The sequence below is a fragment of the Manacus candei genome, unplaced genomic scaffold (genome assembly GCF_025592945.1).
Source record: "Manacus candei isolate 608988 ecotype Guabito, Panama unplaced genomic scaffold, ASM2559294v1 h1tg000014l, whole genome shotgun sequence".
In the NCBI taxonomy this organism is placed as follows: domain Eukaryota; kingdom Metazoa; phylum Chordata; class Aves; order Passeriformes; family Pipridae; genus Manacus; species Manacus candei.
Genome location: NW_026138062.1, coordinates 66,482,645 through 66,554,733, shown reverse-complemented (window position 1 = coordinate 66,554,733; position 72,089 = coordinate 66,482,645). Strand labels below are relative to the sequence as shown.

Sequence of the window (72,089 nt, the reverse complement as noted above, 5' to 3'; positions counted from 1 at the left end):
TTCTTCTTTTGAAGAAAAGGTATAAAACTAGCAGGAACACAAGCTTGTGGAATCCTACAGAAGAAAGTATTATGCAAATATAAGCCACGTTTTACTTAGAATTAAGCTTCTGGAGTTATTCGCTCCGTGCTTAAACTGTGTGAAGAATTATGCCAATTAAATGGAATAGACTGTAAGACAGCACTTTCCTATTACAGTCTTTTTTCTGGGGGCTGCTTGTGGCAGGAGCATTTCAGGTAGCTGCAAACTTATAAAAAATTTGTATTTGTTTATTCTTTCAGTCTCAGCAATCTTTAGTTGAGGGCAACAGGAGGTCAGGGATACATGGGTGCGTCATGTTCACATGCTTCCAGGAAAGCATCGAGTTTAGCCCTTCTTCTGGGAAAGGCAGACAACAACCCTTTATTTTCACCAGGCCAGATATAATTATTGCAGTTCTGTTTGTACAGTTTTATTGGAGATTCTTTTAAAAATCTCAATAGGAAGGAGAAGAAAAGATGGCCTTTCACCAAAAGCTAGGAGAACCTGAAAAAAACCTCTTACTCATCACTGCATAAAAAGGAATACACTGTTCAAGAGATGTCTGCAAGCTGGCCTCCCACCTCTTGGAGCCTAATTTGCTTGGAGGGAAGCAGAAAAATAGTGGTCCTTGAAAACTCAAGATTGCAGTGCAAAAATCTGGTTTAACATTAACATGGACTTTCAGCTGCCATTGTCACAGTCAGATGTTTTAGAAACATTGATTTTCTTGTACTGATGATAAAATGTTACAAGAGTATTTGTCCAGTGAGTGCTTAGTGACTTTTTTTTCAGATTTAAGTACATTGTCTCATCTGTTTCAGAACATTTTTCTTTCAGAGAAACCATATGACATTAGACTGCTGTATGACTGCCTGCCAAGTCTCCTTTGTCTCTTCAATATTTAATTGCAAGTCCAAAGAATGACACGAATATAGGAAACTGTGGTCTGAAAAGCTGTGCTTACTGCAACCCATTTTACTCAACAAGGAGAACAACAGAGTCAGAGTGAGGTTTTTGGCTGAGCTGAACAATGAAAACATTTTTGCATGAATATTCATTCATATTTTCTAAGACTTCAGATGGTTACACCAGTTCTGCCCACCTTTCACGGATTTCAGATTTCTTGTCGAGAACACTCTTCTTGGAAATGAGCTCCCACAGGAGTTAGGCCAAGCTGCATAGCCAAGTGACCCACGTGCCATGCCTGTGGGTGTAACACCACTTCCCCAGCATCACCTCACTCTGACCCCTCCTTTTCACCAAGCTGCTGAGATCTGCTCCTGGAGCATCCTCACACTTGTGGCCACTTTGGCCATGCTCTTGACATGAGCATGGGGTGTATCCACTGTGCTGATCCAACAGATCTGCATGAGTTCAGGTCCTCCCTACAGTAATCCCTACAATAATCCCAGTGTGATATATAACTCAATGAACTGTTTTGAAAAGCAGGATCAACCCATTTTGATATATGGAGAAAGGGCTTGAGAACAAATCAACCGCATGAATCAGTCTCTTACACTTAGAAGCTCATCACCAGGTGAGGCACCAATCTGGTCCAGACCTTAACTGATCACCTTCCTTGAGGGAAGATGAATTTTTAGCATCTGTCAGAGTCCTCATAGTCTTCCAGCTTCTGTTCTTTGGACCATGAAGAAATGAGTTCCTGCATGTTCTTGAGGCTGAACAAGAATGTAAAGGCCTTTTTGCCCCCTTTCTGCCTGTGTCCTCAGACTCTTTGGGGATTTAAGCCAACACAGCCATGTGACAAACCATTTTACAGTGTTAATACACAATTACAGAGCAATCCCCAGCTCACAAGGGCATATGTGCCACAAAATACAGTTTTATTATTATTTGCTCTGCCCACCAGTTCTGCAGAATGCTGTGGTTCTGAAAGAAAACTAGAGAAAAAGAATAAAATAATGCTGCAGAACTAAAGAAAGGAGGAAAAAACTAGCACAAACAGGACTCTTAAGGTCAAGCAAAACAAGGATATCTCTGGTTACCCTCCAAGTGATTCTCCTGAAAGGCCCACAGAGCTGTACCATCTTTTGTTTAAACCACCTATCTTTGCCCTTTTTATAGTCCTGAACAGTAATTTATTCCTGGATTGGCTGAAATATTAAGTCCCTGGTGTTGCCACTGTGATGCTTACGCAGAACATACTGCAAATGCAGAGGAACAAGTGCTTGTGTGTGCAGTTACAAGTGTCAGAAGTGCTGAGAAGGGGAGAAGGGTTTTATGAGGAGGCACACGAGTGTATCGATCTTGAGTGAAGCAGGGGACAACTCACTGTGACAGGGACTCACCTGGCCCAGGGAGCTGACCCATGAATCAGCCTTGCTGGTGGTGTGTTTCCTTAGGCTATGAGCTCAACTCAGCTTTTCACTGGGGAATCTCAGTTATTTCTTCCAACACCGATATTCACATTTTTCATTCTACTGTGCATGGGCAGGGTAGGCAAGCCTTTACAGATCCAGGCCCTCTTGGCCTCCTAACACACCTTTGGGTGAGAAATGCCCATCCTAGAAAAAGTGTCTTGAAGTGAGACATGGCTTCGAGGGAGCATTAAGGGGTCTTGCAAAGTGTTGTTCAGTTGTTGCTAGGGAACACTATTTCCTCTGCAAAAACCTCTCCACCATCCATAAGCCAAGTTTGGGGAACTCACAGTTATTTTTTTTGTCAAAAGCAATTTTTTATATACACGCACATGCATGCACACACACACACACACACACACACACTCACCTCCTTAGACCCTTTTCCCTGGTGTTACAGGTAATGTAAGTACAGATGATGTGAGTGGAAGTCTCCTCAGAGCTCTTTCACTAGCAGACAGGGGCACACCACTCCATTAATCTATTCAGGCTATTTAAGGGCCTCCCCACAACCATACCTGAGCCACCTGATGACTTTAAGTGGTTCTGTTTTACAGTGCTCCTGTGTTCTGGAGAAATGCCTTCTCTGCCTCACAGACAGGGAACTGAAGCATGGCAAAGATTAGTTGTTGAAAATCATAGCTGCAGCAGAGTTACGAGCAAAAGCAAAGCACGTCCCAGGTGAGTGTCCTATTCGTTCAACTGTCCATTAACAGTCACATATTTGGAGAGAATATTGAGTGTAAAATAATGAGGGAAGGAGACATTAATAGAAAGAAAGGGACCACAGGAAAGAAAGATTTATCATCAACTGATTTTACTGTGTAATCAGGCAATTGCTTTCCATTTTGCCTGCTTGAGAGTGTCCCCTGTCGCATAACTAAACTGGCATTTGGGGCACGTTTTCATATTTCATTTACTGCTGCTGTGGATGTGGGATGTTTGGGAATGAGAAGCACTGCTGGAATAGGGAGAATTATCTGATTTGATCCAGGAGCCTGGGGGAAAGCAGAAAAGAGAAAAGCAGGACAGTGAGAAGAAAACCTCTGGTTACTGGTTTGAGAGTGTGTCCTGTAAATAGGTTGATAAACACTGATCGCTGGGCAGCTGCTTCTGAACCCTGTGAGCATAGGGAGCTCCGGGCACTGCTTAATTCAAACTGAGGCACTCAGATTTGTTCTGAGGAAATGGCTCACAGCTTCAGGCACTCGGGTTTCAGAAACTCAGGCCAAACTCAAATGGAACATGAAAAAACAAAATAGAAAAATAAGAAAAGGAAAATTAGCCATTCTGCAAAGTGAGCTAGAACCACTGTCCCTTGGGTATTTCATTAATAGGATTATCAACAGACACCTTTGGGAAGCTGTTTGAAACTCAAACAAAGGCTGTGTTTAAATACAGGCTGTGTTTAAATATAAACTATACTTTTCTAGACTATTCCTGCCTCCATTTTAACTAAGTTTTCTGTTGCAATAAAAGCAAAAATCTAAACATTTAACAACCAGCTCCCAAGACAATGCTATTTTATATAAAAAAAAGCAGATTTAGAGAGTTAATAATATAGATTGTTTTCTTGAGCACAAAGAATCAGTTCATAATATATTGCTCGCAATAAAGAGTGAGCCTCGGATTTCGTGCAGCAATATTAATTACTGAGGGGAGAGAACGAAAGCAATCACATCAGATTAAGATTCTTCTGAATCACAGCAGAGAAGATAGAGCACATCTCCTGAATAAACAGATTATGTTACAGGGAGTAAAATTAGCAGGCAATCTTTGGCAATGCCTGCCTCTAACAGTTCTCCATATGATTTCTTGTGGGCAGGCCCTGGGGAGAACAACTGATGGCAGAGTGATTATTTCAGCTTCCCCGTGTTATTATTCTGCAGCCTTTCTTGGAGCGAGGGGATATTAACTATTCCACCTCTTCTCTGCGCTGCGGGGAAATCAGGCTTCACATCAGCGTGTAACATACGTGTAACAAATAACTGCTTGTTGCAGAAGCTTTTTTGATCTGAAACTATGAGAAATGGCACGCAGAAGAGAAAGGACTTCGTGTATTACTGCTGGAGGAACGATGCATTTTAAATAATTGATGTAAAATAAGGTTGACATCAAGAAAGCAATGGAATAGCCATGGATTCTCATACCTGAAAGAACAAGGGATGCACTTTGCATGTTGCAGTGAGGGTATTTCCACTGATTTTGGTGGATTCTGCCATTCTACTGTGCAGGCCAGGACAGAGCCCTCAACAGCACAGCCCCACCTCAGGCAGCACAAGCCAGTGTTACCAGGGCTGGGCATCCTGCTCTTCATCTACAGCTGCCTGGTAGGAGCTGGTGCTTTAGTTAACAAAGGTGCATTTCATCCCTAATGGAAACATGCCCTGGGCTCTGGAGGAATTTGGTGCAGTCTGCCTCTGAAGAAAGTTCTCTTTTCTGTGAGATGCCAAGAAAACTCCTCATGTCCGTAGTGCTGACACCTGCCATTCTGCATGTGCATTCCCAAGCCCCTCCTGAAGCCACCTGCAACCCAGCAGTGACTCCATGCCTTTGAATGCCTCAGCTTTGACTTAATACTCTTCTCTAGACTGCTGAGGAGAGGGAGAAACAGATCAGAAATCCTCAGAGGGGACTGTGTTGCTGAGACACGACCTATGTAGGACTGCTGGGCTTGGGCCAATAGCCCAGCACTGGGGTGGTGGGAGGTGGGAGAGGTGCAGGACACTCTGCAACCTGTAACTCCAGGGGGAAATATTGGACCCAGAGCTATCATGTATGAGAGTTGGGGATATGAGCACCACACCACCATGAATACCAAACCCCCTTGTACTTGTGTGCCTAGTCAAGGAAAGCTTCATTAGCAGTTTACTTCTAAGAATTTCTCCTATCCTAGAAACCCTGTGGGGAATCCACAGTAAAAAAAAAAAAAAGTGAAATCCTAAAAATGCAGGGATGCAGGGAGGTGACACCACCTCATGTCTATGTTGCATTCACAGAAATGTCTCTCCTTTTCATCAGCTGAAAAACTCTTTGTTTTGCCAGGCTGTGCAGAGGTCCTGAAATGCACCATAGTTATTTGGTGACAAGAACAGGGTCAAGTATGAGAGAAGCCCTTCATCCTCTAAACTTTATTAAAGTCAGGGAGCTAACTGTCCCTCCTAGAAAGATGACTAAAATAAATGTACTGCATTTTTATTCAGAGCTCGGAGGCAGATTGCACTGTACACTGTCTGCTCTCTGCCCTTCTGTGCCACTGTGGTGGGCAAGGCTTGCCCGTGCCCACTTATGACACAGTGTTTCTCTTAAGAACTCCTATTCAGTGTGCTTCTCCAAAGCTTCATACAAGAGAGAAACAGCAGCTGCTTAGAGATAACACCACAGCATCTTGCCCTGTGGGAAATACCACCTAATAATTTGTAAAACACTAAGACAAAATTTTCTTTAAAAAAAAAATAAATAATCTATACTATATATATTTATATAGTAGTTATGTTTCAACCTAAGAAAAAGATTGTTTTATACTGTGCTTGCAGTGGTGCTCTACCTTGTATTTGGAGGCAAGATCCCATCTGGCCTGTATGAAGCCAAAGCCTAAATGGTTGAGCTGGCTCTGGAAGAAGAGATCATAGAATAATAGAATGGGTTGGAACAGACCTTAAAGCTCATCTCATTCCAACCCCACTACCATGGGGGGACATCTTTCCCTAGACCAGGTTGCTCCAAGCCCTGCCCAACACGGCCTTGAACACTTCCTGGGCTAGGGCAGCCACAACTTCTCTAAGCAACCTGTGCCAGAGCCTCACCACCCTCACAGGGAAGAATTTCTTCCTAATATCCAATCTATATCTACCCTCTTTTAGTTTGAAGCCATTACCACATGACCTGTCACTCCAGGCCCTTGTAAATAGTCTCTCTCCATCTTTCTTGTGGGGCCCCCTTCAGGTACTGCAAGGCCACAATTAGGTCACACCAAAGCCTTCTCTTCTCCAGGTTGAACAATCCCAATTCTCTCAGCCTTTCCACATAGCAGAAGTGCTCCATCCCTCTGATCATCTTGGTGGCCTCCTCTGGACTCACTCCAACAGGTCCATGTCCTTCATGTGCTGAGAACCCCAGAGCTGGAGGCAGCACTGCAGGTGGGGTCTCACCAGAGCAGAGCAGAGGGGCAGAATCCCCTCCCTCCCCTGCTGCCCACACTGCTTTGGATGCAGCCCAGGACACGGGGGGTTTCTGGGCTCCCATGGCTGGGTCATGTCCAGCCTCTCACCCACCAGCACCCCCAAGTCCTTCTCAGCAGGGCTGCTCTGGATCTGTTCATCCCCCAGCCTGGATTGGTACCAGGAGTTGCCCTGACCCAGGTGCAGCACCAGCACTTGGTCTTGTTAAATCTCATGTGATTCCCATGGTTCCAATTCTCGAGCCTGTCCAGGTCCCTCTGGAGGCATCCTGTCCTTCGAGTGTGTCACTGCACCACTCAGCTTGGTGTCATCAGCAAATCTGCTGAGGGTGCACTTGATCCCTTTCTCTATGTCATTGATGAAGATATTAACACTGGCCCCAGTACAGACTCCTGAAGGACATCAATTGTCACTGATGTCCATTGGGACTCCGAGCTGTTGACCAACACCCTCTGGATGTGACTGTCCAACCACTGTTATCCATCTAAAAGTCCACCCATCAAATCCATCTCTCTCTAATTTAAAGAGAAGGATATTGTGGGCAACCACGTCAAAGGCCTTATGGAAGTCCAGATAAATGACATCTGGTTTTTGTCTTAGTTTGGGGTTTTTTTCAGATTTGTGTCCACAAAGTCCCCAAAAGGGGGACAGGGCTCTGCCTTGGAGAGTAACATAAAAGGGATGTGCAGTTTCTTTGACTTTCTGAGAAGCACTTACAACTAAATAACAGACAGTGCATGTGAAGCAGTACAACTTTCTTTCAGTGTAACTATGGTATAAGGTTCTTAACCCCCTTACAGTAACTCCCACCCAGGAAGAATAGTGTAAAGTAGCCAAATGAGGCATCCACATGCCAACAGGAACCCTAATTATATGTTGGGGAGTGATGAAAAGGGGAAAACAATCTCAGTTACTAAAGCAGCTATTAGCATAAAATAGGGATGTTTCAGCTCAAAACGAAGCATGAAGTCAGAAAGAAGATATTTCATGGCATGGAGAACTGAATGCTGCATGATGGGTAGCCCTCAAACCACAGACCACTGGCCCCTGATCCCCAGGAGAGGAAGGCTCATTTCCAGAGCAAACATGTTGGCTGTGGTTTCTTATGGAGTTTGCCAAAATCTGTGCTTGGGCACCCATGAACTGACTGCCCACTGATAGCAAATGAGCATAGTTCAGGTCTCACTGTATAATATTTCCACCTGCAAGGGTTTTTTATGGTATTTTCTTGTGCTTGCTTTGATGTGGCACAATGAAGGACCGTATCTGTGGATGATCCAGTCACCTTGTGCTGGGATTTCACCTGTGAGAGCATTCACGTTCCTCTTTCGAAAAAGAAAAAAAAAGGCTCAAAGCTGGGCACCCTGTGGAGAGAAGGAATTACACTCAGAAGAGCTGGTGCCAAGGGACTTTTACTCACATACTCATATTTTGGCTCAATAGGCAGCTTTCAGAGGAATGGGAGAGGGAACTGATGTGTGAAAATCAACTAGAGACAGAAAAAGATAATTTGCCAAACTACCTGCTGACTTCAGTCTCATTAACCTCCCATTTCCGTCACCGTTTCGTGAAGAAGCTGGCATATCCCAGCTGGATACGAGGTGCCAGCCGCCAGGCATGGAGGCAGTCCAAGGAGAGGGGCTGGCAGGGGCAGCCCACGGCCGTGCTGGCAGTGCCGACTGGCTCCACCATGTCCCCCTGCCCCAGAGTCCCCACGGCACAGGGAGCCCATGGAATGCATGTGCCGGTGACACCGTCACAGAGCGCGAGGCACTGCGGTGCTGTGCTGTGCTGCAACAGGGCAGCCACCAGGATCCATCCTGTTCGCTGCACAAAACCTAAAAAATTACAGCTTTGGGTCAGGTTTAGATGGCAAGGGAGCTCTTCCTTTCTTCGGCTCAGCTGATTTTAAATGCCTGTGTCTCCCCTCTGTGAAAGACAGGAATTTGCCAGTGTTTTTTAATCTGTGAGATGGCTAATTATTCCACTGAAAAACTGTGTGTGTAGGAGTGACTCCTGTTGTTTGCAGAGTGTGGTTGAGGAAAGGAAAGTTGCCGTCGGTATTAAAACAAAGAACTCTGACTTTTATTTCCACTTGATTTTGCACTTGGACTGGTTATTAGCTTAGCCTGTGGTAAAACTTTTTTTTTTCCCTTCCTTTTTTTCCATCAACCTTTATTTAAGCCTGGAGCTTTCCTGGACAGATATATTAACACAGAAACAATAAATCTGAATTTTCTGGAAAGCTCTGCAAAGATGCAGTAAATCTCTTTCAAAGATAAAATTAATTTACCACCAGGAGCAGGCAATCAGCAGCCTCTGAGCTGAAGACCCTTCTGCTCCTTACAGACCCACCAGTTCTGGGATGTGTGCAGGCAGACAATGTGATAGACGGCTGCTTTCCTGTCTCTGACTCTTGCCCTTAAATGAGTCTGCTGCAAATTCCCAGGAAATTTTGGAAGGTCCTCCAAATCTTCTGTGGTAAAACCCTCTGAATGGATAAGAAAGATAGAGGAAAAAATGATAAAAACTTGGAGATGAGTTCATCTCAGCTCAAGTGGGCCACAAACCCAGAATAGGTGGAAAGCTTTCCTGTATTTAGTGATTTCATTACTTTTGCCTCAAGGTCCTGAAAGCTTATTCAGCTTTCAACAACCATGGAAAATAAAGGGGCAAACCCCCCCCTTCTTTTCCCAAAATCACAGGCCAAGTGTTCATTTCAAGGGTCAACAAACCAAATGAAACTGTCCTTTCCAACTGGTATTCACCCTCCATTTACCAAAAGACAACCTTCTTGTGGGCTGTCTGTTGGGTAACCTACAGCATCAGGTACAAAGTTTAGAAGATGGATACTTTCCAACCCACTGAGATGGTTTTAAATTCCTTCTGGTCTTGACATGCAGGGTAACAATCCTTCCTCCCACTAAGGGGCTTAGGGTAAGTTTGGTGGCCTGCAGCCATCACGAGAGCTGATGTCAGTGGCATGGTCTCAGCAAAAGGTTTAGATAACTTCTGAATCATACTCCACCCCCAGTAAAAAATAAATTTCAAGATAAAAGCCAACAGTGAGCCTTAGCCAAGCTCAGAAATACCACAGGTCATATGAAGTATGTTAGTTTCCGGTGAAGTCAGATACACTTTGGAAGCTCCATCTTTCACGTGAGTGGATGCTCAGACCAAAAGGGTTTCTTTAAAAGGCTCTGTCCTCACGCTGCCTTTGATGGGATATCAGATCTCACTCGACTCAATGCAGACTCAAAGTTACAGGTGACAACACAAGTAGTGGCAGCAGCAAAGACACAGGCACCAGGGGCCAGGGGCAGTGGTCCTGACGTGTGGTGCAGTCTCCCCAAAGCCTCTGAGGAACTCCCCACTGTGGGTCTGACTGCCCTGTCCTCTGACTGCCCTCCTGGGTGTACAAGTGTGAAAATCACACTTCCTCGTTGCCAGGCAGACCCCTGATCTGAATTCTTGCCAGCACACTTCAGTGAATGATGATGGCATGACACTTTTACCTGTCAACCTTGTATTCAATATTACTGTGAGCAAAACAGAATATTTTGTCATGCCTGATCACATTTCTAAGTTCAAGTCTTCACTCAGACCCTGACTAGATGCCGAGTAATTTTCTTCTTGAATTACACAGACTACCAAATCACACATAAAGGAAATCACTGGGGAAAAAAAAAAAAGCAGCTATTTTTGATTGCATTGTCTCTAATAAATAGAGACTGTGAAAAGGTATTATGTTCAGTATCAATTATTCATATTTCCAACAAGTAACTGACACATCCTCAAGTTATGACTTCCATCTGTACTGGCTATAAAATATGGTTTTCACTATGATTGGAATGGCTGTTACTGGCTGTCAATTAAAATATATATCCTGTACCAGGCAATAGAAGCTGACAACACCAGGAAGAAATAACACTTGACAGCCACTTGGGAAATATATAGGCAAGAGAAGACTGAAAATTGTTGAAGATCTGTATCTATGGCTTCTTACTTTCAAACACTGACCTCCAAGATATGAAGAACAGAAAGATTTATTTGCACTTGAAAATTTCCCTTACCTCCTGTTGTTCTGTTTCCTTTTCATAACCAGGATAAATGAAATACTTCTAAATTACAGATAGCATTACCATATTTTAAAGAAGCAGCACCAAAGTCACGCTCGCTGCCCAGCATGAGAAATCCCCCTCAGCAGAAATCCTTGGCTGTCATTTTCCAGCCCTGGTACCCAGGGTAGACTGGAGCTAATTACCTGAAGTGAGGAAGTCTTCAGGTGAAGCCCAGGGGAGATTTATAATTTTGTTTAGCCCTTAGAGCCACTGGAACTGGCCTTTTACAGCAATAGATCACTCATACAGGAAGGAGGATTTTTGTGGGTTTTTTTTCCAGAAGCTGGGAAGACAAAGAAAATATCACCAGCTCCTGGGTAGGCACACAGATATGGACAGCTTAGGCAGTGCAACTATATTGTCTCAAAAATTAACAGAATAGAGGCTGCAAAGCTGGCCATGTAATTTCCTAACAGCTCCCAATGCTGGATGCAGATGCTCAGAGCTGTGTCCATTCCCTTCAGGTTCCATCTGTGTTGTCACCAGGTTCTACAGGAAAGCAAGGATTGGCAGAGCTAGTGCCAGAGGTCAGCCTGCACTCCCCTTTCTTACTCATAGGGCATGGAATAAAAAAATGGCAGAGACTTACTGCCTTTTTCAATTGCAAAGGTTGAAAATACCAGCTCATCAAATTGATATAGAATGAATAAGTGTATTTCTGGATGTAGATTCCCACTTTGCTTAATTCAACTTCATCGCTCTCACAAGTCTTATGTGAAGGTCATGGTGAACAGGGAAACCAGACACTTTGCTCTCCCTAGACCAGAATTATTATTCAGTTGCAGACAGAACTGATCCCTGTTGTCTTATTTCATTAATGAAAACTCTTGTCAGGTATCTTGACTATCAAGATCAAAGGCAAGTCCTATTACCCCTGGATGGAGAAGGGCTTTAAAACTTCAGTGAATCTGGAGCTCCAACTAGTGGGATGCTTTGTTTTCCCTCACTTCACATACAGCCAAGATCTAAGCTCTTAATCAGTCCCTTTTATTATCCTTATTTATGTCAGAAGGATCACTATCCAAGTTTACCACTGAGAAGACCAGGCTTCAAAAGGAACTTCTTTGCCTTCAGCAGCTACAGAAAGAAGATAGGTTGGGCTCCTGATCTTTTTTCAAATGAGTATGGCAGGTGTGGAAGGGATGGGAACATCAGGCTGCTACTCTTCTGGCTTTAAAGATAAGCATCAATAAATCTACATGTTTATGCTGTGACTTTTCCTAGACTTCTTGTACTGGTACAGTGGGGAGGGAGGATTCATGGCTGTGCAGAAGGAGACCACCCCAGCAGAGAAGGCTTGTTCAGCTGCCCTGGTTTGATCATATCACATAATGAGACCTAGGCAAAATTTGGTTTTACTTTAGCAGTCTCCCAGATACATCAGGGACCACTTCTACCTTGCTATTGTCTCTTGTAGATGATGAAGATGAATATACAAAATACCATAGCTGTGGCAGATGTCTTAAACAAAGGGTCACAGTTAGTTGGCAAGAAGTTATTATGGTTTATCTCCAAATTCATAATGTGCACACACACACCTATCGGTTGACTTCCCAGTCCCCCACCCTCCACCTCAGAGGAAGAGCACCACCAAACAAAGAACAGCAATGCAGCACATACATATTTATTTTCATTCCTAAATCCCAAGAATTTACCTGATAAGGTGTCAGCTAAGGCTCAGTTGTGGAGACTGCACTATCACAGCACTTTTTGGATGAATGCCTGCAAGAACTCAGTCTTGTTTTTTAAACACAGAAATAATGATGATGATAATTGACAAGGACAGCCTGAGGTGATTCCATAAATTCTTGTTATGTGAGGTAGCAGGTACAGAAGCAACCTTGTCTCTTAGCTGTCAATAAGTGGCAGGTACCATGGCATCCCTTTATGTCTAGGAAAGTTCCCAAACTCCACAAGGCCATTACCAAACCAAAGCAACTCACTGCTATGATGCTCAGCCTCAAACATGGCCCAGGCACAAGTATGCACATTTACTGCACATGTATGTTTTGCATATCCTGCTGTACAATCTATATAATCCATAGTCATCGATTTATTGTTCAAATTTCAGGGTATAATGAAGGAGTTTGAGTCCCACTACATGGGTTTGCTGGATTCCCAGCACAGATTACCATTTTGTTTAAGCAGAGCCCAGTAATCAGCAACTCACCGCCTGCATAAGACCAAAGGGACATTAAATATCTAAAAATTAGGCCAAGAAGTGTATTATACCTCAACAAGAAGCATAAAACCAATTTCCCACTTGAGTGATTGTTTATAAAGGTCCAGATGCAAAGGAGGGAGTTATAGCTACTGAAATCACAAGGCATCCCCAGGAAATGTTTGGGCTTTGCAGTTGCACAGATGCCTGTAACATACCCTCCCCTTCTGTTAAAGATGCTCTACAGCAAAGGAAAACAGCAACATTCAAAAAATTGGAGACAGCAATGCTGTCAACTTGATAAGTGGCAAAGTACAGGGAAAAGGACATCCCTCAGACCTGAGCTAGACCAGATAGCAGACATGGGCTTGACTTCTTTTTCTTCTTTCTAAACTTACTGACCACATTTGGATTTCTGGAGAGAAAGTAGAGTTTCGTCACAAGCAAAGTCTGGGCTAAGGGTGAACTCAGGGTAGCTGCTGAACAGCTGGCCTTCCTCCCCTGCAGAGAAGGTGATGCTTACCACCAGGGTATGGATGATTTGCAGAGCCAAGCCTCCCTGTGGTGGTGATGCAGGGGAGAAAGGGTCTGCTTGGAAGGTGTTTTCCCTGTGAGCAGTGCTCTTTGGAAAAGCTCTTTGGCAAGCAGCAACAAAATAAGGACACAGTCCTGAGGGATTTGAAGGGAGCATGTAAAATAAGGGCGATGAGATGAGCCACTGGTAAATATGTTGTAATATAACAAAGATGGGAGAAAACACCTTGGGGAAAGGTGGTACCAGTCCCCAGATTAGTTCCTGTAATGGAAGGCTTCCCACCAATACAACGTGGGATCTACCGAGAGAAATGTGGGGATTGCTTACTGGCCATGAAAAAATGGCTTTGCCCATGTTCCTGATAATGAACGCATCAGTGATGTGTTGGGAAGGTCATGAGCTAAGATGGCCAGCTTGGCACTCATGCCAGAAAGAAGGACTGCCCTGAAGTCTCCCACCAGGCCTTCTTCCTGCAGGTGAGCAGAGGGGTCAAGTGAAGTCACAGGCCGAGGGAAAACCAGCACTTCACAGTTCCCACTCCAGCCTCCCTCCTGCAGGCTTCAGCTGTCTAAAATCAGCTGCCTTTGCTGGTAGCAGGCCAGCTTGCCTCCATGGAGGAACCAGCTCCATATGCTCAGCTGACAAAAAAACCCCTAAAAAACACTTTCTTCAGAAACACCTAAGTCTTTGGCTTTCCTTTTGTTTCTGTTGGCTTTAGTCCACTCTTAGTCACTGTGGTAGCAATGGCATCCAAAGCCTGCCCTTTCCTACTCTCCACTATGGATGCAAATATTAATGGTGCACAGCATAACAAAAATAATTAACAGTTTCATTTTCAGAGCTGTGTAAATATTGACCATCTAATCTTTGCAGCAAACTGGAAAACTGGTTACTGTCTCCAGAACCCTAAATTACACGATCCTGGAGCTGGAGCTCCCTAGATCCTTCCCTTGGCTGTTCTCCTGACTCTATGGCAGCTCTTCAACATACTCCCTGCTCACTGTTCTCCTCATAAAGTGACACTGAGCTGTCTTCTGAAGAACAAAAAAAGTCTTGACCATTTTGCTTTTCTCCATCTCTCTTTCCCTTTTTGAAGTGAGGGACCATCAATTCTCCTTTCTTCAGTCCTCTGCTTGTTTGTCCATTTTGGCTGTACACTAAAATCACAACAGAGTGGGAGGGGGGTTACAATGGCTGCACCACAAGTCAGGCTTGGACTGGGGCTCCTCAGACGTTGCTGCAATGAAAAATTGGGTGTACCCACTGGAAAGTAATCACAGGAGCCACCTGATACAAGGTTTTGGTCATTATTTTCTTGAGGTGTTTTCTCCAAATATTGATGTTTCAGGGAAACACAAGAAATATATTTAACTGCCCTTAATTCTTTTGTGCAATTTCTGCCCCAGGGTGTTAGACACTATTACTGTGTGCTGTTAAATATCTATTGGGTTTATTCCACAGTGACTAAAATAATTATTTTTCTAAATAATTATTTACTAAAGCATTTGGAGAGCTTCCAGGATGAAAGTGAATACAGAAATGCTAAATATTTACTATTCTAATAGACAGCCATCAGTGCTTTATGAACTATCCCATTACATCCAAAAAAATATCATTGTGATTTCACAAATGAAATCCTGAGAACATTTGCTTTAAATTGAAAGACTCTATTTCTGCTATATCAAGAACACTGTTAATATCGATCCCGGTGCTCTACAGAGCAAACTAATCTTTTCATTGTGGCACTATTGAAAATCTGGTCTAGTACACTGGTAAAACTGCATCTTTCAAAGTTACCAACATTAAGAAAGCAAATGGCTACATTTTTCATTAATTAAAAATGGCTTATAATAACATTAATGATCTTTTCATCAGAGTATGTAATTTAGGTAATGGCAGCCTACCCCATTAACTTCCCCTGGCTTTACCTTGGCCTTCTAACTCCTCCAACTGGTTATTACCTAATTTGTAAAGTCTCCCAAATGGGTCATTAGCTCTTAAAGAGATGTCTCCTGCTGTTTGGTATATACCCTAGAAACAGTAGGCTGTCAGAGAGTGAGCTGGTTTCAAAGTAGCTCTTTCTGGGGGAAAAAAAAAAGTTAAAGAAATGCCAGACTAAATCAAGTTTGTGAAATGAATCACGGCTTGAAATATCCCCAATACATGACTAAGACATCACACAGATTTTTTTTTTTCCCACAAAAGAGGACTGGCAGCAGAGCATATGCCGGCATATGTGCCCTTGTAAGCACCTGCAATTCCTGCTGCTTCCAATCCCTAACAGCAATTGTGTAACCAGGCAGCCATCTAATGTGCTAAACTAGGAAACCAAGGAGAAAGGCTCACGGGACCAGGCTCTGTACTCCTCACACGGAGACCTTCACTCTCTCGGCTTCCCCAGTGCAGACCAGAAATTGTGAACCAAAGGTAGAGCAGCCTGACACTGTAAGACCAGCAGCATTTGGTTCAAGTCCATGAACATCCAGGGCAACGCTACACTGACCAACCAATTAGTGATAATGTCTGCTGCCAAGAGAGAAAAGCAAAAGATCCTTTGGCCTTTCTCGGCCATAGATTACATGTTCAGGTTTGCGGGGTTTTTTCTTTACAATATGATGTAGGGCAATGAGATGAAGAAAGTCCGTGTGACTAAGTAAAAACTCTTTGTACTAATGCACTGATCCACAAGCTATTCCTGTCAGACAGAATAAGGGACCACTGGCTGGCAATATCTGCGCTGCAGGAACTTTGAATGCAGAGGTGTTGAAGAAATTACATGTTTCCACACAAAGAATCACAGCACCATAGAGTGGTTTGGGTTGGAAGGGACCTTAAAGCTCACCTCATTCCATTCCCCTGCCATGGGCAGGGACACCTCCCACTAGACCAGGTTGCTCCAAGCCCCATTCAAAGTGGCCTTGAACACTTCCAGGGATGGGGCAGCTACAGCTTCCCCGGGCAACCTGTTCCAGTGTTTCACCACCCTCACAGTGAGGAATTTCTTCCTAATATCTAATCTAATTCTACCCTCAGAAAACATTCCCGCTTGTCCCCTATGCGCTTTTGTAAAAAGCCCCACTCCAGGCTTCTAGCAGCCCCCTTTAGGTACTGGAACACTTCAATTTTTTCAACTAAACTTAACTAATATAACCACTATTGGCAAGTGCTTCCATTTGTTTAGCAGCAACTTCTTTGTTCTATTCCTTTGCTCTTGTAAATCTCTCAGACTCCCTCCTCCTCTCCGTTTCTCTCAGTTTTACTTATTTTCACTGCAATCACCACCTCTTTCTGAAATTAAGCTACTCTGTACTAGTTCTACCTGGTTTGCTGAAATGGCAACACCTATGTTTTATGGCCTTAGCAAGGACAAGACATGTGGTGTCCTCTGAAATTAAAATCAATGTCTGGTATGTCCCAGTATTATGTGGATCTGCAGAACATTAATTAACAACAAAAATCAACATTCCCACTGCTGTTTTCAAAGCAAACAAATAGCTCTCACTCAGTACAAAATTCTCAACTTCCCATTTCCATAATTTTCCCCGGAATAAGTCATGTAAACGTTGTAGGTACTTTGGTCACTATGACCTTTATGCAACATCATCAGAGGCAACACATAATCCCAAGGCTGAGAAATAGGGGACTCTGTGATCAAAGACTTTCAGTAATTTTCCAGAAATTCCTTTTTATGTAAGAAATCTGTTTCATAACTTGTTCTGACAAATGTCACGGCTGGAGAAATTCTTTCTCTCAGGGAAGATTTATGATCCGTAGGATAGTTTTCTTTCTCTGTATTCTTCAGAAGAATGGATTCAACAAATACAAACTGCTCATTGATTTGTGTGTCTCCATGTTCCGCACAAAGAAATAAAATACAGGAATGAGAAAATGACAATACTCATTATCTACAGGTAATTTTTTGGCACCAAAATATCATCCAGTGTGATCAACTAGAAAGTGCTGAGGTACTAGCATAAAATGATGCAGTAGGAACTGGGTTTTCTGCAGGGAAACCTATGTTTATTCTGTTCTTCATGCTGGTCTCGATGTTGGCAGGCACATCAATATCAGCAGACAGTTTTGAGCAAGGACTGCCAAAACACCGCACGCAAAAGGTTGCCCCCTTCATGGGAGGATTTCAACTGGGATCTCTTGAGAGGTCAGGGCAACAGCTGAAATGTCACAGAAGACAGCACAGAGCAGAAGTAATTGTAAGGATAAGCCAGTTCAGGACTTGTCACCTCTGAACAGCAAAACAGAAATGAGAATTTAAGTCTCGTTAACCAGCAGCAACCATAAACCTGGGATGCAGCTCAGTTTTCCTCCGACTGGGTCACAAATGCCTTGGTAGCTAATGGGCTGATGATCCAAGGCTCAGCTTGGCCAAGGGGCACAACACAGATCTTCTGAACTTGTACTGATGAGGACTGAGGCCAACTGTGCTTTTAAGGGGGGTTTCGAGGGGATAAGTTTAGTCAGCCTGCAAAGGACAAATACAACTGCAAAACCTGAGCAAGAACAGTCAGTAAGGTCTTGTTTTGAGAATGCCTTTGAATAACTTTTATGCTCAAAGTTAAATGTTGCTTGAGTTCTTCCCTGAATGAGGACTGAATGCCAGAAGTATCAGACTTGGGGGGTAATGAGAGGTTGTCAGTTGACTCCACTGGTTTATGGTACCATGTCTTGCAAGTTGCTTTTTTTTATTCATTACTATGTGGATACACCTGAAAATAAGATGAGGGCTACAATGGAAAACATTTAAATGCATTCTGATCTCCGGGAATCAGCAGTAACTTTCAGTCTCTCCCTCTGAGATGGACCTGATGTCACGGTTGTCCTGAACTCCAGGTGCCATATTTTTGGCTATAGCATTCTTAAACTGCCCAGACACTCGATTCAAACTAAGGGCATTCAGCACTTTTACACCGCTGAAGAGAACCACCGTGTTTGTAGTTTGCATATAAATCTGAGAAAAATAACAGTCTCACCACTGAAGGATGACGCTTTAGGCAATAGAATATTCTTTTCTGAAGTCAAACTGCTGCTGCTAAATTATAGTTAGCCTCCTAAGGACATGGAACATTTTAAATCATAAAGGTCTGGACTGTACATAGCAAAGAATAAGTAATTTTGAACAATATGCATGACAAATGCAAAAAGTATTACTTAGTGACCTAGATTTTTAAAATGCCCAAGACAACATTCAAAAGTAACATGATCCCCACAGTCTCTATGCTCATCTCTTTGGTCAGGCTGAATATCCTTATTACTGGTAAACAGTATGACTTGGAAAAAAAAAAAGCCTTTATGCAATCCAACTGAAGACAAACCTGAGATGTTTTAATATTTGGTTTGCATTTCTTCTACCACTTGTGAGTTTTGCCAATTCAGTATTTTTATAATAAAATCCAAGTATGATTTGCTGATAAAAAAGGCATTGTAGCATATTTCCAATGTATAGAGTATTTAAGTCCAGGCAAAAGTAAATCAGCTATAAATTAGAGTATTTCACATACAAAAATGCTCTTTATGTTAACACTTTAGTTTACAAACTAGTCTCAAACTGTTGGCAATTTAAACAACCTGCAGTTGGTCAAAAATAATACCCATCATTTTTTAGTTACTGCATAACTCCAACAGCACTTCTCTTTGTAACATGCTTATCAGACCAATAAGCACAGTGATCATTGGCTATTATTGGCTGGAAGTGGAAAACGAAAACAGCTTCAGTATTCCTTGTTCTTCCTTATTCCCCTTGTTTCAAGGAAGGCATAGTGGTTACTTCAAGACAACAGCTGGAGTTTTCCCCCCGAAATAAGCCCCAGCAGCTGGCTCTTGTGCTTTTGAAACAGCTTGCTGAACCATTTGCACCACCTGCATGTTCCCACACAGGAAAAGCCCCACTCCCACATGCTGCAGCTGAAGATAAGACTGATGCTGAGCACCACTCAGCAGACACCAACTTACAGGAACTGTTTCTTTGGTCATGCATTGTTTAATCACAAAACATGACGGTCCATAAGGGACAGGATTTTTCTTCATCCTGAGCTATGGCAACTTTTCCAGGTTATTCCAATGCTGGGCCATACGTGTTGATGCACATCCCACCCTACTTGTCCCTGAGCTGGTAACACTGTCCCAACAGTGCTGGCTGTTGCAATAGGCACTCAATATCCATGTGAAGACATGTAATTATTTCCCTGAATATCCAGGGTATGGAGGGGGTGGGGGATACTGTATTGAGGTCTGTGGGGTTGGAGTATAAGGTGGAGGTAGGTCAGCTGGGTACTCCATTTCGAATTCATAACTGTATGGTGGTGGAGCCACTGCAATGGGAGAAAAAAAAAAGACATAGTTAAAAATCTGTTTTTCAGATGCAAGCCTCAAGTATTTCCTTGTTGACATCCAGATTTCCACACAACTGATACAAAATCTCCTGGCAATGCACTCAGTTGTTTTTCAGGCTGCCCTTATACAGTCACTTCACATCAATGAGAGTCTTCGCTTTTTGCCCTTTCCTTCCCTTCCTAGCCGTGTGCCACCAACACGCCGTGCTGGTAACAGTGTTTGAATGTCTGTACAGCAGATGTCACCATGGGAGGAAGGCTGGGTGTTTATCAGATCCACTCCCTTCCACCTCCTTCAGCAGCAACATGGAATGTATGTTGTCCCAAAACGACAGGGCAGCCAGGGCTCTTGATTTCCACAGATCTCTCAAACACCCTCTGGATCCCCAGGAGATGTGTGACATTCCACAACACGGCAAGCACAGCAGCATCTCACCTCCCAGGGTAAACACTGGACATCCCACCATGGCTCGGGCTGAGGAAGAACAAAGCTTTCCCCTTGTTCATACATACCCATGGGGACATCTGAGGAGAGCCCAGCATTTGTAAACTGGGTCAGGCATTTAGGAGACAACAAAAATATTCACAAGCAACTGAAAACATTTTCTCAACTACTTCTATTCACCTTAGAGAAGACAGATCCATTCAGTGACAAAAGACAGTAAATGCTGCAGAATGACAGCATGGTAGGAACTGCAGGATCCCATGTCAACATTCCATTAGTCTCTAAAATTTTAAGGTCCAGAGTCTGCTCATGTGACCGTGTCACTGTTAAGGTCCTGAGTCTGCTCATGTCTCCATTTATGTCACCACGGATGCTTTCCTATTCCCTCCCTAGATGTCTCAGGCAGACTGGCAGTGAAATAGCACTTGCATAGAGAGAAAACAGAAACCCAGGATGTTTGTGATGGGGGGAAGAGACTCAAATCCCAGTGTGCCATGGAAAGCACGCCCTGCTCTCCGAAAACTGGGCTGTTGTTGTGGCTGAGGCCGTTCCTGTCCAAAACAGAGGGAGGGTTGGTCACAAGCCCTTCAGCCAAAGCCAGATCAGTCATTACTCCAAAAGTGTTCATGACAGCGGGGAACACAAAAATCATTTCAGAGCTTCCCCATCCTCTAAAATCTGCTGCTGCTGCTGAGAGGAAGAACTGCTCGAACTAATGTTTGCACTAGGAACTGGGAGCGTGTGGAGTCAAACTGCCTGGAGGTGGAGAGATAAGGGTGAGTCATTGCAGGAGCAGACTTGGGGAGGAAAAGCCTAGAACCCTGGAGTTTTCAGTTTGCTCTTGTTTTTACAGCTTGCAGCGACTATGAGTTTCTGAAGTAGCTCTTCAGCAGTACATGGTTGAGAATACTGCTGTTTTCTGTCATTTCACATCTCTCTATGCAAAACAATGTTGCAATTACAAAGATGATTATAGAGGCTTTCAGTTCAACTGGAAAGTAAGAGCATGAGGGAGAAAACAGACACTAAGACTGGTAAGTGTGATAAAGGAATACATAATAAATATTGCATAGCTTGCCTATAAGTATACATAATCCACCTGGGGTTTGCTGCAACCTTTGCAACAGGAGGGAATATAAAGGCAGGGAATCTCTAAGAGTGGGATGAAGGGACTTCATGCATGAAACACCTTTGCATTTTATTACTGTGAACTCTCAGAGTTATCCCAAGGCAATCGCTCCTGGATTTATAATTAACAATGTCACTGAATTGCATAAACATCATTATGCTGCTTCCAGGGTCTGCTTTGCTCTTCAACAATGCAGCCACTTTCATGTGCTAGGTGGGGAGTCCAGACAAATGAGCCTTGCAGACTCCAGCTGGCTCAGTGCCACCTCTTTTGGTGCTCCTGTTCCCCAGTCCCAGACTGGTGTGAGTTGACAAGTGTGGCGCAGTGGGTGGCTCTGCAACAGAGCTGGCTCAGATACAGCCTGATGTACCAGCTCGCACTCATTATGGACACAACTGCACTGCACCACACCCATGAGGGGTCCCTGCTGTCCTCTGGGGTGCCCCAGAGCCTGTGACAGCTTAACAGCTCAGTGCCAGACCTGGCTTAGGCTCTGCACCTCCCCTGCTGCTGCCTGCACCTAAAAAACCATTACATCAAAACAGTGTGAACCCACAGAGAAGACTGAACTGAGAACTCCAATACCCAGCCAACTTTGACCAAGGCACAACAGGCACCTCTGCACCACGTCCCTGCCCGTGGCAGGGGGTTAGAACCAGAAGATCTCGAAAGTCTGTTCCAACCCAAGCCATTCTAAGATCTATGACCACTCTCCAAATTCCTATCAGTTCAGTTCAGGCATGGCGCCAGGTGGATACAGAGAGCTACTTGGATCCAGCCCTGCATCCCAGCCAGCAGTCCCTCCTGGGACACACAGCACAGAGCACCCTGCAGAGATGCCCGCGTGCCTTTGTAGAAGTCATGGGGGATCCTGCAGCACACAGCAAGGCTCAAGAACTCTGGCCAAGTACCAGCCAGGTCAGGTTGCATTAGACCCCACATCACCACTTTAAGCCTTTGTACTCTGACCCACAGTCCTTATTGTCCAGGTTTTCCCCTCTCTGTGGTATGCCGGGCCCCCATTATATTGGACAATGGAAAGGAGCTGGCTACATATGAACAAGAACAAATACAAGAACCAGATCACAAAAGAAGAACAACTGATCTGTTGCCAGAGAGCCTCTGGCTCAGAGAGGTCTGTCCTGCACAATGCAGCACTGCCCTGAGGGAGGGCTCAACACGCTCCTGCAGGCACCGCAAGGCACACAGCTGTGTGAGTGTGGCACCTGGCCAGACCTCATCAGCCCACTGAGCAGCTGAATAAATGAGCCCGGGCAGAGTGATGCACTGACAGACACTGTGCACACGGAGCTGTCCTGTGTTCCTCAGCAGGGAGCTGTGCCGTCCCCCTCCAGACAGAGAGGAGCCTCCTGCTGTAGTCACACCCCTCGCTCACTGTGGAGCTGTAAGCACCCGAAGACGACACTCCTGCCTTGACCACAGGCACTCTTGCAGGGCTGTCACACTGCCCCCTTACCTGGGTACGTGCTGATGGTGTTGATGTGCGTGGTCCGGATGACCCCTACTCGAGTCCCACGGTTGCTCTTCATGCACATGCAGATACAGATGGCAATCCCAGCTATCACTCCCATTATAAACACTATGCCAAAAACAATTCCAGCTATTGCTGTGCCTCTGCAAGAGGAATGGAAACATGCAGTCAGTCTCAGCCAAATAACGTTTACAAAACAAAATCTTTTTCTCAGGAACAGCTCATATTTAAGAAAATAAATGCATACTGACAACTGAAAATGCTGCAAATTTTGATCCATTGGGGCATGTGAATAGCAAAAGTGAATGATCTCAGAGACCAAAATGAGAAACACTTCCAAAGTTGCCTTTGCAATTGTGCCAGATCACTCTGCTGATTTACCATATATTAAATCCTTCCATTCCAGGGCCATTTGAATTTAACTACTTTTAAATACTATCAAGAATAATTCCTTCTCTTTCCCCTCATCACACAAGACTTTTTTCCCCTCTAAGGCATTGGTATGATATTCTTTTGAAAAGAAAGCACAAGTTATCCCCAGTAATATATTCCAGAAGCATCCATGTGCATGCTGTGCTTCCACAGGAATACTGTCATTGCTTCATCTTAGGTCAAAAAGTCCTTCTGTTGTGCTTCTAAGCCCACAGATTAAGGAGAGCCTCCTCTTCTCCAGGATGAGTGGCACGAAGCAAAGCGAATGCCCACTCTTTCACACATCTGCCACTGCAGCCAGCACAAGTATTTGAGGCTTATATGATTTCTTTTAAAATGGTCCAGAGGAAATTTAGCTCAGCCCCTGAAGTAATGAATCAGGCTTCCCTTGAAATTATAATACAGAGAAAGGAAAGAAAGCCTTAGTGCACTGACACATTGGAGAAAAACCTCACCAAGAGGCACTGAAGAGCTCCCAGGAATACTCAGGGCAAAATCAGCCTTTCTGATGAACCCTACTTCACTCAGGTTTGTTGTCAGCCACAGGCAGTGAAGCATATGTTACATGAAAGATGGTATTTACAGCATACCCTTCTATGAAAAAAGCCCAGTGACTTGCCAGAAATATTCCTACTCTGTGCATCTCTTCATCTCCCAGCAAAGTCTTCCAATAGCAACCTTGCTGACAACCTTTTCATTGGATATTTAATCAATCCAAACTGATAGTTTGTGAATGTGAATAAGCCCCAGTAGGAATTACTTCAATCTATAGAATAAAACAGGCTCTGCAATACTAAAAACATTAAAAGGAGTCTAAACCATAGCTTAGCTCCCCCATACAGGCATGGAAACACATAGCAGGCCCAATTTTCAAAATGCTGATAGACCGTTGGCTTCCAAACACTCAGCAAGAGTCAGGATGGACTCAGTAGCTGAAAAACAAGACCTTTTGTGTAGGAGCCTAAATATGAATTTAAGAGCTTGTTTTTAGGCCCCAAATATTCAGGAACTTGGCCAAGATTTGCAGTACAATCACTGAATTGTACAGCATAAGTAAACACAGACCACTTGCTGTCTTACTGAAATACACTTCCAGGGAGCTAAATTGTTCTCTGCTATTACGTAGCAATGAATGAAGAGTGTGCAGGGAGAGCACACTGTTAATATTTTGCAGAATATATAAAGACCTATTTTACAAAAGCTTAATCATGACAGCAAACACCTGGCCATAAAACCAGCAGCTCAAAACACTGATGTGCTAAAGTGCTTTGGTATTAACCACCATGAGTAACTGAGGAACACATCTACAATAGCTTGCATCTAACAAAAAGGAAGTATGATGCTCTTGGAAGATGTGATCAAGAGACTTCCAGTTTTCCCATCCTGCTCTCTCTGAGAACATTATCGCTACCTTGAGAGAAACTGCCATATGAGACAACAGTTTGATTCAGGAGACACTTTAACACAATACTCTCTCCATTCCAGAAAGTTTTCTAATAATACCACAATTAAAAAATCACAGCATCTCTATTATAAACAGCAGTGATTAGCGACTGCTCTTGCTCCATCCCCTTACTGGATGAATTATGTGAGCTCTGCATCCCAGAGTTGCAGGGATCTCGCCTACACTGAAATAATCCCTCTCCCAGGTGGATTCCCAGCAGCAGAACCAGCCACTGCTGACCACTGGCCTCCTGTCCTGAACTCCACTTCTGCTTTGTTCATTGTACACTGCTGCCCATGCATCCTGGGTATGCTCCTGCATCCCTGGGACACTCTGCCCAGCTGATCTTCTCAAATCCCAGAAAACACAACAGTTTCTTGCACTTCCAACCAGCTGCACCCTGAGGAAAACTCAACCTCCATCATAAAAACTCACAGAAGTGGGTAACACGCAGCACATGTTACCTTCCCAGTGCTAGATTAAGATTCCTGGATTAACAAAGCCCATTTTAAACACAGTTTTAAAACCGTTTGTCTCAGCTGCCTCCAAAAGCAAAGGTATCCTGTTTGCTCCAGAAGTGGTCAACCAGATGCCACATGGCATCCACCCTGAGAGATGTGCTGTACTCTTCATGGGCAAGACAGCTGTAGAAAGTCCCTCTGCATCTGCCTGCATCTGAAGGCCTCTCAGCCTAAACAGAACTATACTGAAAAGTAAGAGCCACTTCTGCCAGCCTAGCAAACCCAGGTCAGTAAGTAAAACAAGGAATTCTAAGGCATTCTTTTGCTGGTCCCTACCATAGCTCCTGCTGGTATAGCCATGAACCAGAAACAAAAATGGTCATCAAAGAAAATATTCACCAGCTGAGCTTTGCTGACAAAACTGGCAAGTGCAAGTCTTGCTCACAGTTCTGAAATCAGGACAAAAAGCGGTTTAAATAGGCAGACCCACTTCTGCCTGTGGATCCAGGTTTTCACACTGCAGTGGTAAATTTAGACCACCTATGGATGGTTACGCAAAGAGAGCCTGAGAGACGGAGCAAAAGATATAGGTCACTTTTAAAATCCAGTTACAGCCTGACTGAGTACCAGGATAGAGGTGCTCACGGGTCCCGGTGGGCTTCACATCAGACCCAGTGCCACGCACATGAAACTGTTCCAGGAATCAAGTGTTTGACTCGAAAAGGACCTGTTTGAGAGGACTTAGGGAGATCTACTCTCACACATGTATATAACAGAACGCATATATAACACTATGCCAGTCTCTGACAATGAGTCAAAATGTAAACCCACCATGATTCAGAGACCTGCAGCCTCTCACAATGGCCTCCAGTGAAACCAGGAGCAGTCTGACTCCACATATCAGGCTGCACCTTCTCAGCACCAAATCCTGCCAGGACAATGGTCAGCCTCCATTTCTGCTCCTTGGGTTCTGCCCTAACTTCACATGTGGTATGGCATGGCACTTAAAAAAAGGGAGAAAATATTCTCTCCCGGCCTTCTCCGAAGAGTTGCCTCCTCAGCAACTTTCTGACACAGACAGGTTGGTTTCATTTTTAACTCACTGTATTTCTTCTCTGCAAATCTGTCCAGCCTCATCCTAAACTCATGCAAATTTTAGCATCCACAGCCTCACATGGCAAAGAGTTCCCCAACTGTAACAGAATCATAGCATGGTTAGGGCTGGAAGGGACCTTAAAGATCATCTCATTCCAAACCCCCTGCTGTGGGCAGGGACACCTTACAGCAGACCAGGTTGCTCCAAGCCTTGTCCAACCTGGCCTTGAACACCTTCAGGTATGGGGCATCCACGGCTTCTGTGGGCATCCTGTGCCAGTGCTTCACCACCCCCTGAGTAAAGAACTTGTTCCTAATATCTAATACAAACATGCCCCCTGTCAGTCTAAAACCACTGTGTGCCTGACAAACTGTCCCCTCTGGACTATTCTGAACTGAATGCCCAGTAGTTTCACGTGAGGTTCCCAGCCTCCAGCTCGTCACCCACCAGCAAGCCCTTCCTTCTGCTCAGTCCATGGTTTTACAGACCCTTAGCATCTCCCCTGGCAGCCAACTCTTCCATGTCCTGCAGGAGCCCAGTATCTCTTGGCTGTTCTGCCTACAGAGGGACCTCTTCACACCCTGATTACCCCAGTCACCCCTCCTTGTGCTTTTTCTCAACCTCTTCTGTTGTTTTCTGAGAGCTGCAGAGCTGCACAGTAACATTTGTTGTATTCTTCACTATTTCCTTCCTAAATAATCCACAATATTAGATTTATTTTTCTCTTGGCTATCAAACAGTGGGAAACTAAGGCTTTATGGCACTATTTACCACAGTACCAAGTCTCATTTCTGGGAGATAATGTCCGTCCAGAGTCCACCAAGTCATGTGGGAGTTTGGGTTGTTTTCCCCTGGATGCATTATGTAGTATTTACAGGCCCTGGATTTTCTGATGCAGTGCCTAGACTTGTGTCCTCTACTGGAGAACACAGGCTCTAAGTAGCACAGGTGAGCTTGAGCCACCAGTTTTGCCAAAGCCCAGCTCACTCTATAATACTGTATCAATTTAGAAACTATCATTGCAGAGGGGGCAGTGTTCTGCATTTATATTGGCATAAAGGTCTTTTCATCCTGTAATTGCTCACGTTAGCAATTTTACAGCAATTTGATCGAGCATGGCAAGTTGTGAGAAGCATGTGAGGATCAGTATTCCCACTCTGCCTTCGCTATATTCATTACCATATTACTGCAAGGAAGACACGCCATTCTCAGTCTTCTCTTTGCTCAGCTGATCTCTTCCATCTCATCATCTTTCCTAATTTCCAGTACTTTATTAGTTCTCCAATTAATTTATTGCCAACTCTGTATCTATGATTTGCTGGCACTGCATCTCTAGAATAATATTAATAACAATGCATGCAGTGCACTTTGGAATACTACTGCTAATATTAATAAATGCCCTTTATTTTTTTTCCCCTTTCAGGCATTCAAAAAGAAGCTGATAAGGGATTTTTTTAAACTCATTCTCTGAGATAAAATAAAACACAAAAAAATCGATGATCTTTGATATTCTGATCCAGCCATTCATGTTTGGGAAAAAGTACTCCTTGGACTCTTAATCAGACCTGATGTGATTTTGGAGAGAGGCGGTGTTGGGCTATTTACTTGATTTGGTTGGTAAACCCTGGGTTACTTGGACCGACAGCAGAACTGCAGCAGGGTCACCTGCCATTTCCTCCTGCCTCCACCAGAGCAGGCAGGCCTGTTCTGGAGGGTTTGCCCCTCCCCACAGTTGTCCCTTTATTTTCATAAGGACAAAACCACCTAGTGACTGATCCTGTAAGAGACTGGATTTGCTATCCAAGGCATTTTGGCTTTACAGTTTGGGTGCCTTGAGAACATCACAGCAAAAGCTGATGGAGGAGTGGCAGAGTCAGCTGGGTACTCCAGGGCTGAGCTAGCAGCCTTCTTAAAACAATTTTAAAGCCCTGGAACACAGACACCAGGGCAGAGTGGACTGAAAAGCCATCCAAATTGGAAATCAGTTAAATAGTCAAGAGAGCTGCTGCCTCCTGTTTTAAATCAAGTGATTAGTTTACAGAGTGGCAACTCAAATGGACCAGGCTTGCCTTTGAGGTTCTATTTTGAAAGGTGTACTTAGACAAAATTCCAACTAGTACTTTTTTAAAATACACTTTTTACCACAGGGAGGAAGGTGATGATTGTCTGCTTCCGTAAACAAATCCTGTCTGCCTATGTTAAAACTGGGTACAGGCTGTACTTGGACAGTAATTCCCTTCTTTCACTCCTTATTTTCCTGTATTTAAGGTGTGTTGTAAATGTCTAATTCCTTCCAAATAGATTCCTCCGTGCCATTCCCTCTCTATCTTGTTATATTTGCAGGACTATTAACTCAAGCACCAAAATACCTTGAGTAGCAGCTGTACAATGAAAAGGTAGTGGGTAAACCTCCCTTCTCCCAGCTCCATGTGGACAGGTCACCGCTCTGAGACTGCTCCCTGTTGTTAAACTACATAACCTTGCACGGGGTTAAAGGATATGCTGCCTTTCAGTACTGCCAGGGCCTGAGCAACAGGGTACCTTCTACAGCTTGTTAAAAGGCTGCCGAGCCACTGAAGCGTAACTGTGGCACACTTGCAAAACCAGAGAGAAATATCACATTAACTGTGAACCCAAAGGACATGTAATTACAGCTTGTTCTGGTTTGGGCTATCGTCAGACAGCCTTTTCAGACAGTTTGGCTTTTGAAAAATATGTACACATTTTATGCTTGCTTCCCCTATGCCAAACCATACGTTGCTCTCCCCAACACACTGCCAGAGGTGCCGCCTGGCCAGCAGTGCTGCAAAAGCGCTTCAAATAAGCAATCCTGGAAAGGCCATGGTAGCTGCCACAGTAAAAGGAGCATATGGAAAGTGAGCTCTTGCTCTAGCTGCTCCCTCCTGCACCCCTAGACAGAGGGGTTAGAGGGAGGGATGCCATCACTTCCACCCTGTTTATGACTCAGTGCAGGCCTGGCCCAGAAACAGTTTTACGGACAGAGGGAATGATGCATGAAACAGAGCTGGGGGGAGCACACTGAAATACAGCAAGCTGTATATACAATGCTTAATATACAGCAGTGTTAATTGATCACAGCTAAGCAAATACATTTTGATCAGTCCCAGCTTGTCCAGCATTTTCATCAGACCAACATGTGCACACATGCAGATGCTGGCTTTGAAACCCTGAGTCTATCTGTCTGGCAGTTCCAAAATTTCAGAACATTGCCAGAATCTGAAAAAACCCAGCCCAACAATGCTGATTTGAATTAAAACAAGAGATTAAAAAAAAAGAAAAAGGTCAGAAATACATAAGCAATGCAGGGGAAGTTGTTTTTTTGACCTTTTACGTGAAAGAATTTGGATTAAGGTATTGCAAGGTTTCCAGTTACCACTTTTCACCCTCATGCTCTCCTGCTGTTTCTCTGTCCTTGTTTTGCAGCAGCTCCTCTCGCCCCACCTTTCCCTCTCAGACATCCTGTTCCCTGCAGTCATGACCTTCCCTCGCTCTGTAATGTGCTTCACATGCTTCCCTGGAAAGGAAACAGAAGCCATAATGCAATTTCCACTTTCCAAAACGTTCCTTGCTGTGCTCAGAAATTCAAGGCCCAACCTGATGTTTACTTAAATAGAAAAACATGGCACAACTGTACCTAACATAGCCTTTACTTTAATGTAGGGATATTTATTTTTTTATGCCAGCAGTCTTGCAGTGTTGCCTGAGCCTACCACATAAAATACTTTCTGTATCAACAGCAATGGGAGAGGCTGAAATTACTGCCCAACTTCCAGCCCTCTGAGCATCAAAGCACAAGAGGGGTCAAGATGAGATGGTGGGCTTCCAAGGCAACCACAAAGTTAATAAGCCCTGGTTATAGCTCACTTTTGGCAACTGGGTTACTGAGTGTAGACACTTAAAAAGAATCCAGAAATATTATATTTCTAGTAATTCTTAACATGCTCTTTCTGACAGTGATTTTATTTATACTAGCTTCTGCAAATGCTTGTACATTCCATGAGCTCAGTGCAGGTGAATCCTGCAGTTCCCCTTAAGGGAAGCTCTTGCTGTAGGAGCCTGACTTACTATTGTGACTTCTGGACATCTTAACTTGTCAGATCCAGAAATCTCTGAGCTACCGATAGTCAAACCAGCCTAGTTTTACCCAGGGATATATCTAGACTGTATTTTTACCCAGCCTGAAGCCAAGCCTGTCAAGTCATGGTTGCCAGAAAGTATGATGGTTCAGCACCTTTTGGCACATCTGCTGCCTGCTTTGTGCCTTTGTAACAAATCCCAAGGACAGCCTCATTTGACGTGATTTTGATGTGCCAGATTTTTGATCAGTGAAACAAGTGTGCAGACACCTGAAAGGGAAAGGGTCAAAAGACAGGGCTCTTAACTCTTGCTTTGTGAGGCAGAAGAGCATCAAGGCAGGATAGAGGTAATGCACAGATTAACTGATTTTAAAAAAGGAGGAACTGCAATGGCTGTATGAAAAAGAGCAGTTCCTCAAGATTTCCAAGGCAATAGGCTAAAGAGAGAATAATGTCTCGATATGGAAACCAATGGAGAGCTCTGCCATGCTCCAGGATATCTTCCATGCCCTCCCTTAGTTTTACTGCTGTGCCAACAAGCAGGAGATACGTCTTCATTGTTTCTCACAGCTCTACCTGTTCCAGTCAACTTCACTTGCAAAGTTTTGCATGGTGAAGGCTGGTCCTTACTTTCTTTAATTTTCTCCACGTAACACTGTTTCCCTGACAGCCTTTTGTGTGCCATCCAGCCACTACCATCAGCACTGCAGCATGAGCTTGTGTGCTGGTACAGCAGAGACCAGGACTGGGTGGCTCAGGGGGGCAAGGCTGGAAAAAAATTCCCCTGCCTGTTCCAGGTGGCAGCACTAACTCATACCAAACTCAACTGACCATGTATCTCTGGCTAAAATGCAACAACTGAGTGAATTATTTCCCCTGCCAATTAAATCCTTTCCATAACAGGGTTCTCTTTGATAAGCAAAATGCCACTGAATATAACTCTAAGATGCAGCTCTTATAGGCTGTGTCCCTGGACTTTCTAGGATTCCTTCAGTGGCTACCAAAGAAGGCCATGGTTCAAGCATTCAGTCTCAAAAAACTCTTAATGGAGGCAAAACCCCAAACTTGGCATTCATTCTGTGCTTCATATAAAATTTCATGTTGCTGGCCAAAGATCTCCTTCCCTATTATGGGAAAGCTGAGCCCAGCAGAAGCATTTTTTTCCTTCTTGGTGGTCAGCTCTGAAGACAAAAGTAGCCTAGAAGCCAATCTAGTAGCTTATGTAAATTGCTAAAACACATTTTTAATATTGAAAGATTCTGCCTAAATGCCATGTAGCCCCTAAATAAACACATGGTGAGTCACTGCAAAGAAGTGCACCATCAGCTCCCAACAGCCAAGCCAAATGTGAGAGGAATGAAGACCACAGAGCACAGAGGGACAAGCAACCAAGAAAGTGCCACAGGCTAGATATTACAAAACTGACTACAGACCTTTCTTGTGCAAACTGAAATAGAAGAGTATCATAGAGACTCTCATCCCTGAAATGCTCCCTGCTCATTCAGCCCATTTTTCAGGAGTCCATCATTTTCCCCCAAGGGGAATCACAGATCTTCCCCTGGCATCTTAGAATATATCCTCATACTCTATTTAAAACCTGAATGGTACCTCAGATCATCCAGAGCAGTTTCTTTTCAGGAACACACTGTTTCTTCCTAAATTGCCTCTCTCTGAAATAAATATTGTCCTGGGAGAGATCAGGACACACCTGAATGCAGCAGTGCCAGGAGTGCAAACCATAATTATCCACAACATCACTGGAAAGGCATCAAAAGGTATAAACAAACTGGGGGCTTTAGCTCTCTCTGCACCTTCTGGAAAGACCAGCAATGCTCCTGGCTCCTTTCAATGGAATGTCGTGTGGACATCAGTGTGGTGAGTGAGGGAGCACCGGGACCCACTTCCTGAAGCAGAGTCAGGGCTGGTGCCAGTTCCTGGTGACAACATCTGCAAACAGAAACCAGCTCTGACGGTGAAGAGCCAAGCCTCTTCCACACATGACACGCGTCAAGCTTTGCAGAAACTGGAATTCACGGTCCTCTCCTAACTAATAGCATTGCTTCAGCTCTTCTCTTTCACTGACATTAATGAGCTATAAATCACGCCTGAAGCAGAAGCTTATTAACTTTTCTCTTTTTTTTTTAAATTATTGGAGATTGAGGGAGGATGAAGGACAGAATTTTGCCATATGATGCAACAAAGAAGAGGAAGATTGTAACCAAAAAATCCTTTTCCACAACAACAAAGTGAAAATAACATAGAATAAGACAAAGCAATAAAATATCTGAAAACGAACAGCTGCCCGCAAACAACACTATTTTATGGAGCAGAAAAAAAATGCCTTTTGACATCTTCAGAAATCTGATTCTCAGAACATAAACTGTGCCTCCAAAATGCATCTATGATTTATTAAATTTCAACTCAAATTAGAAGATTTTACTGCTTTTAGAATTCTATGTATTAGACAAATGACAAAGATGTAGGGAGGGAGTTGACATTGAATAATCTGGAGTGGTTTTTGAATGATCTGGGAGAAAAAGCCTGGATTAAGAGATTAAAAACCCAGCATCATAAATTATTTGATTCCAATTTAAAAAAGAAAATCATAAAATGTGTGCATTGCCTGAGTAACAGTGCAATAGCATTTTTAAGTGCAGTGCTAGCTAGTATTGTATATTTTGAGACTAAATAAATCTATCTGAGCTTTGAATTATCCAGCAAAGGGATTTTTCCCTCATATCTTCCAATAAAAATAATAAGACACTGTGAGTTTAATTTTAGAAATTCTGAAGCAAAGTGAAAGAAAAAAAATGTTTTTCATCTTCTCTTTCCATCTCCTTTTTCTAATGTACTTTAATATTCAAATCTTACCCCGTGAAAGCAATAAAAGAGCCTCTTCGGCATTCTTTTCTTTCTGTCAGATTTATAGCACCAATTCCATCTTTCTTTCTCATTCTCTCTTCCCAGGTGCTGTGTCAGAGCTTATGTGGGCCACAAAGACCCACTGAGGCTAAGCCAGCAGACATTCTGGCTCTAAATCACCATTTGCAAAAACCTACAATGAACTTGAAAGTATTTACATAAGTCTTTGCAGGATTCAAACCTTATCGTGTAGCATAAGCAAATTATGGTTTTAGTGGCTTGGAATACCCTCATTAAGCATGCATGAAGTGCCATTTACAAATGTAAAAGGAGTTAAGTGCTTGGGTATATGAATCATTTTATGTTTCTGGTGGAAAGGACTATGAGTCAGAAAACTAAAAAAACATGAAAATTCAGCCATAGTCACAAAAACATGCCGTGGCTCTTACAAGTTCCATAAAACGATGAAAGCTGCTTTATCTGAAGGCAGCTATGCTGAGGATGCAGAAGTCACCACACGATAAAAACGTCTGCACACGCTACATTAAGTACCGTCGAGCTAGGTTTGACCTCTCCCACCTCAGGAGATGACTGGGGGCTGGAGAAGAGCCAGTTACTGATGAATCAGCAATAACTTCCCTTGCAAGTGCATGAAATCCTTGCTCATCTGCCTGCACGGCCCAGAGGGAGGACAGAGAAACCCCATCGAGCAGCGAGGGAATGCGGACGGAGGACCCAGTCCCTTCCTCCCCTTGCCCAGGAGATGGGACACTGCTTACTCTGGTAGAGCTGTGCAGAAGAGACCCCTTTGCCCTGGTCCCTTCCTCACAGTTTTGGTGTCATTTTCCCTTGCTTTTTATGCTAATGAGATGTAGCAAATAAAGTGCCCTGATTTCTTTAGGCACAGAGCCTAATGCCTTTTCCCCTCTCAGGCAGGGAAGGTGAGAACTGCCTTCCCTGAGGGCCTTGCTTGCAAACCTCGAAACAAACTCAAGCATATGCTTAGGTTTAAATATCACACTCCCAATGAAGCCAACAGACTTCATGTGCTTTGCTGAATAAAAGCCTAAATCCACTGCCTGTCAGACGATTAAAATGTTATCCTTCCATTCCAGTTTTGCCTCAGGTAACAGCTTTGACGCTCGCTTGACTATTCAAAATGAAATGCTCTGCTCCCTCCTCTCAGAAGCCCGAGGAAGCCTGGCAGAAGGCTCTCCCGTGCTGTGATTATCACATTTGACAGCAGTTAAACACAACTGGGAACACCAAAGTGCAGCCAACCTTCAGGTGTCCTTCGCCATCCCGTGCGCTCTGGTAAATCCATGCCCTTTAACAGGGCTCCAGCATCCGTTGTGGCTCCGTGAAGCAACAGTGGCATCCACAAGCCAGGAGGGCTCATATCCACGCAAATATCTCTGGCAGCAAAACCAGAGATGTAGTGACAATCTGAAGTACTTTGACAGAACAATCTGTAAACACAACACTTTGTTGAAGCTTCCCTTGAGGCTTTAAGTACTGCTGTCATGTCATGACCTGCTACTAATCTAAACTTGACACCATTTTGCAACAGCGTGAAGGAAGGGACTGAGTGCTGTTATATGGCTTGCAAAATATTCAAAACTTCAAAAGCATCCACAACATCTAAACCACATATTAATACAGTTTTCATTAAGATATATGCTCATGGGGTCCATTTTTCCCCCCCCAAGGATCACAGTCCATTACAGTCACTTCAGACACATGTGCAACTGCTGGAAAGAGCAGACAGGTCAGTAAACAGCATGGTCAAGCAGCACAAAAAAATGTTTCCTCAGGAAAACAGACTGAATTCTGTTCCTTGGCATAAGAAAAGCATGTACCCCACTGCCTAAAGGAGAATTACTCTTTTAAATTAAGAAATGTACTTCAGTGTGCACAGTTAACTAATACACTGAATGGGAATACTGTGACACATACAAGGATGTATACTCTGCCATACAGTAGCTCCTCAAAACAACTCCAGTCTGGAAACCATCACTTAAGAAGGGATGAAAAAGTTATTTCACAATTTTATATCAAAATGGCTCATTTAGAGTCAATTTAGAGGTATATTACTAGAATTAATGCACTTGTAGAGGAAGTTTGCAAGAGAAAAGATTCTCAGTGATCAGAAGAATAAGGCTGTGGAATGGCTTTCCAGCAGATGCAGCAGGCATGAGCTACTGGAGAGGTGTGAACGTTGAGCTTGGCACATTTATGGGCTGCCTGTGAAAGCACGAGCCTGGTTGCAGTGACCTGGGAGTGCAATGCAAGCAAAAGTTCTGAATTCAGAGTTAAGCTGCAGTAGGTATGGAAAAAAAAAAGCTCAAAAAAAAAAAATACATCAAAAGGACTCACGTCTCTCTGAGTCAGCGCTAAGTCACCAAAGCTCTCAGAAAGCTCTGGGCTCAGAGATGGAGAGAGGGATCTAATTAGCAGCCTCCATTTCAAACTTCTCTAAATTTTTTTTTTTTCTGAAGCAGCTGCATGCATAAGCTGTTTCCATACAAAACACAGGAACACTCTTGCCTTAAGATAATATTTACTCCAGCACAGACATTTTCGTGCCATCAGGACAAACAGAGGTGAGATAGTACCCTTGAGACAGGTCTCATGGCATAGGAGTGGTGTTCTTGGTCACCTTCCTGAAGGTATCAGAAGCATGCCACAGACCAACCAGCCTGAACTGCTCAATTAAACTAACTGGACTGTACAGTAAATTTTCTGAGGTACAAAGTAGAATTACACTTTCCAATTCTGGGGAAGACAATTGGTAAATGAAAGAACACAGTGATGTGAAGCAAAAAGGCAGATGGTACAATAAAGTAAAGAAAGTAAAAAATGGGAATCTGAGAGCAACTACATTGAAGAACCAAAGTGGCTAATAAAAGAAAGAATTAATTGATCCTCCCTGAGCTGCTGAGGATCTCTCTTGGTGCCCTTCAAACTTCAAAGGCTACTTGCACTCAAAGGCTGAGCTGAATGCAAAGGTCCTGACTCAACAAAACACTTCACCACTTAGAGTCAAACATATGTTTAAATGTTCTGTGGCACAGGGACTCCAGAGCTTAAGGGGAACGAGGAAAGCAGGAATAGAAAAATAAGTGGTAGAGACTTGGTAGAGGCTGCAGAATGTACTGCGCCTGGTACATGACATGAGCTGAAATGGAAAGAGCTGGGACAGAGTTAAGAATTAACAAGGTTTTAAGAACCAGCAGTCTAGATGACATAACGGCTGAGAAGGTCTAATCCTGACATGAAGCTAATGAGGCACACTGATTTCTCTAGAGCAGATCAGAATTCAATGAGCAGTGGTGCTCCCCCTTCAGCTCATGCCTCGCTTTTCAGGCAATGGCCTTGCTGCTTCTCAATCTTTATGTGAATTAGTGAACATTTCAACCAGACTGAAAGTTTGGCACAGGCATACTTTAGGAACAGGACAGCAATGGGGCGGCAATGGGAATGTTTCAATTCCAAACACCTGACACAAGAGCATCTAGAAGTATGAGAAACACACCAGAAACCCACGGCTGTATCACCTGGCACACACATACTCCCTTCACAGAATGAGATCCTGCCTCGGGATGGCCACATGATGAAGACACATCCAGACACAGACTGCAAAAAGACCGATGGAGAATGAGAACAGCAGTTCAGTCAGTTGTATTAATTAGCAAATTAGATGCTCTCGTACATGAGGACTTTCAATCACTGCACAGAAGCAATGCACCACCAGGAACAAGAAAAAAAATTTAAGACTTCAAAATCAGGAGGAGAGCAAAACATTATGGTGTATAATGAAGAAACTAGAGAAAACAGGGAAAAATATGAAGCTGTTTCATCTTACAGTTCCGATTTTCAGGCTTTTTGTAATGAGCATCTTACACTCTGAGAGGCTCTTTTGCAGTTTCACTATGACACACTTCAGTGATGCATATATGCCTGAACAAAAAACATGACTTATCAATCAGGCTAATGCATTTTTATCTGCCTGTTTTTAATAGTACCCTCTTGTCTATAGCCCTGAATAGAAGGTGAAGTCGATACAAAACCCATAAAGCAAGAGAATACAATAACTGGTGTATGTGACTTAATGGTGGAATTTAATGGATGTATTTCCTGCCATAAAAATGGACTTCTGCCTTTCTTACGACCTGCCAGCTTGTGAGTAATGAAGTTTGTCATCTTCTAGGTACTTAAGTATTGTAATGTTTCTGGAGTTTGGTTTTGCTTAGGAGTTATTTAATAATCCTTTTTTCCGCATTGTATTTCTACCCTCCTTTACCACATAGATTATTATAAAGAAAGTTATTTACAACTTCTTTTTTTTTTTCTGATCAGAGAACTCGTGGATAAAGTAACACACATGCCTTCATGTTTTATAAGACCTTCATTTCAAACATCAGGATATCACTTGATTTTCATATCCTTCATCTTCTGCACTCACCAAAGACAGCAAAGCTCCTAACAGGACTATGTCAAGGACAAACCACCATTATTTTTAAGAAGCAATTGTCATTTTTAAAAGTAAATATAAGATAGTAAATAAAAAAGTAATCTGTCTGTATTTCTAACATCTAAGTTATTTATTTTGGAATAACTGGTCAGTACATGCTGCATAATACAGTCATCACAGTAAGATATAAATACTACAGCTGCCAAAAAAGTAGAAAGAAGTATCCATGGAATCATTTCAGTCCCACTGTGCTTTTGCTTTCCATTATAAACAACTTATCTTGAAAGGTGTTTCATCTATTTCAAAATGTTTTTACAAACCTCTAATTTCTTTAATGGGTTTGGGGATTATGACCCTCCCAACACAAGCCTATCAGATAATTCTCAGATAAACATCTGTTTAGAAACTGAAGGTTGTGCTAGACCTATTACCAGATTATGGGTGGTCTGGAGACCCTGTTGTAAACATTAACTTCTGGGATGCAGAGAAACAGATAAATTAAATCCTTCCACTTCAAAACAGCAATTTAACAATGTGATTTTTTCCTATTTTTCTCCCTTCAAAATCAGGGTTCAGAAGATTTCGAAGAAAAAGGTTTTCACTAGTAATGAGCAGCTTAGCTGAAAGCTCACAGATTTAAACCATGGCATTCCTTTGTTCCTATTTAACTGTCAAAAGGAACAGCCATGTTTTAATTTTGCCTTTTCCTCATTTACCAATTGCACAGAGAGCTGTTTCATTTACCATACTTAGTTCCTTACAGAATTAAACTCTACAAAACCAAAATTGTAAATCCTGATCAGTCGCAAACAGTTCAGACTACCAGCAAGCAGTTAGGTCTGAACTGCAAGAGGTTAAATGTGTCAACACAGAAGTCATGATCACACACTCTGCTTTTCCTAGTCTTACAGTTGTGCTGGATTTCCACACCAGACTGGGTTTTTGACTGCCTTTGACCAGCATTTTGCACTGTGCTTCTGCTCAGCCCTCAGTGAACACACCATCTCGGGGTGAGGGAAATCTCTTTCCCAGCTTCCTAAAGAGCCTCACCTCTTTTTAATTAATCAACACCATGCATGTGTGACAATATTCACAATACAGAAAACAGCTTCTTCTTTCTTTCCAGAGGACAAAAAAGTTGTTCCAGATCCCCAGCTGGCTTGAGAGAATGTGGAAAATGGCAAATATTAATGCAGATGGCTCACCAGCCAAGGACCTTGCTTGGAGGGTTTCAGAATAATTTCTCTTCAGTAGCCTTCAAATGACCCTTACTGTACTTCCTCTGTGCAAAACTGTAGTCAGTGAGGGAAGAAATAGTTTCTCCAAATCCTGCAGCACTGTACCAAGGAGGTACTGACACACAGCCCAGCACACACTGGAGCAAGGCAAAGTGTGAGGAGGAAGAGCAGTGAAGATGAGCTTTTATGAACTGACCATACCCTCATTCCCCATCCTCCTGTGTCACTCAGGGTGGGAGGCAGAGTAGCTGAGGATGAAGGAATGAAGTTGAGCTTGGGATAAAGCCTAAGGGAGGAGAAGGGGGAAGGGGAAGGTGTTCTAGTTTTTGTCTTGTTTCTCACCCTTCAACTCTATATTTAAATTGGCAATAAATTGAATAAGTTTTCCCCTAGTCGATCCTGTTTTGCAATTGGCAATTGGCAAGTGATCTTCTCTTTTTTTGTTGTTTTGATAATGTTAACGTGACTTCCAAATCAGGGCAGTAGAAAGTTCTACCTCTTCCAAAATTTTCTGCTTGGTGAGAGCAAATACGAAGCAATTCCCTACAGAGATATCAGAACTGGCACAGACCAGCAAAGAATACATCATATTTAAAAATGTAACACAGGTGCTTAGAGGTTAAGCTCACCTATTCTGGTCTCAGGCTGACATGACATAAAATCAGTGGTAGAACAGCTTTTGTGAACCGAGTTGAGGGAACAGGCCATTCATTAAAATGTCATACTGAAACACTGGAGATAAGTGACAATAGTTTAAAAAGAAAAGCAAAAATAGAATTGAGGGGCAAAAATTTTCCTATTTGGCAGTGTAATAACATTTACAAAGATTTGATAGTTGCTGGTTAACCATCATTTCCAGATAAAAAACCCACAACAAAAATGTCCATGATTTAATAGGGAAGGAGAAAAAAAAGGCAAATCCAACAGCACAAAAGGAAAAGAAACATTCTCTGTCTATAAGGCTGAACTCAGCAAATACTGATGTACCATCTAAATTTATGAAGATAAAGCCAAATCACACCTCTCACCAATTTCTGTGCCCACTCTGTTAACCTTCTACAGGGAAAACTTAGGTGCTTTTTTTAGTATGAGTGCAGCATCCTATTCTATGGAGCTGTGAAAGAAAAAGTGCTAGAAGGGCAAAGCTGGGAAGTGCAGCCAAGAAAATCATAGCCTAAAAGTGACAGTGGTGACAGAAAGAAGATTTACTGCTGTCATGGGGCTAAACAGGGAGAAGTAGATGGTATTTAGTCCTTTTCCACCCTACCAGTCTCCACTCCTGGGGACAGGATCTGAGTAAGTTTGACTGAAGCAATCAAATAAAATGGAGATGTCATGCTGGAAGGGACAGCATGGCTGGACAAACCAGAGGTCAAAGGCTGGATTGTGCCTCCAGTGCCTGTTAACTCTTCGCTATCTGAAAAGACAAACTGATTATTTATCCATTTACTCCTGTGTAGCAGGTTTACGTTGCCAAGATAAACACTAAAAATCACATTTTTTAAGTTGTGGAAGTTGACAGTGGTGTCCCTAACTGGGTTTTACAAATCTTGTCTAGAAGAGTAAATTAGCTTTATAAAAGCACTCCTGTAAGGTAAGTAAACAACAACCCTGTTTTACAAAAAAAGAGAAGGCACAAAGAGGTTGAACTGCAGCAGTTCCTGAAAAAATAAACCCAGGATTTCAGGTCCATGCATATATTACCTGATTCACACAAGCATCTATCTCCTTACTGCAAAACAAAGCTTTCTAATTTCCAAGCATTTTACTGCACCGATGTGAAGATACTGAAAAGCAGAGCTAGAGGCTTCCTCGACAGTCAGAGCACAAGGATCTGTACAGAAATACAGAGCCTGAGGCAGGCCATAGGATCCTTTCCTTTCCCTCAGCATACGCATTTGAAGGATCTAGCACAGAAGGAATGTGCTCCAGAAGAGCTGAAGACCCCTCCAGTGATGCAGTCTGACTCCAGGCTTGAATTTCTTTCACTAATTGCAAGAAGTTCCCACCCGAAGAGGCTGGCAGAGGTAAATAAACATACAGCAGTTTGTGGTTACCAGCCAACTTCCATCATCCTTTAATTTGGATCTGGGCTAAATATGAACCAAAACTGAAGAAGTTATGGGTCAGGGCATTGATGTATAAGCAAGGCTGGCAACAAATAACAAAAGTACAGCCCCAGAACATAGTACAGGTAGTTACAATCTCATCCAGGTATTTCAGTTAAAAAAACCAACTTTGTGTTTATTGGATGCTTCTCCTGTCTCAGGCACAGTGGCAAAAAGGACACTTATTGAAACACTAACCCTTGATGTGCTCAAAACAGAAGCATCCAGGGCTGCAGATAAGCTACTGTAGCTGCTGGAAGTAGTAAACTTCAGGCATTTCCCCTCTTTTGTACAGTAACCCTTAGATTTTGACTGTAGGATGAACAGAACGAAGGAATCTAAGGCAAAGAATAGTGCTGTAGGTTTGCTTATTGTGTAAAAAAGGGGAAAAGAGGCCTCCAGCTTTCTTGGAGTCCAAATAAATACAGAATACTCCTTTTTCATGGCACTTAGTCATGGGGCAAGAAGGTGTGGGGAATGGAGTTACTCCGCATGAGAAAAGGCATAGATCTTCTCACCTATCTGTTAATAAACAGGGAAAAAAATCTGGTAGCAGATTCCATTCCTCATAGTGTTTTTTACTTTGGTGTGGCCATTTGTATTCATGTGAAATGACAGTACCAAGCCTGCAAATAAGAAGGGCAGGAGATTACACTTCCTTTGCTTCTGTATAAACACAATGAAAAGCAGGGGCGGGGGGGAGAAGAAAATTGGCATTCATGGTAGAAGTGGTAGGAAAAAGGAGGTTGTAATGCTTCCATGAAATTCTCATGGCAGACTGTAGAAGAGCATTTAAGCACAACACCGAGACCTTCCTATGCTGAGATCCTGTGGGCCATGCATGGCTCTAAGCTCCTGTCAATCTCTGTGGTGCTCCTTTCACACAACTGGTGCTGTAGCAAAGAGTGAGTTCTTTGACAAGGAACAGGCATTTCTCAGAGCAGCATTCCATGTTCAGACCTTAAAAAGCCAGGAGTGAAATGGTGGCACAAATGTAATGCAAGAAGACAGTACCTGCTCCTCTGGGAATCATAATGGTACTGCCATGCACTTTTGAGCCAGGGAGAAAAGCCAAGAGGGTATATAATAAAATATATTCTGTAGAACAAGTCTGATCAAAATCCCCACTAATGTGTTCCCCTCCTCCTTCAGCATTTCACTTCTTTCAATCCTTGTGTCAACTTCCCCATGTTTCAAATAAAGTAGGAATTATTAATGTATTTTCCTCAACTTCAGGAACCAGGCAGGCTCTTGGCTCAGGACCTGGTTATTGGAAACAGTTATTTTACCTCAGCATTGAGTCTGTATGAACACAAAATGCTGTGGAAGCCACGATGGCATTGGCAACATAATTCTTTCCATATTATCTATGCAGTGTAAATCCAACCTTTTCTGGAATTCATTGCCTGTCAGGCAAAACTATCCATGCATTATAAATATCTCAGAGTTGGACACAAGATTACTGACTCCCTATTTCCTTTGTCATGGAAGCTCTGCATTCCTGGCAAACAATAAAAAAAATCACACATCTCTCATAAAGTAAGACCTCTCAACTATGTTTTTATTTACCATTTCTGAGCACTGACTTAAAGTTTGGCATCAGTATAAGAGTCACTCTTGTTCTCCTTTCTCATCAAGTTCTGAATTTGTTTGCATTGTTCATAAACTACCTTCAAAATGACACAACAAGTACAACCACAGGACAAGTAACAGCATGGGTTATAAAGAAGGTACATACCAGTCATTCCTGGGGTAATTCCAGCTGTAACAAAACAAAAAATGAAGATACTCTGAGGTAAGTGCATTAAGTTTCCCCTGAAATCTGTAAGGCTACATTCTGCTAACATTCTTCACACTTTTATAAGGCAAGACACAGTCACATTTGAGCTTTCCTTTGTCAGCTTTTTGAACCCAAGCTTCTCATTAACTGCCTTGAAAACAAATACTTGTTCCTAGCAAGAAACATATGCTTATGTACTGTGTTGCATACTCGTGGTAAGGGCATTGCATCCTGGGCAGAAAAGGGCTTCAGATATTCAGGAAAAACAACCTGAACCTGTGCCAGGCTGTCTCTGGGTCCCTGGTATAATGCCTACCCATGAGGTTTGCAGATTACGGAAATTTTGGCCTTACTGTGTGCAGTGCCCAGATGGAGTCTGGCCCTTGGGGTGTCCACAATGGAAATCCTCCTGGTTATGGGAAGCTCCAGGCTATGGCACCAGGTCTGCACTAAGGTGGCCTATCCCTACCCTTCATCTCTATAAGCACAGCAAGAGAATGGCCAAAGATGGGTTTGATAGATGATACAAACACAGAATAGTTTGGGTTGGAAAGGATCTTTAAAGGTCATTTAGTCCAAGCCCCCTGCAATGGACAGGGACATCTTCAACTCAATCGGGTTGCAAAGAGCCATGTCCAACCTGGCCTTGAATGTTTCCAGGGGTGAGGCAGCAACCTGTTCCAGTGTTTCACCACCCTCACTGTAAAAAACCTCTCCCTTATATCTTACATCTTATATCTTGTCTGAATCTACTTTAAAACCATGTAAATAATTTTTATGTGCTACCAGTGGGTCAAATGTAAAACAAAGATTTTGAGATAACTAAAGATAACTAAAGACTGTCTTGTAACTATGTTCTTCTAAGTTCTCCCTCTGGCCGTTTGGGAGTGTGACTATTCACCTGATCAAAGTTATTTTTAAGGGGTTTCCAAGGAGGTGTTTCTTGAGTAAGTCAGTATGATTTAAACTCTTGGCTTTGTACTAGATAACAGTAGAGTGAGCAGGAAAAATACGCAGAATTAAATTGTGGAGCAGAAGTCAAGCTGGCAACTGCTGCTGGCAGGGACCTACCAGCCATTCAGTCCTCTGACCCAGGTGTATCAGGTTCTCCCTGCATTGTTCATCACATCCAAGTCCCTATTTCTTTCAAGGATTATAAGAAGTACAATGATAGTACAAGGAATACAATGACAACATTTGTACTAGCAAATTATGCAAAATATAACACGACACTTGCTTAGCATTTGAAAAAATGGAGCTAAGAGGTCTTTAAGGTAGCTTTTCATTAGTGACAATATATCCACTGATGCAGAGAAGTATTTGGTTTTCCCATCTCACCACTGTGATTTTTTAAACAGAGTAATTATCTGACTAATGCTCTGAAAGCTTCTGTTACCGTGAGGGGATGGGCTGCAACAAAAGCCACTGCTGACTGAGGCTCTGGCCACCTCTGCCACGCCTCCAGGAACACAGTTTCATGTGGAAAGTCTCTGGAGCTGTTCCAGAAAGTTACTCAAGTCTTTCAAAGTGCGAAGCAACACAAGGAGTGCTGCTACTGCCAAGCCAGTGCCCCCCAGCCATGTTACCTGAGCTGCAGCTGCACCCGTGGCTGTGGGGAGTAAACTTTGCAAGGGAAAAGAGTCAGGTGAGATGGACTCGTGGAGAAGGACAGCCATGCAACTTCAGTGCAGTGTGAACACGTGGTTGAAGCTATCTTGCACATTTATGTTCTCTCCTCACATTGTCAGGCCCTAAACAACTTCCCTGGGGGAGCAGGGAGGTAGGAAGACAGTGGAGAAGATGGAGACCAGGGCAGTCTGCAGGAAGGCACAAACATGATTGTCAGAAGAGGAGAAAAGATCTTCTTACATGCAAAAGTTATTTTCCATTCTATTCAGAAGATTTAGTCTTGTATCAGAAATCCCTTTTAATAGATGTCACTTTCCACTACAGTTTCGGCAAAAGTGATTTTTCCTTCTGAGCAGCGTTTCAGGATTATTTTTGTCCTGCTGGTTTCCACATTTTGCCAGGCTGATCTCCTGCCAAGGCTGCTGCTGAGCTCCCCGCCCCTCCCATCCTCACAGGACCTCCACAAGTCCTGCCTCTCATCTCAGGATCAGGAGCAAGGGGGTGACCTGCACAGTCAGCCCTGGGACAAGCTGACCTTTAAATGCATCAGCCAAAGGGAGCCACACCACTACTAAGAAGGGCCATCAACAAACCACACTCTGCTGTCTCTCTCATGTAACCTTTTGAAGTCTACAGAGAAAGAAAAAACCTCTCCTTCCTCCCATGTTCAGTAGGACACTTCTTCCTGATGACCCAGGCTGAAATAAAACACCAGAACCTACTCCAGCACCTTGCAGAAGTGGAGCTAAATGTAAACCATGCAATGTTCTTCCAGGGAAAAAGTCACTCAAAACCCAGAACAGCAAGACCAGAATTTTCCTTTCAAAAATTATGCCAGGATTTGTAAACCTGGTAGAACCCCAGGATTTTTACCATTCTGATTCATAAATCAGGGATTTCCATCCCAAGGGTAAAGAAAGGATTTATATTTGAAAGTATATTTAAGATTTATTGGTAGGATTTGTACTGTAAGGGCATGGAAGGATTTGTACATCCAATTCCTGACTTATAAAAGGTTTTGTGGATTTTTGTGTGGTAAATCCAATTAATGTAATTTTAATGTCATGATTTAAAATCAGGCAACTCCGCCCCCCACATTTTCAACCACAGTTATCTGGAAAAGCCTCAGCTGGAGCTGAATATGCCCTGAAGGAAGCTGCAGCCCATGGCAGGACTCCAGGCTCTGGAGCAAGTTTGTCCTAAAGGACTGCAGCCCACAGAAAGCCCACACTGTAACCTGGGAAAAGTGTGCATAGAAAGGAGGTCAGAGAGGAGCTGCTATGGACCAGCCACAACCCTCCCATCCCCAAAGTCCCTCAGCGCTGCTCAGAGGAGCTGAGGATGAAGGAGTGAAGTTGAGCCTGAGAAAAGGGGGATGGCAGGGGTAAGGTGTTAGAGGTTTTGTCCTTGTTACCATCCAACACCAATCTAACTGGCAATAAATTAATTTTCCTCAGGTCAAGTCTGTTTTGCCCATGATGGTACTGGGCAAGTGATCTCCCCGTCCTCATGTTAACCCAAGGGCTTTTTCATGTTATTTTCTTCCATCTGTTGAAGAGTGGGAGTGAGAGCATGGCTGGGTGGGCATCTGGCATCCAGCCAAAGTCAACCCACCACAGAAACACAGGAGGTGCTGGCACAATTCAAGCTGCTGAGGTAGCAGCACCCGTGCTATCCTTTTTCCCTGACTAAAGTTTCACATTTCATAATTCTTCCTTGCCAGTCTGTCAGTATTTTTACTTGCTAACCTAATTACAAGTTTACATTTTGTAGAAAAACAACTACTGCTGTGTTCCTGATGTTTGAAACAACTAATGCAAGACAAAAGAATTCCAAGAACTTAATTATCCACAGAAAATGAGTTGAATTCAGTAAGGTTAAAAGCAACCGGTATCACATATGCACTTGGATTTTAACCAGAGTCTGTTTTCTGCATTCAAAGTTGCCAATCAGTTTCTAAGTCTCCCGTGTCAGCAGCTAGAACAACCTGTTTCTTTTCAAACAATGAAAACGACCTTTAAAGAAACGAAATTCCAGCTTCAGGGCCAGCTATCTGCAGGGTAAGATCAGGGATGGAGGCCAGGCCCTGCCAATCTGCATCTGATAAAGATTTGCATAGAAATGCAGTTAGTGGAGCAAGGGACCAAATATCAGAAGAAACAGGCTGTGAGTGGTGATACAGTTCCATCCCTTGCTCATTTAAAATGTTTGGACAACTCCCTGCATCTCATGGTGCCTCACTGCAAACACGGGGGAGGGTGGGGGAGAGAAATTATTTTCTGCTACTTCCAAAAGGAGCTGTAAAGCAGTATCTGGTTCCTAGCAGCTTTGGGATTGTGGGCAACATGAAATGTGGAGGTAATTCCAATTTAATTTCACTCTTAAATTCCATCAAAGTGCATCCAGTAAATAGGGAATATTCTTTATTATGACTTACAGTACCATAGGGTTTCAACTAAGACTATGAACCTACTCAGCCAGGAAAAAAGAAAATAAAATAGACTGTACACACACGCTCACAGATTTGGGACCACTTGACTCCTTCAATGCATTTATAGGCTGACCTGATGGTAGCTTGCCCAAGGTTGCTTGGGACGTCAGTGTCAGAGCCAAAAATTCACCTGTGACTTTCACTAGTCCTTATCCAGCATTTCAACTCAAATTCTCTCCTTGATACTTTCACAGAAGGAGCCAAGAGGGAAGACATCCCAGTATTAGCTGAGATAATTCTGATGAATCACAAGAAATACAGTCTGGCTGGAACATGTGTTTCTCTCCCGTGTATCAGAAACAGGGACAATGCAGATAATCCCCAACAAACCACTGCCTTGGTAAAACAATTAATCACTGACCTTATAAAGGTTTAACAGGATAAAAAATCCTGCTAACAGATGTACAATTGTACAATGCACAATTGTACAATTAAGTTTTATCTTTCAACAAAGAAACCTCATTTGTACTAAAATATTGGGTGATTTGTGTTTTCTCTTTCAATGGATCGTTTAAGATTTAACAGATTGCTGAATAAATTGTTCAAATATGCAAATCATCTGGGCATTCTGTAATATTTCTCCAAGGGCTTTTTCCCAGTAGTTCTCACCAGATCATGCAAATTACTAGTGATTCAGAAGACGAAGCATTATAATATTTTAATTGACAGTGTTTATTTCAGCTCCAGTTCTTTCACATTTTCCCTCTCAGATAACTAGAAACACATGACCTCCAGGAATCCCCACAGTCTGTGGGGTTCATAACAAAATCAAGTACTAGGAGAAACTGAGTACAGGAAATTAAGTGGTTTATGTAGATAAAATGAGCTGACATGGGGAATACAAATACTACTAAATTACACTATACAGTCTGCCCTGTACACCTAATTTCCATGATAAATTATGAGCTGTAATGGACATTAATGCATTCCTTGCACGGCATTCCCACAACTTCATTTTGCCTCTCCCCACATCCTGCTTGGGAGCTGGCAGATGGAGCTTCCCAGGGGTTGGGGGGCACCTCTGTTGAGGGAAAAGTAGCCATGGGGCTGGCCACCCCCTCAGGGCTTGGGCTGGGAGCAGCTCACCCACCCACCCATGGTTCCACCACCACAGGCTGCTGCAGCCAAACCTCATTTCCGTGAAACACTCCCGACCTGATGCTCAGGGAATCTACCCTTCCACCTCAAAGCCACAAAAAGGAAAGGAGGTTTGGTTTTCTCCTTCTGTCCCATAAATGTCTCCTGAGACAGACTCTTTAATTACCCTATTTAACCACCACCTGCCCAGAATTTGAACCTCTGGGCCAGAGAACTGGGAAAAAAAAGAAGAGGAAAAACCAGGCAGCTTTTTCCTTAATGAGTCACGCACTTACCCACTACCTGGTGAAAAGGGCAATGAATTTGTAATTGCATCACAGAGTAAGAGAGCAAGCACCAGAGCCAAACGGCTTCCTTCCTACACCCGTGTGAGTGCAAACCCTGCAGGGGCAGATTTGGGTCCGCTGGCTTCAGCATATGCACAGCTCCCCAGCGATCCACTTCAATCAGAATCCGAAAAGAGCGACTCCAGCCCTGCAGCATGGTGTGAGCTCTGCTACCTCATGCATTATTTCAGCATGAAATATTTATAAACTGGAGAACAGGGACAGCCTCCTTCTTTAAAAAGTGTAATGGATTTTTTTAAATGTATGAGCGCAACTTCTAAGAATCTGCAACTTGTTTGACGTCCTGGGTTTAACGGCCCTGCCCCACCTTTCATCCACATAAAAGGAGCAGAGATTTTACGCTGTAAACAATTTATTTCTCAAAATTGAACTTGAGCTATTTTTATCTCTTAGGGCTAATTTTGCTCTCTTTTACATTAACTCGCAACACCACATCTTTATATTTTTTTTGTAGAAAAGAAAAAATAGCAGCATTTGTATCATAATTATCTTTTCCCTGGCAGCAGCTTGTACTGAAACTAAAACGGTGGTCACAGTCTACAGCGACACACTGTCACAGAACTGGTCCTTGGAAAGGCATAACAGACTGATAGTGGCAAATCTGACAACTTAAGGGCCAAACTAGTGTTTCCATAATACAAAGCCGTCAGTGGAAAAAGCCACTGACAGGTAGATTCCCCCGTTCTACCAGATTACACCTGTAAAATGTGTTACTCTGCTTTAGCTGGAAACCACAAGATGGGACTTCTGCTGGTAAATTGGTCCCCTGAGGGCACTGGGGTTCTTGGTGAGTGCAGAATTCTTACAGTTTGGAGCACTTGGGGCTGAGGAGCACAAATCTCTGCAAATTAACCTTCCCCTTCGACGCGTTGCTCTGCTAATGAATTCTGCAGAAGCAGTTACACAATTGACCTGCTCTCTGTAGCACTGATGAAGCTTTATCCTTTTTTACCTACAGATTCAGAAATATTTACCAGCAGAGAACTAATTGACTCTCAGGAGAACAAACCCAATTTTACTTCCTTTGAAACACCAGGAATATATTTCCAGATGCATAGCACCTCACAAGCAGGAGTACAGCAGTTGTTACCTTCTGGCATTTCTGAAGTAGTCTGATTACAGAATAAATAATTACTTTTATTTTTCATGAAAGATGGAGACATTTCATACGTATTTTTTGTATTTCTATTTGGCACAACAGAGGTTAACTGATGTGCCTTCCACTCAGCCCTAAAACATGTCCTGTCTCTGTCACCTGCTAGTGTACGCCTTAATTTATATTTCCTTCAAGTGTGCACTATAAATAGACTTCCACAGAGGTACTGTGTGTGCAGAGATCCTTATAAATGTCAGGACCACTGTGAATCCAGCCCAGGCAGCCAAGAGATGGGCATGGAGCTGAGCAACCCAGCATGCCACACAGCCTCTGCCAGCTTTCAGAGGGAGTGGGCAATTCCCAAATGTCCTGGTTTAAACAGACCACAAAAAAAGATTAAGTTCAGTGACAGAACACTAACAATTAGCTTTAACTTGGATGATCTGAGGAATTTTAAATTCCTGCTTTGGACACAAAAGGACAGATGCATCACAGGCAGGTTACCAGATGCAAATCCTTTGAAGCAACACATTTGCATTGCCTTGCTAAAGTGATGATAGGGGAGTACTAAAGTGAGTTGCTAAAAAGATTACATTTACTAAAGTGAGTTGCTAAAAAGATTACATTTTTACTTTATTAGGTAGCTGTTCTGCCTTTAACCACTTTTCTCAATACAATGCATCTTCCAGGAAATCAACTATTTGTTCAAGTTGATAACTTTTTTTCCCATCTGGGGTCATCACTTCCCCTTTGATCATTCATTCCTACAGAGCATCATCTGCTTCCCTGGTAGATAGTTCAGTGAAAGGTACTATGTGGGGAACAAACCTCTATACTTCACTTATCTTGCCGGACAAATCCTCACCAGCACCAACACAAAAACTCCATTTCTCTATGGGCACAGGCTGTGCTAAGCCTATGCCAGCTGGTGCAGACAGACACAGTAAGTACCTGTTTAAATTTAGAGAGCAATTACTGCAGGACCTGCAGACCAGGGTAGAAGATATTCATGTCTGAGCAACATTATGCGCTTCCATTATCACCCTGCCTTTCAAATGGAGCCCTAGAGATGACAGCACACCGGCTATTTTTGCAGGTGTTGTCTCTGTTACATTCTGCCTTCTTCATCAGCAAATTTGCTGATGACACCAAGCTGAGTGGTGTGGTTGGCACACCTGAAGGATGCCATCCAGAGGGACCTGGACAAGCCTGAGAATTGGGAATCTCATGAGATTTAACAAGACCAAGTGCTGGTGCTGCACCCGGGTCAGGGCAACCCCCAGTGTCAATCCAGGCTGGGGGATGAACAAATCGAGAGCAGCCCTGCTGAGAAGGACTTGGGGGTGCTGGTGGGTGAGAGGCTGGACATGACCCAGCCATGTGCACTGGGAACCCAGAAAGCCCCCGTGTCCTGGGCTGCATCCAAAGCTGTGTGGGCAGCAGGGGAGGGAGGGGATTCTGCCCCTCTGCTCTGGTGAGACCCCACCTGCAGTGCTGCCTCCAGCTCTGGGGTCTCCAGCACATGAAGGACATGGACCTGTTGGAGTGAGTCCAGAGGAGGCCACCAAGATGATTAGAGGGATGGAGCACCTCTGCTATGAGGAAAGGCTGAGAGATTGGGATTGCTCAGATTGGAAAAGAGAAGGCTTTGGTGTGACCTAATTGCAGCCTTCCAGTACCTGGGAAGCCTACAAGAAAGATGGAGAGAGGCTATTTATAAGGGCCTGGAGTGACAGGACAAGGGGAAATGGCTTCAAACTGACAGAGAGTAGGTCCAGATTGGATATTAGGAAGAAATTCTTCCCTGTGAGGGTGGTGAGGCCCTGGCACAGGTTGCTCTGAGAAGCTGTGGATGCTCCGTCCCAGGAAGTGTTCAAAGGCCAGGTTGGATGGAGCTCTGAGCAACCTGGTATAGTGAATGGCATCCCTGTCCATGGCACGGGGTTAGAATGAGATGATCTTTAAGGTCTCTTCCAACCCAAATCATTCTGTGACTTTGTATAGCCAATGCACTGAAAACTGCCAGATGTGGGCTATATATTGCAATTTCACTGTTTTGCTTCCTGGCATTAAGTGAATAGACTAAGACTGTATCAGATTTACATCAAAGTGCCTCTCTTGGAGCCAAACTCTGCAGTCTTGTGTTTAGAATATGACTTTGCTTAAGGTTCTAAATGGAAATTATACTGATTTGTAAGTTCAGTGTTTGAGAGCTTAAGACATCCAGAGGAGTTATAATAAAATTTATATCCATGTGATCAGTTCAGAAATACTTCTGTAAGATCAAGCAGGGAAATGGTTTGATAGCTTTGGTCCTCTTTCTGAAGTGAAAGGGATCCAGGTCCCAAAAGCTATAACTGGCTATGATATAATCAATGCCAATCGTGATCCTGACTAGTTGAGTCAGCAGATGAACTAAAAAGCAAACACCACTTCTGCTCATCTAGAGGAGGAGAAGATGGCATTACCACTAGAACGGTGACAATCCCCCAGTCTCCTACACCACAACCCATGAAATACAACATGAAAATTCCTGCTGATTCCCTGGGAGCTGAACTGAGACCCAGGTTAGAAGTTCATTACAAATGAAACAACAACAAAAAAAAAGAAACCCTTACATGGGTTACAGGAAATCCACACACTCTCAGCAAAATTTGCACCTAAAAAATAAACAGTATTTTTAACAACTTTGGTCCTTTTAAAATTATTCAAGAATTATTGCAACACACCTCAGCATAAAACTACTGTGGCTCCCACCAAACACGAAGGCTTTCCAAAACTTGTACCAGTGTTGGAAAGGTCACTCACGTTCAAAATCACAATATTTCGCAGTAGATGTTTTTTTCCTATGCCCTACTTCTTGTGAAAATCCACCCAATGGGCTATCTGAAACCATGTCCCCTCCCGCCTCGCTGACCCCACTAGAGAAAAATGCTGCCTTCTCTTTGTGTGAGATCTTGGGGATGGGTGGTCACCTCCACGTGGGCACAGGTGAGCCAGGCAAACAGAGGGGACGAGCTTCCTTTCCTCGTGCTACTTATGGTGGACGATGACAGAAGAAAGATCCCTGGGAACTGCTGCTTATATTTCACAGAATCACAGACTGGGTGAGTTTAGAAGGGACCACAGTGGTCCACATCTGGTTCAACGTCTCTCCTCAAGCAGGGTCATCCTAGAGAACATAGCACAGGATTGCATCCAGATGGTTCTGGAATATCTCCAGTGGGGGAGACTCCACACCCTCTCCAGGTGATCTGTTCCAGTGTGTGGTCACTGCACACTAAAGAAATTCTGCCTCATGTTCAGGTGGAACTTTCTGTGCATCAGTTTCTGCCCATTGCCTTTCTTCCTACTGCCTGGCACCACTGAGCAGAGCCTGGTCCATCCTCTGACACTGCCCTGCAGATACTGACAGCCCTTGATAAAGTCCCCTCTCGGTTGTCTCTTCCCTCAGCCTTTCCTTGTCAGAGAGATGCTCCAGTCCCCTCATCATCTTTGTGACCTCCTCTGGACATGCTCCAGGAGCTCCATGTCTCTCTTGTCCCTATGAGCCCAGAACTGGACACAGAACTCCAGATGAGGCCTCTATGGGGCTGAGCAGAGGGGCAGGATGACAAGCTCTCCTGCCCCTTTCCTGCCCCTCCTCAAACATAAAACACCCCTGAAGCAGGCAGACACACTTGCCCATCACCCCTCAATTCTCCTATCTGCCTGCTGAGAGGTGTCACCACCTGCCACCTCTGTGAGCTCCTCCAGACAGACACCTTACCATGAACTAATACAACCATGTACATTAAACCAAACCAAGCACTTGGCAGGGCTATCAAATGGCAAGATGCAGGCACAACTGATTTGCTGGGGAATAATCAAACACTTTGAGAACTTAAGAAGAAGCAAAACATTAAATTCACCCCGACTTTGGGTGGGAGAGGCTTTAAATCAAGGCAATGTCTTAAAGTTGCTAGGTCCATGCAGGAAGCCCGGGGAAGGTAACCCCCTTCAGCAGACAGTTTCTGGACAAATTTCTAGAGCCCGTTCACTGTATGAAGTTGGATGTTACAACATCCTGGTTCACGAAGAGATGGAAGAAGGCCACAAATACTCTATGTTGATAATGCTTTGTTATAATGATTTTGTTCCAACCACCATTTCCATCTATTTTATTTCAGAGATTAAAATGGCTCACATGAACACCATGCATCAACCATCGCCGTGCACACGGACCAGAGGCATTTATTACCGCTCCCGTTCCACAGCCTCAACAAGATTCCTATTGACCTCAAGATAAATCAAGTTGGCATTTTCATGACCATTGGAAATTTGTTTTCAGACTGCAGAAATTAAGCCCGAGACATACATATAAAGACAGATTTAAAAATTATTTTTAAAAGACAGTCTTGAAAATATCTTGCCAAAAATACAACTATAAAAAACCCCGTTTCATAGATTAAATATAACTCCGCTATGAAAAATATGCAAAGTAGCTTAAGATAATGAACATATTGTTACTGACATATATTTCAAACAGGATAGAACTTACTTTCACTTTCTTCTTGACCTTTATTTGAGAAGATGCCCTGAAATGCTATGTATTTTGTATTACACCTGAGGGCACTAATTCAGAGGAGTTTTCAACCTATTTTCAATCTATATTTCAACCTATATCAGAGATCACAGTACAATCCAATCCCCCAACACCCTCCCCAATTTAATTTGCCATGCTGAATGGCTTTCAAAAATAGAAATGCAGTCACATCTGATTAAGAGTTTATTTCTGCTAGACATTTCATGATCCGGCAGAAATAATGTAAAGATGCAGCAGAAAGCACAGAAAGATCAAGAATCAGAGTAATTGAGCAAGCACAGAATGGAAGGGCTTTTTGAGGGGTGTGTGGGTTTTGGTTTTTTTTAAGGAACAGGAAAGAGGCGTGGTGCCAAGACTAGAAAGTCAGGAAGTAAGTGCACTGAAGTCAGCATACACAAAGACATGCAGTTTTCCATAAAGGGAGTAAAATTTTGGTCATGAAAAGAGTGTCCCAAAAGCCAGGAGTGACTCCACAGGAGACCACCTGCAGAAAATCTGAGTCATTTGAGGCCTCCTGAAACCCTTCCTCTGGAAACAAGCCTCTTGCTGTATACCTGAAAATGGGATCTGGGATCCCTGAACACTTTTGAACACAAGGGCTGGAAAGCACTTTGTTATGTTTTTAAATAGATCACTGTGTCCTTGTATTGTCACTAAATTCCTGGAACACTACAACAAAAATGACACTTAATTAGTACGCTGACTTTTTTTTTTTTAATGTGCTAATACCACAGAAGAACACATCTTGTTTGTGTTCAGGTAAGCTATGCCACAGAAAACAAGAAAAAAAGTATCCCTGCACTGCCCTCCTAGTTGTTGTTTGTCCTGGCCAGGAGGTAGTGCCTGCCTAAGGAAAGGGCACACTCAGTTCTCTGGCCCTTGTGCTTCTGGTTTGAGCTATCCAACTAATATTTCACCTGGCACCAGCTGGGATAAATTTTGGGTTTAATCAGTAACTGCTGGAATGAGGCCAGCAACATATTTCATATGAGCTGGTAAAAATTTTTGGCCATCAGAGGCCCAAGCCACTTACAGGTCTGGAATCTCCTCCAGCAAGACCAGAGAGACTTTTTTATTACTCCATGCAAAAGGTATTAAGGGGCCAAGTTTAAATCTATAGAGATGTTCATGCCCTTTCACATTGAAAACATTGCTGGGGAAGACATATATGAGTATTACAATCTCACTGTGACTTGAAAACCGTATAATTGAAGGCTGAGCCACAAAGTATAGAGGAGAGGAACAAATTAAGGTCACAGATACACCCTTAAATCTGTCATCTGAGAACTTCCAAAGTGTATTCATTTAAAGTGTATCTTTCTCACACACACATTTACAACCACGGTTTCTGCATTTACATGCTAGGTCCTGACTGGCACTAGAAAATTTTCCCTGTTAGTATTAATCCCCAAAGAACCTCACTGCAAGCAACTCTCATTACTTGATAATTCTCTGTTGCCTCTACTTTTTGACATCTCAGCCAGTTCTTAATCCTTTTAACTTCTTAATGAAAGAGTACTTACATACAATGGTGTCCTGTGGAAGATCACCTCTCTGTCCCTTGAGAGTGCTTCCCTGGGCACATGGCATGGAGAAAAGGGCTGGGATCCTGCTCAGAGGGAGGGGATCATTCAAAAGAGGGCTATGAATATGGTGAAGGGTCTGCAGGGGAAGCCATATGAGGTGTGGCTGAGGTCACTTGGTTTGTTCAGCCTGGAGAAGAGGAGACGGAGGGGAGACCTCTTTAAGATCTGCTGCTTCCTCATGAGGGGAAGCAGAGGGGCAGGCACTGATCTCTTCTCCGTGGTGACCAGTGACAGGACCCGAGGGAATGGCCAGAGCTGTATCAGGGGAGGTTCTGGTTGGATATTGGGAAAATATCTAACTCCCAGGGATTCCAGCCTGATCCACCCAGGGGCTGCAGCCTGACCTTCCTCAGGATGGCTGATCCACACCCTCACACACCCCCGTGGCAGGGGACGCACAGCATTGTCCCCCTCCGGTAACAGCAGCCATGACTCCGAGCCAATGTGAAGAAGAGGAAAGTGAGCTTTTTCCTCCAAACCACTGAGGTCCTGTGGTGGATAAGCTGCCCTTTCTAGCCCAAACTTTTTATTTCGCTTCCTGGGCCTGTGTGGAGCTGCTACAGTGTAAGAGCAAACACCTGGCAGGGGAGCTCTCCCAGGCAATGCACTTGTGGCATTTGTGTTGAGTGCTCATCCTGAAGGCTTTCCGAGCACACTGGCAGGCCAGGCAGGTGGGACAGAGGCAAAAAGTAAAATCAGCTGGCTGATTTCCTGAGGAAGAAGCAGCTAAACCCCACAGAAATAAAACAGGACTGGAAACACTTAGCTACAAAACAGGGGCCTGTTCAAAGTTCTGCCTCAAGCAACTTCTTAAGTAGGTCAGTGCACAAAATCCACAGCTGAAGATCCTCACAGGTGGAGAACCCTCCAATCTCAGTTTTATGGCACTGGCACCTGCATAGAAAGGTCTATGATGCACTTGTGAAGCCAATAGGAGGATTTTGCCAACAATACCAAGGAAAAAGGTACTCCTCACATCTGAGAAGGGCCAGAGGAGCACAGGAAATCCTCACAGTGGCAGAGCCCCTGCAGTGGACAGCCTAGAGGCAGCCTGAAATATTTTGCTCACCCGTTTTTGAGAAAAATCTCATAGCTCTTCTCATGCTGAACTGTATTTTCAGCCAGCATATATCTGTATAAATCAAGTGAGTTGAGGATTTTGCCCTGTTAATTGAGTTTGTATCTCATAACACAAGTTGGAAAAAAAAAAAAAAGAGTGATAAAAATATTGCAACAGCTATAGCAGTGCCACCAGCAGTTATGAAGGAGCTGTTAGTTCTGGCAGTTATTAAACCCATTCAATGCAAGTGACAGATAACAGTAATAAATCAGCTGACATATTTGACATATCCACACATCCAGTGTTTTTTTGTGAGCACTGCAAGTATTCACTCTAGGAAAACAAGGGCATCTCATTAAAAAAGCCCTATCAGCAGCTGCAACATATGTTAAATTATTGACACATAATGAAGCCAAAGTGAAAACCCACACTGAGGGGTAGTGCCTTCAGATTTAAACAGATTTCTAACTGGTAATGTACTTTCCAGCTACTGGCCTCACAGAGCAGTACTTGCTTTTGTATCAGCTGAAGGAGACAGCGCATTTTCCCCCAAAGCAAGAGCTGTATTCTGATGGACAGGCCTTGGGAGCCTACCAGGAAGATGCAAGAGGGCACCGCGTCCTCCTCGTCAACATCCTACACTCTACTGGGGGCCCCTCCAGTGACCCCCAGTCGCCAGGCGAAGGCTGAACACAAGGTCAGACCAACGTACCTGAACCTGTCCCCTCCCAGGAGCAACGTGGGCAGGACAGGGAGGACGAAATGCAGATGAAAACCAGTGATGGGCAGCAGGGCCAGACGCCTGCCGAGCGAGCGGCTCAGGGGAAGAGCTCATGGTGCAACCTGCCCTTTCCCCTTGAGTTATGGAGCACAAACATCATGAACAACTCTCCCTTAAACCCCCAGTATACGAGTACCAAACAGCAGTTTTCCCATCTCTGACACGGTCCTGCTCTCAAAGGGACCTAACAGTACCTGTATCTGACAGATTTCAAATGACAAAGAGATAAACTACAGATGTTATTTTTCTGCACTCCTAAAAATATCTGATGATCTAGTGGACACTGGGACAAGAAGAATGGCAATGCCAACAGCCTCCCTGCAGCTTTCTACCACCCATTTGTCCAAGTGGGATTCCCCCAGCAAGGCTTCCCAGCCCTTCCCAGAGAGGATCGCAGGGCTCTTGAGGTCCCTATTGCAGCATCCTTCTTGTTAACTATTCACAGATACACAGAAGAAAACTTCCCTCACAGGAAGTAAAAAAAGACCATTCCTACTTTTTGATCCACAGCTCAGAGACCAAAACAAAGCTGCTCTGTAACTTTCTAAATCGTAGTGATACAAACCAGGGCTGTTTCCCTGGCAGTGCACAGCCCAGCTCACCTGCAGAGGTGACTGTGGCCGCTGGATAAGGGATCCTGATTATGGTGTGCTGTTCACATTCCAGCCTGGAGGTCAGCTTGTAAGCAGCTGCTGTCAGCCCGTGACGGCAGGGGAGTACGGGAGAGAGACCCTGTACCCCAGCTTGATGAGAGCTTCAAAATGTTCAATCAGCCCAGGCCCAAACCAGAACAATGTGGCTAATGTGAAATGACCTCTCTAGGTCATCAAATCCATCCCCTGCTAGCACACAGAGGCCATTTCATCCTCACCAGTTTCAGAAGAGAGGATGACTGGGATGGGTGTGAGGAGCAAGCAAGAAAAACTTCCTCTCTTGCTATGAAATTTTAATGCACAATAAATTATGCTAGGAGACAGCGACAACATAAGCTTACCAAATACAGACATTAAATACCATGGTTCCCCTCCTAATCTCAGAATCTTTTCTTAAATGTTAGTATGTTATTTGAAACATACAGCAGACATGCCACTATGTTTGCAGCACCCCTGTCATGTAGCAAGTCTGAGAGCACTACTGTCAGGCTGACATTTTATTACATTTTTGGAAATATGCTAATTCAATCATTAAGTTTCATTCAGCAGTGAATGTGAAGGTTCAGAAACAAAGATGAATTGTGCTTTACTTCAGACAATTTTAAACGTTGTTGAAAATGGAGAATGAGGGCCATAACTTTTAATTCAACCCCCATGCCTTGAAGCTCTATTCTTTCGCTCTCCACTGGAATTTAGTATCAAATTATTCCTGCAAGGAGCCACTGGAGGAAAGCAATGTGAGGCGAGCAGACGGGTGATCCTGTCATCCATTTTCATAATTTCAGCTTCTGTAAATAGGCCATTTATTCCCAAGCCAAACACAGGGTTACCACTGTGGACTGAATAAACAATATTAGCTTTCAGCCATGTAAATATATTAGCTACCACGGGACACAGCCTCATCGAGGTCTTTGGGGACTCAGATCATGCAAAGGGTTAGCACACTGCACTGAGGGAAAGGCCATGGCCCAGAGAAGAGGTGTTAGCAAACAAAAAGGCAGACAAAAATAACTCTTGTCTTAAAAGAATGCAACATTTGCAAATGACAAAATGGTTTGCAGGAAGGTTAATAATTGCTTAGATTACATTTACACTAAGGCTTCTCACTCACAGCTGAGAGCACTTTTGTGCTGGACATGGCACACAAGGACTCTTCACATTCAAGTCTTCTCCATCCCAAGGTTTTCATCTGAATATGCTTATCAATGGCATTCTCAATGTCCATATTCAGAATACAATCCTACACAAGTGGAAAGCAAAGATGATGACAAAAAAAAGATGTATTCTTTATACAAATGATTGCACTTACAAAATTCTTGTTACTCTTCCAGGAATATCTGTAAGGTTCCAAGAGATATATTTCAACAAGGTCTGCTAAAAAATACTCCTAGAGTTGCCTTAGTCCCAACAATGAAAAGTGAAGTGTTAAATTTATGCTGGCTGCTTATTTTCTTCCTCTTAGTTTACGTTTCCAAAGCAGCATGTGAGAGGCCCAAAAGCTCAGGGACTTGAAGGATTTGATCCAAACAAAAGAATTAAGAGCTGCTGTCATGTACCATTTAAACACCATCATATTATAAGTGCTACATATACACAAGTAATTAATTTTGGGTCTCTCCACTGCTTGTCTTCCATTTCAGAATTCTCCTCAGTCTGCTATCAGAATATTTCTGCTCCTCTTTTTCTGCACAGGTCTATTGCAGAGGCATCAGGGAACAAGGGATCTGCAGCACTCCTCCCTTTGCAGTTGATATTGCCTTGCCCAGAAGGTTGCAAACTGCCCCGGGGTGGGGGACTCTCTTCTGAAGTGCAAGGCATCTGCTGTCGAAACTGGTGCCTCCCCCTCCACACAGGGACATGCCACTCTGCAAGGCTGACTGCTCCCCTCCTGTTCAACACGATTATTTCTATTCTATTCCTTTTACTGGACATGAGGAGGAAGCACCGGTGGTGAGGGGAGGGGACACTGTTTACATCCAGGCTCTCTCTTACTGTGCTGTGGGAAGGAAAAAGTCAAATGCAAGGGCACAACCGGAATAAGCAGCACACGGCATCAGAGACCAAAAATGCTGTTAATGTGATAGCACAAGCACATACATCTGGAGCTGCATATGGAATTCCTAATTTACTAACACTGTGCCCCACGGGCTGCTCAGCAGCTGGAAATAGCTACAGGGCAGCAGCACCCTAATTATACCTTCATTAGATCATCTTGACCACGGACTGTAGGAAGGACTGAAGTAAAGATAGTTTGCACAGCCCCTTTATGCTTCAAAAGCAGCACAGCAAGTCTATGAGGCACCGAAAAATAAGGTTCAAAGAATCTTAGCTGACGAGCAGATGTTTCAAAAATAGCTGTACAACCTTAGAACTGCCTGTGCTTGTGCCAAAGTGTACCACAGGCTTGAATAAAGAGACAGAAGCTGGAACATTCAGCATTAAACCAAGTCTCCCTTGTGAGCAAAAGGAATAACTCCATGTAATGATAGCAGTAAAAATCTCTTATCTGTGTGAATGAGCCAACAGAGGAGACACAGTGATGAAACATGCCTGGCCTGTTTGTGGTATTAGTGCCTCTCCATTCCATACTAAATACCCACGTATGGAGTGAGTTCCAGGAGCAAGCCTGCATTTTACAAAAACAATTCACTGCAAGGGGGAAAAAAGTTTTTATGATAGCAGAAGAGATTCTGAAAGCAAACGTCACAACCCTTTTCTTTTTTAAACAGAGAAAAATCATTGAGAAAACATCATTAGATTTCTAAGGACTGTATTAACTGTGGAATTTCTACCCAGTTGTGGTTACAAATCTTGAAGGAAATTGTGGCTGCCCTGTGAATTAACAGTTCATTTCCTTTAATTTTTAATAACTCACTTTTATGTGCTGAAGTCTGTTTCTGCCCCTTCAAGAGGTGCATTAAGATTAGAATGAGAGTTTCTCTTTCTAGGACACTATTGTTCAAACACTGAATTAATGCTACAGGTTTTATTTGGATTGGCTGCAATTACACTGTGAGCAGCATCAAATGGTCCTCTTGCAGAGCTTCTGACCCAGAAGTATCTTCATTAATAATCCTGCTCCAGGTTGGTGTGATATTACTCACTACAGAGCAACCAGTACAAAATGCAACAGACTAATCCTCTGAGAATCCTGTGGGCTCAGGGAAATCTCCAAATTAGCCAATAAAACAGAAATTCCCCAGCTGGGGGTAGGGGAGGCTTGTGCACATTGGATGTGCAGGGAATGCATAAATCAGATGAGGGGGGATTTGTCCTCTGCATCCCCTGACCCCGCAGGAGTGACACACCTTATTAAGCAGCACTTCAACCAAGAGCAAGGAAGCATAAAGTGGCAGTGAACGTGGAAGGTACCATGGTGACCAAAAAAAACACAGAAAGAAAAAATGTTTTTTTCAAACACCTGGATTCGACAAGGTACTTCAGCTCACAACTTGTCCCATTAGAGCCAAGTGCACAAGATCCCCACTGAAGTAATTAGCTTATTGATTTCAACAGGATGAGGACTCTATCTATTACAGCTACTCATCACCTTGAAGTTACAAATACATTTAACTGCTTTGCTGAACTGGTGCTCAGCACACTATCTGAATTTTCTTGAAAATTCTGGATGTACAAAGGACTAAACAAAGTTACATATCCTTATCAAATTCAGAAGGTGGACCTTTCCCCCTTTTGAAAAAGGGAAAGGTGTGCGAGTGGGTATAAAATAGCAGACAGAAGGTAAAATTCTTATGAAGAAAGGACAGCCCTCTTGTGATCAACATAATCCCCAGGTTCAGTCTTTATGTCAGTCTTACTAAGTGTTAAGAAAACATTTATCTTCTACATGGCCGAACCTTATGGGAAAATCCTGCAGGCTTCCAAAACAGACCACTGCAAGCAGAGAACAAAAAATTATCTCTCCTTTTCACTGAAAAATATTTTTGAAATAGAGCAGTATAAGCAAGTTAATTTCTCTGAATTCCTTAAGAATGTTTACTTTTCCCCCTTAGAGTTTTCTGTAAGCCACAGAGCACTTCAGTGATTGATACCTTAATGCTTCTATTTTCAAGCCAAATTCTAACAATCTTCCAAATGATGAAAAACAGATGATCCACAGGGATGTCAACAATTCAAGTTTTAGCACAAAACCATGCTAGACTTTTTCTTATGAACAATTGAACTTGCATGTTTACAACGATTTCCAGTTTTCACTAAAAAAAAGTATTATAGTTCTCACTGAACTAAAAACCCCTAAACTTCCAAAAATTATCAAACAAAGAATGTGAACCCGTTAGTCTCAAACATTTCAAAACAGTTATTCAGACATCCGAGTGAAAAAGAGGTGGGAGACTTGAAGCAGGAGCTATCTTCTGAGAGCTGCTGTTTGGCAAGCAAACCAGTCTTCTCCCCATTTTGAGCTGCTTGTCACAACACAGGGTCAGAAATGAAAACACAAAGGGCTAGAGAAGAGGCCCCCTGTGTTTTAATTGTGGTGCTGACAAGGGTTTCCTCTGCAGCCGTCGTCAGGAGCAGATACTGCTCTGGCTGTAAATCTGATGGCACATTCTTCATTAAAGGATATGGACTGGGACAACAGGCGTGGAACAAAAAACAACTGGTAGTTCAAACACTTTGGCAAAGGTCACATTTCAAATACCCGTTCCCTCTCTGGAATCAAAGCCCCAGAGCCAGAGGCATGAAATGGCAATGGCCAGACAAATTGCAGTTTTACATATTGTCCTGAAGTGCTTCAATCATGGGAAACTTGGAACAGTACATTGATGAAGACGAACACAATTTTATTTTAAGCAGAGTACCATACCATACAACTGTCATGCAGAAACAGAACCATCCTCAACCCATATGCTGCTAAACACATTTACTGTGGGATGCCCAAAAGTGTCTAATTTTAATTATTTGGAATCTGCAGCAAATGCCAAGCTTCCTGAATTTCTTTTATTCAATATGAACTCCAGAGGCTACATCTCTATATTCCTAACCCTTAAAATGTTAATTCTGTCCTTTAGTGCACTCCTCCTCCAGATCCACCCTCCATCCCATATTCCCTTATCAAGTGAATCAGCTTAAGGAACATTCCTCCCTTCGGGAACAAAAATCGCTTTCTCTGAGGTGAGCTGCTTTTATCAAAGGTACCACTGGATGAAAGTACTCCACACCAAATGCCACACTTAGATACACTACACACAGCTTTTGCTTCAGTTTTGCAGGCTTGAGGCACACACGCAATTTTTATGCTGAATGTATTCTCTGCCTCTTTTCCTCCCATTCTCTGTCTGCCTTCCTTCCTTCCTGGCTGCATTGTACAATCTCTAGACTTAAAAAAACCCAAACAACCCCAAACCCACCCAAAAAACTCACTCCCTCCAACATACATTAAGTTCATGTAAACAACATCTGCTATTTCACTAAACAGGTTGTGGCACATCAGTATCTCTGTTTTTTCCACCTACCCTCTTGCAAATCACCATCTCACTACCTGTAATGAGATCACAGTTCTCTAAAGTTTTTATTTACATTTTCCTCCAGTTACTTTTGAAGTTCTTGCAATCAAGTGTTTAGTTTTCTTTTGTGTTGTTTTTCTAAACAAAAGTTGCCTTACAGTAAGACATTTCTGAAGACAGAGTGTATTAAGAAACTTTGCAACGTAATGTAGCATCTTAGCTTTCTTCTTTGGCTTAAGCCAATATTCCAGTTTACTCCCCTTAAAGACTTACCCAGGGAAATACAGACCAATCACTAGGGCTGAATATTTTACCAATGGTTTTCTTAAATTTGGTGGGCCAAATCTCTGTGTAAATACTTTCATTGCCACTGAATATTCAGCTGGCCCAGCAGCATTCGATTGAAATAGCAGCTGGACTACTTGTCCTCTTTGCTTCATTTTTTTATCTGGGATTATTTCACACCAACTGTGTGGCTGTGAAGTGCTGTGGAAGAGCAAAGACAACATCCAGAACCAGCCCTGACAACAGGCAACTATTGACATCTCTGCCCAAAGAGCCACCTGTATGTTAAAAGCTACCTGTGTGTCACAACAAACATCAGGCACAATGTGGTAGAGAAGACTTAGCTGGGAATTAGCCCACAGGAAATCCACCAGGATAAGCATGAGGGCCAGATAATTTGGAGCCTCTTGGAAGCAAATACAAAACGCACATATATCAGAGGAAATTATGACTGGCTGTAGCTACTGAAAACAAGTAGGAAAGGAAATACAACTGCAACATTAATACTGTAACAACTTGCTCTCATGAAGGGAGAGAGGAGGAGAAAGGATGTGTTATTTTACATTAGAGATGCTCATGGGATTACAGGTGACTCAATCACAGACCATGAATGCTTACAGATTATACCTGTAGTCCAACTAAAGATGGAGTTATTAGAACATCTCACACAGGCCCTGAAATCCAAATACTAGAGTGAGCTGAAAAACCTGCATCTGTTCTTCAAGTGTGGAAAGGAAAACAGGCTAATCACACATGCACACAGCCTGAAGGATGTTTGCTGAGAACATCTTCTAACTAAGAAAAATTCCCTGGTGTCCTAAAAAGCTGATGATTTCTTAAAATAGAAAATTCTAAACCTCTACATAGAATATCTCAATGTTGAAACTTGTTTTAATGAGTGAAGAGAGTAAGTTAATCACTTGCAGGCTACAAGCAATTTAAGTATTAATAATCATGATCTAGTCACATTGACTTTGTTTTAAAATCAGTGAATAGATTATAGCCTGGTGTTTATAGTCTGTTTTTACAATTGCTGACATATGGGCCTAAAAAGAGAAGAGTGAGAGGCATGAAACAAAACAGAGAATTGTTTAAAAAGACTCTACTGCACATCAAAAGGCTTTTCCAAAACTGCGAGAAAGAGTTATGCTTGCAAAAAAAACCATCTCAGAGAAGATAAAGAGCAGGAACATCAGAAAGACATGCAGATTTTTAAAGAATAGAGAGAACACAGACATTATAGGTAAGCAAATGAAGAAGCATAAGTAACCTCTGAAGAAGCAGAGATAAGACAACACTGAGTACTCCTCATGGTGGTTCAGGCAATAAAAAGGCCCTTCTGAAAGCACCCGTGCAGATCATGTCCATTGTGTGGTGCAGACAGTAGGATCAAAAATTATGACATTGAAGGACACGAAGGATACTGAAAGAATAGCTTTATGTGGAATTATCAGGACACAGTGTGTTGGATTAAATTCAATTCTTTTAAAGATTTCAATACACAATTGTTAACAGAAAGGCATAAGCAGAAAGGTCGCTGATGACCATTTTCAAATTCTAGTGCAATTTCATGAGTTTGTCATTTGAGGTTGAGGCAACATGAAGCTTCTTGAACATAAAAAAAACCTGCCACAAAACAATATAGTGCCCAATATTGAGAAGAGAAGGCTATTCTTATGGAGCATAGCTAAAGTCACAATAAAATCTTTTGCAATGCAGCCAAATCCAAGGTAGTAGCCCCAGCAAAGAACAGTTTGCAGGCTGAAAGAGGCAGACATGCTTTGAAGACTTACAGACTTGGAACTGGAACAAAGTGCTAAATTCATTTATGTCTTTAGTGATCATCACAGATAGCTGCTTCAAAATAGGTACTCAAAGAAAGGTACAGGACAAAATAGTCCTAGCAAGGCTTCTGTCAAAACCCTGTGCTCAGTCCTGCCAGCCACACTTAAAGAAGGAAGTGAATACAGGAGAGGGAGCTCAAAGGAAGGCCAAAGAATTGACCCCTGAGCTGGGCAAAGCAAAACAAAGCAAATCTTACATGTGAGGCTGACAGAGTTCACCCAACTCAGTGATAAGGTTGAGAGCTGTCATGATGACTATTTAGGGCCACATTTCAAACTTGCAGATAAGTTAAGAGCTGACAGTAGGAATTCCAACCTTCATTTCCCAGTAAAATTTCCCAGCAATGTTAGGAAATGAACTATAGAACAGTTTACCAGGACAGATGGTCAACTCATTAATGCCTGAAGTTTCCAAAATGAGATTACACATGTTTGAAGAAGACACACCCAAATCAGCTTTTAGGAAAAAAGAATATCTGTGACCTAATCGTGCGAAATGTCAGGTCAGAAGAGTATAATGACTCCTGACTGTTCTCTTAGTGTATAAATTGGAGTACTTAACCATAAAAAATGAGAATAATCAAATGCCTCCTTCAAGACATGCTGTGGCAAACAACACTTGTAAGAGCCCCCTTCAGTATTCAACCCATCCAGATACACACAAACCCCTCCAGTGTGTCAGAGCCACTGGCACTCACCCCTAAATCAATAGCTGCTTACATGTGTTAAATAAACACAGGCACTGAGGGCACGGTTTGAACATTTCAGCAGTCACTCTAAAAAACCCCTGGTCGATCCCTAACAAAGCACAGTTCTGACATTAGGCTAGAAAATGCCAGCAATGTTCATGTGGAAGTGGGAGATGAAATTCACTTGCTCTGTGGGAAGCCTCCTTCTTATAATGTGATATCCTGTGCTCTTGTGTCCATCATTTCTAACCACATGTGAGCTAGAATAAGGTATTCAAGAAGAGCACCTCCTTTGATGCTTGTAAATGGAACAGCAATTTTGGAATAAAAACAAAGAAAAAAAAAATCAAAGCAGGCATTCCCTAGGTAAGCAGGGAAAAAAATCACTTGTCATTCTCCAATAGTAATCAATTTAAAGTACATGCTTTTTCATTTCCAGATGAATGAAGGATTCTGGTGCTCTATCAAATTTTATTTACTTTAGCCCAGGAAGCATCTGATCTGCTTTAAAAACTGTGGATCAATTCTGTATTAAAAAACCATCACTCTGCCTACTCCTTCAAAGTGCTATAAAATATGCTGAAGGGAACACTGGAATATTCCCCAGGTACCATGGCTGAAACAAAACCTGCATCAGAGGAACCTTTTTAGAAAAAAGCAACTATCGCCTTCCCACTCACTCCCCCCCCAAGCACCAGGCAGTCTCTATGCCATGCCTTTTTTAAGTTTTCTGGTTTTAGTCAAGAACATAAACCAAAAATAAGCCACAGACTGCATGCTAAAGGTTAAGGAAATTACTGGTGGGATTGACAAAACAGAAAGTGAGGTGTCCTGTCTTGAAGAACAACATTTTATGTTTAGCTTAGGTTTGCCCTCGCACATGAATGTAATACTTATGGGTTGTCACTTAAATTAAGGCCAGAGTCAGTCCTTCAGCAGGCAAGCTTCTCTTCTTCCTCACCGCTGCAAAGACAAACAGCTGCACTGGAGCCTGTGTTTTTAATAAACAGTTTTCTCCTGTATTTTTCTCTAGATAGAAAATACTCGTAACCACTTCATTTCACCTGCTGTGTTTTTTAAAGCACTGTGAAGCATGCTATTCATACCACAGTGTTAAAGGGTCAGATTACCCTCACCTACAATCTGTTCAATAAATTCCACCGACACTCAAAAACCACTTAACGAAAACAAATAAGTCAATAAAAAAGAAAAGGGGGAAAAAAAGTATTCAAAGTAAAATGAATTTCAAATCCAAATAATCTGAATCATTACTGACTCAGATATTGTGACAAAGCATTTCAACAAAACCCACAAAATTTTTATTCATAGGTCTTTTCATCTCAAGAGCTTGAAACAAGGATCTCACTATCTCTAAAGCTTACTTCCACAAATTATGTTATTATACACAAACTAAGGACAGAACCCCCAATTTTAGCAAGCTTTCTGGTTTGCTTCAAAAACATATGCAACATGAGACTTCAAAGGAATACCAATGTTTGTTACCAGCAAGGAAAAAAAAACAAACCAAACTAAAACCAAAAAACCCAAACCCTGCTAGTGTTTACTGCCAAAACATAGTTTCCCACAACCCAAATTTACATGGAGCCCAAGAATACAACACACTGGGTTTTTCCTCTGAAGTGCAAATATACTTACGAAAGGACATTCCCAATGTAGGCATAATATGAACAGCAGTAGGGAGTAGTCCCATCACAGCAGTAAGCTTTGCAGTCATTATCACACTGAGCCAGACAATCTTCTGCTGAATAAAAATAACACTCATGAGGTCAAACAGCAGCAACAATAAATGCTGTACAGCACAGCTTTAAAGAAAATGGATTCTAACAGTTTTATACAATCACAGGACTTCACTCGAGGTGCAACCTGACCCTGTAATCCTAATGGCAGCCCATTCCCACTCGTCCTGCATTTCTGAGTTAGGTGCTTTGTGTGTGGTTATCTTGTAGCTGGCCTCATCAGTTCCTTCTTATACATAATCATTTAAAATAAAAAAGAGCATTTTGAAACGTTAAGACACCACGGATCAACTTTTTCCATTCCATCAAGGAGTCCTGCCTGCCTGTCTTGCTGACCTGCAGGGTGGCAAGGGAGGAGAAGGAAGGTGTCTGAGAACAGGCTACATCCCCCCCCTTCTGTCCTTGCCCAGCCCCAGCCAGGCATGCAAATTAGACTGCCTGGGGCTCCCTCACTCCCTGCCAGCTGGCAGCAGCTCCCCTGGCTCTGCTCCAGCCCCAGGGCCATGGTCAGCGTGGAGTGGCAGTGCCCAGCACAGAGGCCAGTGGTGCCCTCTCTGTCCCACTGCCAAAGACTGTCCTGCCCAGCTGGGGCCACGAGTGTTTCCAGCAGCAACGCTATGCTGGACTGAGGAACAAAACAAACTGTGAAACAACACTAAGAGAGCTCTTTGCAATTAAGAAGCATGGAAGAACATGTATCTTGTTATTGCTGTTGAGAAGCTATTTTAAAGGTATTGACCTCTTGTGCTGTCGTGACTCAGTGTTTTCAAAGCCCTAAGTCAGGTCCCCCCAAGTAAGTAACACCACACAGTCTTTGTGTATTGCCACTGCACTGTAAGATCATCCTTGGGGATCCCACACTTCCCACATCTCATCCCTGGTTCTTCTTCCCTGCTCTAAAGACCTCGGCTGTTGCCTGGATCAATCCAAAGAGACTCTCTGTCCTGTACACCATCACCCTTAGTGACCTATTTGGTCACACACTGCCATGACAGAGACCTGAAAAGGAAGATGGTAAACTATGCTTCTGCATTCCCAGTGTGCTGTGTCTCCTGTTCCCCAGGCAGCAGCTCATTCTGCAGGGTTCCCACTCTTCCACTGCTGTTACTGCCTTTCATCTGTGCTGGCCCAACTTTTAGTGTGCTGGCATCCAGGCAACCCCCCCTCATCCCAGCTGCTGCTGTGCTCCTATTCCTGCCCCACCTCTGGGTGTGAGTTCCCACCTCGCACGGAGGCTCCTTTGCTCACTGACTGTGCAGGGAATGGCTCATGCTGCTGGTCCATCTCACAGCCTGAAGCTTGCTCATGAGATTTTAGCAGGTCAGCTTTCTGAACGTGCTCATGCTTGAAAACAAGTACCAAGTGAGGGTGAGGGATGGTGAGGGCTGGAGAGGGCTGTGCAACACAGAATGTGGGTCAGCCTGTGCAGCTCTGCCCTAAACCTGTGCGATTACCCTGGTATTAAAGCAATGCATGAAAAAATGGAACAACTGATCCATCGTTCTGCCAACCACCCCCAGCAAGTGAATCGGGGCAGCCAGTGCAACACCCCTCTCTGGGAGAGCCCTGCTATGAGGGAGCAGCAAGCAGGGCGACTGCCACAAGGCTTTGGCACAGGTGCCCTCGTGGGGATGCCCCATGCCAGTCGCTCCAGGCTTTTGTACTGCTACCCTTTCTTTGGGACAAGCCCTCCTGACTCCAGCCCTGGCGATACCGAGGTGCCTTCACCCTGCCTGGGCACCTCACAGGTCTCTCATGCAAGGCGCGGGTTCACAGAATCACAGAATGGGTCAATTTGGAAGGGACCCCAGTTGGACCCATCTGGTCCAACCTCCCTGCTCAAGCACATGGCACAGGATTGAATCCAGATGGTTCTGGAATATCTCCAGTGAGGGAGACGCCACAGCCTCTCTAGGTAATCTGTTCCAGTGCTTGGTCACTGCACAGTAAAGAAGTTCTTCGTCATGTTCAGGCGGAACCTCCTCGGCATCAGTTTCTGCCCGCTGCCTCTGGTCCTATTGCTCGGCACCACCGAGCAGAACCTGCGCTCCATCCTCTTGGCACACTCCCTTTACATATTTATACGCAATTAATGGGGTCCCCTCTCCGTCGTCTCTTCTCGAGGTTTATCCTCCCTGCAGCCCCACCGGGACTCACGCACAGCACACCATGCCCGGGAGTGCTCTGCTGAGACACCCCGGGGAGCCTCTTCCAACTCCGGCTGCCAATTCCATCGCCGACGAGGAAAAGCCCCCCTGCCTGCCCTAAACCTCCGGCCCCCGCCGCCCTCCCGGCCACGCTCGCACCCACTGCCCGCGCCCCCCGGCCCCGCTGACCTGCCAGGAGGAGGAGGAGGACGAGGAGGAGGAGGAGGCCAGGGGGCAGCAGCACCCCCCGGGCGGGATGCCCCTCGGTCCGGCCGCGCCGCCCCGCTCTCTCCATGCCGCCGGCGGCCGCGGAGCCGCCGCCCGCCCCGTCGCGGGGGCGGGCCGGGGAGGGTGGCGGGCGGCGCCGCGGGGACCGGGCAGGGACCGGGCCGGGCCCGCTGCCCCCCGCAGCCGCCCCCGGGACGGCCCGGCAGCGCCCTGGTGGCGACGGCGGGGCCGCCCCGTCGCGGCGCGGCCCCTCTCGCTTCCCCGCCTCCCGCCGCCTTTGTCCGGCTCGGCCCCGGCTCGGCCGGCGCGGGGACCCCGGAGTGCTGCGAAAGGCAGCGCCCGTCCCGTTCCCGCCGTGTTCGAGGGGGGTCCTCGGGGTCGTTTGTGAACTGCGACTGAAACTGTGATCGTTTGTAGGCTGGGACCGGAGACATAATGTGTTCGTAAAGGCGAGCGAGGAGCGGTGTGGGGATGGGGCACGCTGGTGGAGGGGCTACCGGCCGTGCCCGTGGTGCTGCTGCTGGCACAAAACCCACACGCCTTGTCCGTGCTGCCCAGGAGCCAGCGTTTCCCATCACCAGGCCAGAACAATACTCTGAAGTGTTTTTCAAGAGTAATTTTTGATAGCCGCTTAAGTGCCGCCGTAACTCACCCCGTGTGAGAATTCCCACAGACGGGGCCCCAGGGGCCGAAATGTTTACCCCGCGGTCTCACAAAACAAAAGGGTTCGTCTCTGACTTTGCGTGAAGAGCTGCAGGTCGAGGAATGCCCTTTGGAAGGCTGAAGTATGCACACAAAAATGAGAAACATCCACAGGTGTTTCTGCTCATAAAGGGCTTCCTGCTGCTGGCAGCTCACAGGGGAAGGCTCACACAGAAACATAAATGAATTTTTTTTTCCGGATTTAGCTATTCTGTAATGATAACAACAAAACCCCAAACCACCAAGCCAAATCACTTGAAAGCTGGTTGTTTTGTTTATCAACGCAGTGTTTTTTCAAATGTCTGCCAGAACTTGCCTGTCAACAAAGAAAAACAACTTTACATGTTTTTAACTACCCTGCAGTGTGTATTCTTTAGTTTATGCAACAGGCCAAGTTAAATGTATAAAAGGAAATTTCAGTTTTATGTTAACTGCTGAGAGTAAAATTCGTACCAGGTGGGGAACTTAATTTCAGAGGATTTGCATCTGCTGCCTGTGTCTTCGTCTAGTCACAGGCCACAGTTGTCTCTGGAAAAAAGCTTGAAAAATTATACAGTTTTGCCAATAGATAATATTGATAATAAAGGAAAAGAATTTAGCAGATAAAGGAGTCTCAGATCTGGAGATAACTCCCAGAAACTCTGACATCTCCAGGTTTTTGGTTTTAAATAATTATTCTTGATCACCATCAGCCTTTTGTTGGTATTTATTTTGTGTTCTTCGGTTTTTGTTGTTGATTCCTTCCCCTGCAGTCCCCTCCCCTTCACAGCTGTCTTGGCAAGTCACATTTCAGTTATTTTCCAAAAATATGGGTAAAATTGCCAGTTGTAAACTGGTGCACTTG

At 43.6% G+C, this 72,089-nt stretch overlaps 1 protein-coding gene across 2 annotated transcripts; it reads right to left on the bottom strand.

The window, feature by feature from the left end:
* Positions 1-12,275: 12,275 nt before the first annotated feature.
* On the bottom strand, positions 12,276-70,643 carry CYYR1 (cysteine and tyrosine rich 1). 2 transcript variants are annotated; one of them, XM_051779775.1, is made up of 4 exons: positions 70,505-70,643; positions 68,068-68,173; positions 22,796-22,953; positions 12,276-19,723 (listed from the first exon to the last, which is right to left on the bottom strand). In XM_051779775.1, the coding sequence occupies exons 1-4, from the start codon at positions 70,608-70,610 to the stop codon at positions 19,590-19,592; spliced, it is 504 nt and encodes a 167-aa protein (XP_051635735.1). In that variant the 5' UTR covers positions 70,611-70,643; the 3' UTR covers positions 12,276-19,589. The 2 variants fall into 2 exon arrangements, with proteins under 2 accessions (XP_051635735.1, XP_051635736.1); XM_051779776.1 differs by having other exon boundaries at positions 68,068-68,170.
* Between the last annotated feature and the right edge of the window lie 1,446 nt (positions 70,644-72,089).

Excerpts from the sequence above, each read along its gene's own strand:
- CYYR1 (XM_051779775.1), bottom strand. The coding sequence starts at position 70,610 with ATGGAGAGAGCGGGGCGGCGCGGCCGGACCGAGGGGCATCCCGCCCGG. Across the intron at positions 68,174-70,504 it reads CCTCCTCCTCCTCCTGGCAG|CAGAAGATTGTCTGGCTCAG; the intron begins GTCAGCGGGGCC and ends ATTTTTATTCAG. Across the intron at positions 22,954-68,067 it reads TACATTGGGAATGTCCTTTC|AGGCACAGCAATAGCTGGAA; the intron begins GTAAGTATATTT and ends TTCCTCTTGCAG.